Source organism: Gopherus evgoodei, chromosome 7 (genome assembly GCF_007399415.2).
Source record: "Gopherus evgoodei ecotype Sinaloan lineage chromosome 7, rGopEvg1_v1.p, whole genome shotgun sequence".
In the NCBI taxonomy this organism is placed as follows: domain Eukaryota; kingdom Metazoa; phylum Chordata; order Testudines; family Testudinidae; genus Gopherus; species Gopherus evgoodei.
This window is the reverse complement of record NC_044328.1, coordinates 101,121,357-101,181,119: the sequence shown is the minus strand read 5'-3', so window position 1 is coordinate 101,181,119 and position 59,763 is coordinate 101,121,357. Positions and strand designations below refer to the sequence as shown.

General features: G+C 54.6%; 4 protein-coding genes across 9 annotated transcripts; 2 read left to right on the top strand and 2 right to left on the bottom strand.

Moving 5' to 3' along the window:
* Nucleotides 1-1,410: 1,410 nt before the first annotated feature.
* Nucleotides 1,411-23,131, top strand: DPP3 (dipeptidyl peptidase 3). 3 transcript variants are annotated; one of them, XM_030568630.1, is made up of 18 exons: nt 1,411-1,449; nt 2,167-2,449; nt 2,690-2,779; nt 3,069-3,206; nt 13,009-13,083; nt 13,384-13,477; nt 13,724-13,854; nt 14,222-14,352; nt 14,611-14,669; nt 15,109-15,303; nt 19,482-19,594; nt 20,035-20,127; nt 20,343-20,405; nt 20,719-20,843; nt 21,400-21,520; nt 21,742-21,921; nt 22,193-22,355; nt 22,916-23,131. In XM_030568630.1, the coding sequence occupies exons 2-18, from the start codon at nt 2,180-2,182 to the stop codon at nt 23,065-23,067; spliced, it is 2,193 nt and encodes a 730-aa protein (XP_030424490.1). In that variant the 5' UTR covers nt 1,411-1,449; nt 2,167-2,179; the 3' UTR covers nt 23,068-23,131. The 3 variants fall into 3 exon arrangements, with proteins under 3 accessions (XP_030424490.1, XP_030424488.1, XP_030424487.1); XM_030568628.1 differs by having other exon boundaries at nt 1,423-1,476; XM_030568627.1 differs by lacking the exon at nt 1,411-1,449 and adding an exon at nt 1,535-1,637.
* A 1,200-nt stretch (nt 23,132-24,331) lies between these two features.
* On the top strand, nt 24,332-36,565 carry BBS1 (Bardet-Biedl syndrome 1). Of its 3 annotated transcripts, none has more exons than XM_030568637.1 (17): nt 24,337-24,738; nt 25,202-25,278; nt 27,218-27,252; nt 27,575-27,847; nt 28,075-28,121; nt 28,499-28,537; nt 29,671-29,743; nt 30,010-30,141; nt 30,299-30,405; nt 30,912-31,032; nt 31,346-31,504; nt 31,781-31,850; nt 32,222-32,380; nt 34,020-34,153; nt 35,574-35,654; nt 35,788-35,874; nt 36,084-36,565. In XM_030568637.1, the coding sequence occupies exons 1-17, from the start codon at nt 24,707-24,709 to the stop codon at nt 36,168-36,170; spliced, it is 1,713 nt and encodes a 570-aa protein (XP_030424497.1). In that variant the 5' UTR covers nt 24,337-24,706; the 3' UTR covers nt 36,171-36,565. The 3 variants fall into 3 exon arrangements, with proteins under 3 accessions (XP_030424498.1, XP_030424497.1, XP_030424496.1); XM_030568636.1 differs by having other exon boundaries at nt 24,343-24,738; nt 35,574-35,708; XM_030568638.1 differs by lacking the exon at nt 35,574-35,654 and having other exon boundaries at nt 24,332-24,738.
* Nucleotides 36,566-36,654: 89 nt separating this feature from the next.
* On the bottom strand, nt 36,655-47,641 carry CTSW (cathepsin W). 2 transcript variants are annotated; one of them, XM_030568657.1, is made up of 11 exons: nt 47,493-47,638; nt 46,728-46,794; nt 46,146-46,259; nt 41,049-41,182; nt 40,698-40,797; nt 39,607-39,687; nt 38,968-39,084; nt 38,441-38,505; nt 38,230-38,320; nt 38,038-38,096; nt 36,655-37,035 (listed from the first exon to the last, which is right to left on the bottom strand). In XM_030568657.1, the coding sequence occupies exons 1-11, from the start codon at nt 47,586-47,588 to the stop codon at nt 36,922-36,924; spliced, it is 1,038 nt and encodes a 345-aa protein (XP_030424517.1). In that variant the 5' UTR covers nt 47,589-47,638; the 3' UTR covers nt 36,655-36,921. The 2 variants fall into 2 exon arrangements, with proteins under 2 accessions (XP_030424517.1, XP_030424515.1); XM_030568655.1 differs by lacking the exon at nt 36,655-37,035 and having other exon boundaries at nt 37,752-38,096; nt 47,493-47,641.
* Nucleotides 47,642-54,269: 6,628 nt separating this feature from the next.
* On the bottom strand, nt 54,270-56,444 carry LOC115654419 (transmembrane emp24 domain-containing protein 10-like). The gene is made up of 5 exons (XM_030568668.1): nt 56,241-56,444; nt 55,818-55,938; nt 55,394-55,467; nt 54,869-54,995; nt 54,270-54,689 (listed from the first exon to the last, which is right to left on the bottom strand). The coding sequence occupies exons 1-5, from the start codon at nt 56,442-56,444 to the stop codon at nt 54,568-54,570; spliced, it is 648 nt and encodes a 215-aa protein (XP_030424528.1). The 3' UTR covers nt 54,270-54,567.
* Between the last annotated feature and the right edge of the window lie 3,319 nt (nt 56,445-59,763).

Below are 59,763 nucleotides of genomic sequence, written 5' to 3'. Positions count from 1 at the left end.
TGCTGAAAATGAATTTTTGGAGAGGAAAAGGCCTGGTTGATATTGCTCTTGGTACAGGCACTGATGGAGCAGGTGAACAGAACAGTGGCAGACATGCCTGCAGGAATTTGTGTTGTGTTTTGATGAGTACACTGGACCAGCTTCACATAAGTCCCCAGAGCACCAAGTCCTGAGAGCTCCATCACTAGGGCTGGATGACCAGAAACGGAGCTAAGAGCCACTTTCCTTTGCTTTGGGCTTGGGCTGGGACAGTTCAGGAGTCGCAGCGGCAGCAGCTCCTGTTATCCAAAGTTGTTGCTGACATTGCCAACGTGAACCTGCAGCCAGATGCACATGCCATATAGAGCCCTTTCTGGGACCAAAGATGTGATGGGATTACACTGGACCTTGGATTCAGTTATCAAGCAATATAAACTAGAAAGAAGAGGAAACTAATGAACCAGCGAAGACAAGAAGAGGAGTGGCTTGGATGACTCCCCAACCAGAGGTAGCTGCACTGGCGGTGACACCTAGAAACAACTTGACAGGGGTGAGGCTGCTGGTGTGCTGAGACCAGACAGCCTCTCATGCTGACCACTACTGTCTCACTGTTACCTCGTGCTCCCCCATCTCTGTCTCTCTATCCCTCTGTTGTCTCCTTGCTTGTACTTAAGATTGTAGGGCCACTCGCCGGAGCCAGGTCTGTGTGTTCTGCATTTGTACAATGCCTAGCACAATGGGGTCTTGTCTGAGAACTGGGCTCCTAGGCATTGTGGTTGCGGTAACACTCATAATAAATAATCATAATCCTGTAAAATTGCCAGCAGACACAGGCCGTCCATAGACTCTCGCTGCATGGTTTGGTTGCTAGCTTTCTGGAAAATTGGAAAAGTCACTTGCACTTAAACATCGGGCTGACCCCCTTCTGATCTTCTGCAGGGCTGCCCAGAGGATTCAGGGAGCCTGAGGCAAAGCAATTTCGGGGGCCACTTCCATTAAAAAAAAAAAGTTGCAATACTATATTCTCGTGGGGGTCCCAAATTGCCCCACTTGCCCCCCCCCCCCCTGGGAGGCAGCCCTGACCTTCTGGGAAAATAAAGCAGGGTCCAATCCGGTTTGTCAGGGAATGGGAGCCGAGGCCTTTCCCCTCTCAGGGCACCAACCCCGATCCAGCCCTAGGGCAGGTGGACTGGCAGGCTCGGGGGTGGGCAATGGGATTTGAGACCTTTCCCCTCTCGTTAGTTACATGACAACAGCACCTGAGGCGGCAGAGCACCGACCAGCGCTTTACCGTAACGCGTGTGGCAGCGGAGGAGCTCGGAAAGCGAAGTCCTCCCCCATCCCGAAGCTCGATTGGCTGGAAAGAGTGTCCGTCTCCCCGCAGAGCGCACGGATTGGTGGGTGGGCGAGGGCCGAGGTTATGAATGGAAAGCCGCTGGGGGTGGGTCTGCAAGCCGGAAGTGGCGGCAGGTGGGGGCTCTGGGCGCGTGCCGTAGCGTGAGTTGGGTGCAGGGCGGATCTCGCGCACCCTGCCGGGGGGAGGGGCGTGCATGGGAGTCTCGGGGGGAATCCTCAGAGCAGTGGGAGTTCTGGGGGGTGGTGAAGGCCCCCTCGCGGTGCAGGGGCCATAGGCCTTGCCCAGACTGCGGAGGCACCAGGTGTGAGCTGGGGGCTGGGCACAGGGGGAGTGGGAGGGGGTGCACTAGGGTGTGCAGGCACTTGTGGGTGCAGATGTTGCTGCAGTATAAGGGTGCACTGTGCAATGACGGCATTGTCATCGGGTGGCGGAGTGATGCTTAGATGCAGCTGCCTCTAGGGTGAGGCATGGGGGCAGTTTATACAGGATCCCTTACCTAGCCTCCTCGGGTGCTGCATATTGGGGTGGATGTGTCACTGTACAGTTGTGCTTGGGAGGGCAATTGTGTGGTTGCGTCGGTCAGTCAGATAGGCCACTGCATGAGTGTGTGGTTGTACATGTGGCTGTGTCCCTGGTTGTTCACATGCCACTTTGGCTCAGCTGTGGGGCAATAGCCTTGTCTGCCCTTGCTGACCTTCTGCTGTAGCTATTATGGGGTGGGGGGAATAATCAGCCTAGGGATGAATATGGAAGTGGGAGGGGAGTGAGGTCTTGTGGTTAGAACACGGGCTGTGGGTTGGGACTGAGGGGCACCCATGCTCTCCCCACAGGCTGGCCAGCAAGATGGTGGACTCGCAGTACGTGCTGCCCAATGATGTGGGGCTGGTGCTCCTGGACTGCAGCGAGGCCTTCCGGCTGCTGCTGCGGAGCGAGCGGCTCTACGCCCACTACCTGTCACGTGCTTGTTGGTATGGGGGGCTGATTGTGCTGCTCCAGACTTCACCTGAGTCACCAGCCATCTATGTGCTGCTCTCCCGCCTCTTCCGTGCCCAGGACCCTGACCAGCTGGGGGAATTGGCACGCTCCACTGGCCTCACTGACCAGGAGTACCAGGTACCACCATACTCAGATAGCTGGGTTCTGTCTCCAGCTCTAGAAGAGGAGTGGGGTCTAGTGGGTTAGAGCAGTGGGGAGGGGCTGGGAGGTTGGTCTCCTGGGTTTCTTTGGCTCTGGGAAGGGATTGTGTATTAGTAGGTTAGAGTGCGTCGAAGGGAGGGTGGGAGCCAGAACTCCTGGGTTCTCCCTGGCACTGGAGTGCCTGGCTGGACCCTGATCATTCCTCTCCCCACCTAGGCGGTCCTCGTTTATGCTGCTGGCATCTTCTCCAACATGGGGAACTACAAATCTTTTGGGGACACCAAGTTTGTGCCCAACTTGCCCAAGGTGAGTCTGTGGACGCAAGGGGTGGAGGGAGGGACCACATGCCAGAGTCATGGGGATGGAACATGTTTTGGAGTTTCCATGGGGAGACACTGCTCCCTAGTCACAGCATCATCCTCTTGCCAAGAGCTCTGTGCCAGATGCCTTCCCTCTCATTGGCTATAGGGCAGGTCCCTGATTGAGTTGAATGTTCCATGGAGGGAGGCTGTTTGGCCCTCCCTCACCCCATGGCTCCAGCCCTCTTATTCCCCCCTCCATCACAGCTCAGTCCATGTACCCACTTCCCCCCTAGGACAAGCTCCAGCAGCTGATCTGGCAGAGCCAGGCATTCCAAGAGCAGCCGGAGGAGATGAAGTCACTGTGGGATAGGTGTGGGGAGCTGATGTTCTCGCTGGACCCACAGCAGAGACAGTTGGGGCTTAGAGAGAAGGTAATGCTCCATACATACACACACACACATGATTATTCTGGTCTGGAGGAGGGGTGGGGGTTGGGAGCAACCAGGATAGATTGATTTAAATCAGTGATTAAACCACTGATTTGAATCATGATTTAAATCAGCCAGTAGGAAACCTTGATTTAAATAATCTATTGCCATCTTGTTTTGCCTTTGTACTTTTTAGTTGTTTTCCTAAAGAGAGGTTTATTCTCATTCGTTATTATAAATCATTCATAGACTTTAAGGTCAGAAGGGACCATTATGATCATCTAGTCTGACCTCTTGCACAATGCAGGCCACAGAATCTCACCCACCCACTCTTGTAACAACCACCTAATCTATGTCTGAGTTATTGAAGTCCTCAAATTGTGGTTTGAAGACCTCAAGCTGCAGAGAATCCTCCAGCAAGTGACCCATGCCCCATGCTGTAGAGAAAGGCGAAAAACCTCCAGGGCCTCTGCCAATCTGCCCTGGAGGAAAATTCCTTCTCGACCCCAACTATGGTGATCAATTAAACCCTGAGCATGTGGGCAAGACTCACAGCCAGCACCCAGGAAAGAATTATCTATAGTAACTCAGATCCCACCCCATCTAACATCCCATCACAGACCACTTGGCATTCTTACCTGCTGATAATCAAAGATCAGTTGCCAAATTAATTGCCAAAATTAGGCTATCCCATCATACCATCTCCTCCATAAACTTATCAAGCTTAGTCTTGAAACCAGATATGTCTTTTGCCCCTACTACTCCCCTTGGAAGGCTGTTCCAGAACTTCACTCCTCTAATGGTTAGAAACCTTCGTCTAATTTCAAGTCTAAACTTCCTAGTGTCCAGTTTATATCCATTTGTTCTTGTGTCCACATTGGTACTAAGCTTAAATAATTCCTCTCCCTCCCTAATATTTATCCCTCTGATATATTTATAAAGAGCAATCATATCCTCCCTCAACCTTCTTTTGGTTAGGCTAAACAAGCCAAGCTCTTTGTCTCCTTTCATAAGGCAGGATTTCCATTCCTCGGATCATCCTAATAGCCCTTCTCTGTGCCTGTTCCAGTTTGAATTCATCCTTCTTAAACATGGGAGACCAGACTGCACACAGTATTCCAGATGAGGTCTCACCAGTGCCTTGTATAACGGTACTAACACCTCCTTATCTTTGCTGGAAATACCTCACCTGATGCATCCTAAAACCGCATTAACTTTTTTAATGGCCATATCACATTGGCAGCTCATAGTCATCCTGTGATCAACCAATACTCCGAGGTCGTCGTCCTCTTCTGTTACTTCCAACTGATGTGTCCCCAATTTATAACTAAAATTCTTATTAATCCCTAAATGCACGACCTTGCACTTTTCACAATTAAATTTCATCCTATTACTATTACTTCAGTTTACAAGGTCCTCCAGATCTTCCTGTATGATATTCCGGTCCTTCTCTGTGTTAGCAATACCTCCCAGCTTTGTGTCATCCGCAAACTTTATTAGGACATTCCCGCTTTTTGTGCCAAAGCCAGTAATAAAAAGGTTAAATAAGATTGATCCCAAAACTGATCCCTGAGGAACTCCACTAGTAACCTCCTTCCAGCCTGACAGTTCACCTTTTAGTACGACCCGTTGTAGTATCCCCTTTAACCAGTTCCTTATCCACATTTCAATATTCTTATTGATCCCCATCTTTTCCAATGTAACTAATAATTCCCCATGTGGAATCATGTCAAATGCCTTACTGAAATCGAGGTAAATTAGATCCACTGCGTTTCCTTTGTCTAAAAAATCTGTTACCTGCTCAAAGAAGGAGATCAGGTTGGTTTGGCACGATCTACCTTTTGTAAAACCATGTTGTATTTTGTCCCAATTACCATTGACCTCAATGTCTTTAACTACTTCCTCCTTGAAATTTTTTTCCAAGACCTTACATACTACATATGTCAAACTAACAGGCCTATAGTTACTCGGATCACCTTTTTTCCCTTTCTTAAAAATAGGAACTATGTTAGCAATTCTCCAGTTATACGGTACAACCCCTGAGTTTACTGATTCATTAAAAATTCTTGCTAATAGGCTTGCAATTTCATGTGCCAGTTCCTTTAATATTCTTGGATGAAGATTATCTGGGCCCTCCGATTTTGTCCCATTAAGCTGTTCGAGTTTGCCTTCTACCTCAGATGTGGTAATATCTACCTCCATAGCCTCATTCCCATTAGTCATCCTGCCATCATCCTTCAGCTCCTCATTAGCCTCATTAAAGACTGAGGCAAAGTATTTTAGATATTGGGCCATGCCTAGATTATCCTTAACCTCCACTCCATCCTCAGTGTTTAGCGGTTCCACTTCTTCTTTCTTTGTTTTCTTCTTATTTATATGGCTATAGAACCTTTTGCTATTGGTTTTAATTCCCTTTGCAAGGTCCAACTCTACATGGCTTTTGGCCTTTCTCACTTTATCCCCACATGTTCTGACCTCAATAAGGTAGCTTTCCTTGCTGATCACTCCCATCTTCCACTCCTTGTAGGCTTTCTGCTTTTTCTTAATCACCTCTCTGAGATGCTTGGTCTGCAACTCCTGCCTATGATTTTCCCCCCCTTTCTTGGGATGCAGGCTTCTGATAGTTTCTGCAACTTTGACTTGAAGTAATTCCAGGCCTCCTCCGCCTTTAGATCCACAAGTTCTTCAGTCCAATCCGCTTCCCTAACTAATTTCCTTAATTCTTTAAAGTTAGCCCTTTTGAAATCAAAACCCTGGTCCCTGTTCTGTTTTTGTTTATCCTTCGATCTAGTTTGAACTGAATTAGCTCACGATCACTCGAACCAAGATTGTCTCCTACAACCATTTCTTCTATGAGGTCCCCACTACTCACCAAAACCAAATCTAAAATGGCATCCCCTCTTGTTGGTTCTTCAATTACTTGGAGAAGAAATCCATCAGCTATTGCATCCAGAAAAATCTGAGCCCTATTGTTATTACTAGCACTTGTCCTCCAGTCTCTATCTGGGAAGTTAGTCTCCCATGATCACACAATTCCCGTTAGTGTTTACTTCATTAAAAACATTGAAGAGGTCTCTATCCATATCCAAATCAGATCCCGTCGGTCTGTAGCACACCCCAAGCACTATCTCAGGGGAGGCTGTAGTAGCTTTCTTTCCCAATGTGATTTTTACCCAGACAGACTCTGTCTCTGTCTCTCTGACTCTTCCATCACTTATTTCTTTACAGTTAACGTCATCATTGATACACAGTGCTACTCCACCATCTTTGCCTTTATTTCTGTCTTTCCTAAACAGCATGTAGCCTTCAATACCTGTACTTCTGTCATGACTACTATTCCACCATGTTTCTGTTATCCTTATAAAATCCGGTTTCACTTCCTGCACCAGTAGCTCTAGTTCCTCCATTTTGTTCCATAGGCTCCTCACATTAGTGTACAAACATCTTAATTTTTGCCGTTTGGATTCACTGACATTCTTTACCCAATTAGGCACAGACATTCTACCACCAGTATCACCAAACAGGTTGATTTATAGATTCATGACTTCTAAGGCTACAAGGAACCACTGCAGTCATCTAGTCTGATCTCCTGTGTAACACAGGCCACAGGACTGGCCTGAATTAATTCCTGGTTGAACTAGAGCAGTGGTTTTCAACCTTTTTTCTGGGGACCCAATTGAAGAAAATTGTTGATGCCTGTGACCCAATAGAGCTGGGGATGAGGGCTTTGGGGTGTGGGAGGGGTTCAGGGTTGGGGTGTGTAGGTGAGGGCTGTGAGGTGGGGCTGGGAATGAGGGGTTCAGGGTGTGGGAAGGGGCTGTGGGCTGGAGCAGGGGGTTGGGGTGCAGGAGGGAGTTAGGGATCTGGGCTGGGGATGCAGGCTCTGGGCTGGGGCTGTGGATGAGGAGTTTGGGGTGCTGGAAGAGTTCTGGGTTTGGGGGAGCTCAGGGCAGGGGTTGGGATGCGGGAGTGTCACGGATCTGGACTGGGGGTGCAGGCTGTAGGGTGGGGCCAGGGATTAGGGGTTTAGGGTGCAGGAAGGGGTTCCAGGTTGGGTGGGGGGCTCAGGGCTGGGGCAGAGGATTGGGCCACAGATTTACCTCTGGTGGCTCCCGATCAGCAGCGCAGCTGGAGTGGAGAGGCAGGCTTCCCGCCAGTCTTGGCACCGCGGACCATGCTGCACCTGAAGCGGCCAGCAGCAAGTCCAGCTCTTAGGCAGAGGTACGGAAGTGGCTCTGCGCAGCTCTTGCCTACAGGCAACACCCCTCCCCCAGCTCCCATTGGCTGGGAACTGGCCAGTGGAAGTGTGGAGCCGGTGCTCAGGGCAGGGGCAGTGCATGGAGCCCCGGAGCCCCCCTGCCTAGAAGCCGGACCCCCTGCTTGCCACTTCTGGGGCACAGCACAGTGTCAGAACGGGTAAGCACTAGCCCAGTGGGTCTGAAGCTTTTGTACTGGTGACCCCTTTCACATAGCAAGCCTCTGAGTGTGCCCCCCCTTATAAATTAAAAACTTGTTTTAATATATTTAACAGCATTATAAATGCTGGAGGCAAAGTAGGGTTTGGGGTGGAGGTTGACAGCTTGCGACCCCCCATATACTAACCTCTTGACCCCCTGAGGGGTCCTGACCCCCAGTTTGAGAACCCCTACACTAGCCTGTCTTAGCTGGGCAGCACCGCTGGCAGGACTTTTAATGTCCTGGTCGGCAGTGCTGACCAGAACGACCCAGTGCCTTCCATTCTGTGACCCAGCTCGAACTTTGAAAAACGCTGAACTAGAGCACTAAATTAAGGTGGAAGCTTTTGTGCAGAATAGAAACTGAAAGAGCTGTGGTTTGAGGTAATGCAGATAGCAAAGTTTGCTCATTGTCAAACTAATGGTGTGCCCAGGTCTCTCTCTGCTCCAGCCTCAGGACACGCAGGCCGTTGTGACATGTATAAAGCTTGACTCATCCTCAGCCGTTGAAGATGGTTTAGCCCCAATTGCTCATATAATTACACAAGCCGTGCACGTCCCCCCCTTAAAGATCTGAGGAAGGCTCATCCATGCAGCATATCCTATTATTGTGTATTTCTTTCAGTGTTTCTAATGGTTTGCAGTAAGTTTTGGCCTTGCCAGAGCCTGTCAGGAGTTCAAACTGAATTTGAAACACATTGAAGAACAGTTAGCCAAAGAATCAAAAAGTTAATAGCATGGTTTTTTTTAAGTACATCAGAAGCAAAAAGCCTGCTAAACAACCAGTGGGGCCACTGGACAATCGAGCTGCTAAAGGAGCACTCAAGGATAATAAGGTCATTGCAGAGAAACTAAATGAATTCTTTGCATTGGTCTTCACGGCTGAGAATGTGAGGGAAATTCCCGAACCTGAGCCATTCTTTTTAGGTGACAAAGCCGAGGAACTGTCACAGATTGAGGTGTCCTTAGAGGAGGTTTTGGAACAAATTGATAAACTAAACAGTAATAAGTCACCAGGACCAGCTGGTATTCAACCAAGAGTTCTGAAGGAACCCAAATGTGAAATTGCAGAACTATTAACTGTACTTTGTATCATTTAAATCAAATGACTGGGGGATAGCTAATATGATCAGTTAACTTACGCGATTAATTCAAAAAAATTACTCGCCATTACTCGCTCTGTTAAACAGCAGAAATACCAATTGGAATGTATTTAAATATTTTTGGATATTTTTCTACATTTTCAAATATATCAATTTAAATTACAACGCAGAATACAGAGTGTACAGTGCTCACTTTATATTATTTTTTATTACAAATTTTGCACTGTAAAAATGATAAAAGAAATAGTATTTTTTCAATTCATCTCATACAAGTAGTGAGTGCAATCTCTTTATCATGAAAGTGCAACTTACAAATGTAGGGTTTTTTGTGACATAACTCCACTCAAAACCAAAACAATGTTTAAAACTTTAGAACCGGGTGGGCAAACTTTGTGGCACAAGGGCCACATTGGGGAATAGAAGTTGTATGGCGGGCCAGGACTGCTCATAAAATTGGGGGTGCTGGCTCTGGGGTGGGGCTGGATGAGAGGTTTGGGGTGCAGGAGAGTGCTCCGAGCTGGGATCAAGGGGTTTGGAGAGTGGAAAGGGGACCAGGGCTGAGGCAGGGGGTTGGGGCGTGGGGAGATGCTCAGGGAGTGCAGGCTCCAAGTGGTGCTTACCACAAGCGGCTCCCAGAAGTAGTGGCAAGTCCCTTCTCCAGCTCCTGTGCGGAGCTGGAGCAAGGCCATGCTGCAGCTTCTGGGAGCAGCGTGGTGTGGCCCCGACCGGAGCAAAACCAAGCCGCATGGTGAGGCCATGACCGAGCACCCCAGCTGGAACGGGGCCGAGCCACTGATGCAGCTCATGGGCCGCCTTAAAATGGCTCCGGCCCGCAGTCTGTAGTTTGCTTATCCCTGCTTTAGAGCCTACAAGTCCACTCAGTCCTACTTCTTGTTCAGCCAGTCGGTAAGAGAAACAAGTGTGTTTACATTTATGGGAGATAATGCTGCCCACTTCTTAAGTACAATGTCACCTGAAAGTGAGAACAGGGGTTCACAGGGCACTGTTGTAGCTGGTGTCACAAAATACTTGCTTGCCAGGTGCGCTAAAGATTCATATACCTCTTCATGCTTCAGCCATTGTTCCAGAGGACATGCTTCCATGCTGATGACGCTTATTAAAAAATAATGCGTTAATTAAATTTGTGACTGAACTCCTTGGGGGAGAATTGTATGTCCCCTGCTCTGTTTGAACCGCATTCTGCCATATATTTCATGTTATAGCAGTCTTGGATGATGACCCAGCACATGTTGTTTGTTTTAAGAACACTTTGACAAAATGGAAAAAGATACCAATGTGAAATTTCTAAAGATAGCTACAGCACTTGACCCAAGATTTAAGAAACTAAAGTGCCTTCCAAAATCTGAGAGGGACAGGGTGTGGAGCATGCTTTCAGAAGTCTTAAAAGAGCAACACTGATGTGGAAACTATAGATCCCGAACCACCAAAAAAGAAAATCAACCTTCTGCTGGTGACATCTGCTGGTGACCAACCTTCTGCTGGTGAAAATGAACTTGCATCAATCCGTATTGCTTTGGATTATTATCGAGCAGAACTCATCATCAGCATGGAATGATGGTTGAAGCATCAAGGGACATATGAATCTTTAGTGCATCTGGCATGTAAATATCTTGCAATGCCGGCTACAACAGTGTCATGCAAACACTTGTTCTCACTTTCAGGTGACATTGTAAACAGGAAGCTGGTAGCATTATCTTCTGCAAATGTAAACAATTTTTTTCAAATGATTGAACGAGAAGTAGGACTGATTGAACTTGTAGGCTTGAAAGTTTTCCATTTGTTTTATTTTTGAATGCAGGTTTTTTTGTACATAACTCTACATTTGTCAGTTCAACTTTCATGATAAAGAGATTACACTACACTACAGTTCTTGTATTAAGTGCATTGAAAAATACTATTTCTTTTGTGTTTTTACAGTGCAAATATTTGTAATAAAAAATTAAGTGGGCACTGTAAACTTTGTATTTTGTGTTGTAATTGAAATCAATATATTTTAAAATGTAGAAAAGTCCAAAAATATTTACATTAATGGTATTCTATTATTGTTTAACAGCACGATTAATTGCAGTTAATTTTTTAATCGCTTGACAGCCCTAGTTGAAACTATAGTGAGGAACAAAATTGTCAGACACATAGATGAGCATAATTTGTTGGGGAGGAGTCAGCATGGTTTTTGTAAAAGGAAATCGTGCCTCACCAATCTAATAGAATTATTTGAGGGGGTCAATGAGCACGTGGACAAGGGGGATCCAATGGATACAGTGTACTTAGATTTTCAAAAAGTCTTTGACGAAGTTCCTTACCAAAGGCTCTTAAGCAAAGTAAGTTGTCATGGGATAAGAGGGAAGGTCCTCTCATGGATTGGTAACTGGTTAAAAGATAGGAAACAAAGGGTAGGAATAAATGATCAGTTTTCAGACTGGGGAGAGGTAAATAGTGGTGTCCCCTGGGGGCTGTATTGGGACCAGTACTATTCAACATATTCATAAATGATCTGGAAAAAGGATTAAATAGTGAGGTAGCAAAATTTGCAGATGATACAAAACTACTCAAGATAGTTAAGTCTCAAGCAGACGGTGAAGAGCTACAAAAGGATCTCACAAAACTGGGTGACTGGGCAACAAAATGGCAGATGCAATTCGATGTTGATAAATGCAAAGTAATGCACATTGGAAAACATTATCCCAATTATATAAAATGATGGAGTATAAATTAGCTGTTACCACTCAAGAAAGAGGTCTTGGAGTCATTGTGGATAGTTCTCTGAAAACATCCACTCACTGTGCAGCAGCAATCAAAAAAGCAAACAATGTTGGGAATAATTAAGAAAGGGATAGATAATAAGACAGAAAATATTATATTGCCTCTATATAAATCCATAGTACGCCCACATCTTAAATACTGTGTGCAGATGTAGTTGCCCCATCTCAGAAAAGATATATTGGAATTGGAAACGTTTCAGAAAAGGGCAACAAAAATTATTAGAGGTACGGAACGGCTTCCCTGTGAGGAGAGATTAATAAGCCTGGGACTTTTCAGCTTGGAAAAGAGACGACTAAGGGTGCTATGATAGAGGGCTATAAAATCATGACTGGGAGAAAGGCCTTGGCTACACTGGTGCTTTACAGCACTGCAACTTTCTCGCTCGGGGTGTGGAAAAAAACACCCCCCTGAGCGCTGCAAGATACAGCGCTGTAAAGCGCCAGTGTAAACACTGCCCCAGCGCTGGGAGTGCGGCTCCCAGCGCTGCAAGCTAATCCCCATGGGGAGGTGGAGTACGTGCAGCGCTGGGAGAGCTCTCTCAGCGCTGGCGCTGCGACCACACACACACTTCAAAGCGCTGCCGTGGCAGTGCTTTGGAGTTTCGAGTGTAGCCAAGCCTGAAGTAAGTGTTATTTACTACTTCTCATAACACAAACTAGAGGTCGCTAAATGAAATGAATAGGCAGCAGGTTTAAAACAAACAAAAGGAAGTATTTTTTCACACAATGCACAGTCAACCTATGTAACTCTTTGCAGAGGATGTTGTGAAGGCCAAGACTATAACAGGATTTAAAAAAAGAACTAGATAAGTTCGTGGAGGATAAGATCCATCAATGGCTGTTAGCCAGGATGGGCAGGGATGGTATCCCTAGACTCTGTTTGCCAGAAGCTGGGAATGGGCAACAGGTTATCACTTGATGATAACCTGTTCTGTTCATTCCCTCTGGGGCACCTGGCATTGGCCACTGTCGGCAGACAGGATACTGGGCTAGATGGACCTTTGGTCTGACCCAGGAGGGCTATTGTTATGTTCTTATTTTCTTTGGAAAGAAAAATGGATATCATGATCAAAAATTGGATGTAAATTAAAAAATTATTTAAAAAATGAATTTCTATCTGCCCTGGCTGCCGGGGGAGATAAGGGGTTAAGGGGTGTGGCTGGTGGTAGGGAGACGGGGTCAATGGGCATGACTGGTGGCAGGGGGCTATGTCTCCGTGGGCATGGTTAACAGCAGGGAGACGGGGGGTCTCAGTGGGCATGGCTGATACCAGGGTGATGGAGGGGTCAGTGGGCATGGCTGGTGGCAGGGAGATGGGGGGTGTCTCAGTGGGCGTGGCTGATGGCAGGGAGATGGGGGTCAGTGGGCGTGGCTGGCAGCGGGGAGGGGGTGAGTGAGTGAGTGGTCTCGGTGGCGGGGAGGGGGGATTAGCAGTCTCTCTGTAACACCATGCCCTCCCCCTCAGGGCATCACCACCTATTTCTCTGGGAACTGCTGTTTGGAGGATGCCCAGCTAGCCCAGAAATTTCTCGATTCTCAGGTACTTGCTGGCGCGCTGACATAGGACATCTCACCGGGTCCCCCCGGACAGCCCCGCACAGGGCAGCCCCAAGCCTGACCACCTCCGTGGGGTGTGTCTGCTGCCTCTGCATTGCTACGGCCCTTGTGCCCATAGGGCAGTGCCCAGCATCAGATGACCTGGGGTCTGCGCCCTCCAGGTTTCCCATCCCCCACACTGATTCCAGTGCCTCTACATGGGGTTGTAGGGTGTCACTGAAGTGGGGGGTCAGATGGGGTAAATCTCCTACCCCCTCCAACACCATCTCCGCTTCTCTCTCAGAACATCAGTGCCTACAACACACGGCTCTTCAAGGAGAAGGACAAGGCAGGGCAGACATGCTATGAGGTGCGGCTGGCATCAGTGCTGGGCACTGGTAAGACTCCCCCTTCTCTGCCCCTCACTGCTTGGATCCCCCTGATCTGTGCTCCCCCCAGTGCCCACCTCCCTGAGTTCCTCTGACCTGTGCTCCCCACTCTGCCTGGATCTCTCCCCAATCCCCCAGCCTGTAGTCCCCCCTCACTGCTGCCTGGATCCCACCGCCATGCTTAGCTCCCAGCCTGTGCTCCCCACTCTTTCCCTTCCCCCATTGAATTATCTGTCTCTCTGGGTCTCTCCCCAGATGCACCCGTCGACCATGAACTGGCCCCCAAGCTACGCAGCTTTGAGTTTGAGGGCTGCACGTTCCGTGTGACCCGTGGGGACTACGCACCCCTGCTGGAGAGAGTGGTGGAGAACCTACAGCGCACCAAGGCATGTGTCCCCCTGCCGCCCCCTGTGTGTGCACTGAGCTATGAAGGGCTCTGTTGTGGGGGGGGAAGGAGGTCTCTCCCAATGGCTTATGTTTTAAACCCTAACTCTGCCACCAACCTTAGTTTTATATCCAGAGAGAGAAGATAGTCTTAGGGACAAAGGACTGAGAGCCTGGACTCCTGGGTTCTGTTCCCAGTTCTGGGCGGAGAGTGGGGAGGGGCTGGGAGCCAGGACTCCTGGGTTCTCACTTTCTGAGGTTGAGATGGTGATGGGGGCAGAGGAATTTATTGGGGTGTGGGGAGACGAAGGGCTGAAGCCAGATAAATAGTCGTTGATGATCTAGGTGTCTGCCGCTCTTCTCTCCCAGACTCATGCTGCCAACACCAACCAGGAGCACATGCTGGAGCATTACATCCGTAGCTTCACCCAGGGCTCCATTGCGGCCCACAAGGAAGGTTCCCGCTGCTGGATCCGTGACAAGGGGCCTATTGTTGAAAGGTAGGGGCGGGGAACCAGCTGTCCCCAGCTGTGGCAAGGAAGTGGGGTTTGGTGGGTTAGAGCAGGGAGGGTTGGCAGCCAGGGGTTTTGAGAGAAGTCAGGTGCCAGCCCGGGGGGAGGAGGGCAGGGGCTGGGAGAGAAGGGAGTTTGTTGATAGGGACATTCGCCTCCTGGGATCAGCGAACCAAGAGGCTTGTCTCTTAGAGCCCCCCCAGTCCAGGCAGGCCAGGCTATTTAATGTGCTCTCTCCTTCCCCAGTTACATCGGCTTTATTGAAAGCTACCGAGACCCCTATGGCTCCCGGGGGGAATTTGAAGGTAAAACATGAGGCCCCCACATCCCAGCCTCAAAGGACCCTGGGGGACCAGGTGGGGTTGGAGTAGTGGGAGGGAGGGGATGGGTTGGCTGTGTGTGTGGGTATGTTTTTCTGGGTATGCTTTTGTACTGTAACTGTTAGGGTGTGGCTGACTGCTGGGGGGAGTTGGTTGTGTGGTCGTGTAGTGTCATTCTTTCAGTGGGGGGTGTGGCTGTGTGTTCCTTGCAATTGTATACTTTAGGTGTGTTTTGGAGATGGTGGTCATATATTGTAATTGCTTTGTGGGAGTTGGAGGGGGTGTAGTTCTGTGTGACTGTTGGGGTGTTTTTTGTGGGGTTGCGTTCTGCAGAGGGTTTGAGGGGGGGCAGAGGGTGGCTGGCTGGCAGGGGTGGGGCCGTACTAGCCAGCCCCGTCCACAGCACCTGCTCTCCCCCTCCTAGGATTTGTGGCTGTCGTGAACAAGGCCATGAGCGCCAAGTTTGCGCAGCTGGTGGAGTCGGCTGAGCAGCTGCTGTTGGAGCTGCCCTGGCCCCGTGCCTTCGAGAAGGACACCTTCCTCACGCCGGACTTCACCTCACTGGATGTGCTGACATTCGCAGGCAGTGGGATCCCGGCAGGCATCAACATCCCCAACTGTGAGCACTACCCACAATCCTCTGGGCCTGCAGCCCTGCCCACAGTGCTCTGCACTTCCCCGGGGGCTACCCACAATCCTCCCTTCCTGCATCCCTTCCCAGAATCCCAGGTGCCTCCCAGGAGCTATCCACAATCCTCTTCCACCCTGGCACTATCCACAATCCCGTGCATCTGCGTCCCAGTCACTGGGGTGGGAGACCAGACCACATGTAAGGCCCACTGGTCTGTCCCCTTGACATGCTCTCGCCTCATGGTGAGTGCTGGCCTCAGTGCCCTAGCAAGGTCCTATGGGGCACTGTGCGCAGAGAGGATTCAGTAGGGGGTGTTTTCCCCTTGCAATCAGTTCTGACCCCAATGCAGCACTAGGGGGCACTGTACTGCAGCGAGCAGGGTAGAGGGTACAATAGGTGCTTTTGTTACACTCCAGTCCAGGGACAGCTTTAAAACTGGAGTTTTATTAAAATTTGTATCAAAACCCAGACACAGCCACTCATGTTGCACAAGCCCCATTACTGCTCAGTACTTTCAGAGCACAGATGCTGCTGCTGCTGTAACCAGAGCTTCCTCTTTGGACCCCCTTGGCAGACCTTCAGTCTTTAAAGGGACATGGCACAGGCAACTCTAACCCTGTCATTCCCTTTGGAGTACTGCACTCCCTCCAGTTCATGTAATGTCTTCCCGAGCAAAATAGAACCCAGTCCATCCGTTTGAGTATTAGCAATAGTCCCAGCACATCACTGTCATTGTCATTTGAGCCTCTCGTCAGTCACAAGTTCTGGGATTGACGGTGAGACCTTCTGCAGCTCTCTCCCATTTATTTCACATTCAGCAGAAAGTTTCTGCAGCAATTTTAGTTCCGCTGTCCAAAGGAATAGTCACTTCTGAACACCTTCAATTAGGGTGACCAGATGTCCTGATTGCATAGAGACAGTCCTGGTATTTGGGCTTTGTCTTATATAGGCGCCTATTACTCCCCACTCCCTGTCCCAATTTTTCACACTTGCTGGTCGCCCTTCCTTCAGCCCCCAAAGATGTTCATATCTTATGGAATAACAGTTCCTATGTGATCAGTGGCATCACCGTGTAACTCCAAGTCACTGGGCCTATGGCAAGCTACATAGGGAAACACACTAAATTAACAGAATTACAAACTATCCAGAGCCATAAAACGCTGTAGATCAACATCCACAGTGTGAGTCAATATCCCCTACGTCAGTCTTGGATAGAATGCCGGATAAGGTGCAGGAATAGGTACTGGGTATGGCATGTGACAAACACGAGGACATCGTCCTGGTGCATTCACTGGTCCAATAGTTGGATTTAGACATTGATAAGTAGGTGCCCTAGCTGTTCCTATATCGGCATCTGCGAGGCTCTTTTCCTAGTCAGCTGACCTTGTGTGTCAGCGATCTGTCCTCCGGGGCACTGCTGGTTTCAGGTTCCATGGTCACATTTTGATAATCCCGTTGTTCAGCAGCTGTTGCAAATGTCCCATCATTGTAACTAGCAGTTTCCAAACGTACAGGGTCAACGGGATCCTCATTTCAAAGCTGGGGAAGAAATATTTGTGGATTCAGAGTCTCTGTGCCGTGGGCAGCATCGGATACCATCAGCAATGTAGTTCAACTTCACTCTCACTTTCAGAGTCCCTGGAGTCCGAATTCCTGTCCTCATCTTAATTTCCCTCGGTGTTAGTTTGCCTTGTCCTGTGTGTCTTCTGTAGTGGTGTTACATCCAAGGGGAAGTCACAAGGAAGTAGAAGATAGGGTTCTTCCCTGCCAACACTTCCTTTCCTGTCTTCTGCTTGTGCTTCATAGACTAGACCGGGGTAGTCAACAGGTGGATCACAGGCCCAGTCCAGATCGCCAGATGCTTTTGAATGGACCCCAACATCTTTTTAATTACTTATTATCACTATTATTGTTGTTGGGTTTTATTATTTTCCCTGGAGTCTGGATCTTGACTATACCTTGACCAAGAAATTTGGACCTTGACCAAAATATAACTGATTACCTCTGGACTAGACTGTCCCCTTCCCTGTGAAGTACTACATGATTTTTTATCTTCCCACTACAATCTTAATTTGTCTGGTCCCCTTCTCTTTGGGAGACTCTGGACGAGTACTGGTGTGCCTGGCAAGAGGGCAGCACCGTGCACTTTCTAATCACAGTGATTCTTTTCGTGAGTAGCAGATTTTTGAGAACATGTTGATGCTGGCTTGTAAGCTTCTTTTGTCTGCTGTTTCCATTTCTCAACATAATCTTTACAGTTCCCAGGTGCAGACTGAGAGTTTATTGGTCAACCAAGTGCAATGTCAATGGGCAAATATGCTGAACTTCCCTATAATAAACAGAAGGATGAGAACGGAGTAGCTCATTTCATGTACAGTTATAGGCAAAAATCACTTTATTAAGGGAATCCTACCAATTTGACTTTTGTTCTCCCGGCAAGGTTTTCAACCTACCCAGCCAAGCCTGATTCAGCCTTTCCACATGTCCTTTGCCCCATGGATGCTTTGGAGTTGTGTAAGAAGTTTGTTTTACTGTAGTGCTGTAACCTTTGGAATAAATGACTTTCAAACTTTGCCTCTTGGATCCTTTTGGGAAAACCAAATTTTAAAACGAAGTCACCGAAGATCTAGTCTGCCATGGTGTTTCCTGACTCGGTGGTGGGAGGGTAGGCTTGGACATATCTAGTGAAGTGATCCCTTATGACTAAGATATATTCATATCCTTCTTTGCTTCTGTCTAGATGCAAGAAATCTCTTGATACAAGCCCAGATGGTTCTGTTGTAACTGTGAGTTAATGGTGCTCTGGTAGGCTGGTGAGGGTTCTTTTGCTTGTCGCATGGACAGACTCTAGGGACAATGTCTGTCTGTCTTCATCTGTGGCCAATAAAACCAATTTCTTGCAAGACTGATTACGAGCTCTGCTCCTCCAATGTCCCATCTCTTCATGTGGTTCTTGATCTACCTGCTTTTGGATTTTTCAAGTAATACCAGGTAGCATGGTTTCCAGTAAAGTCATGTCTGTAGCACATCATCATATTTTCAGTGAGAATCAGCTTCTTGCGAGGCAGACAGTATTTTCTGTCTCAGATCAAGGGCTGGGAGTAGCAAATCCTGAGATGTCATCTTGTGCTGCTCTTGAGAGCTGCCGGGGAAGTTCAGCTGCATCTTTTTCCTGGTAATAGGACCTTAATATACCCTCAGTTTTGACAGGCTCTGATTAGTTTTTCCCTCCAAGTAACTCCTAAAGCTTAGTCCTGGGCAAACTGCCTTGATCACAGCTTCCATTGTCTCTTCCTCAGCGTACCCCTTTTGAATTCCACTTTCAGTTTGATAAGCCAGACTGTTTAGGCTTAGCCTGTCCTCTTGGTTGGCATTCCCAGTCTGCCCTGTTTTTTTAAAATCTTTCCTTAGACTTGGTTCTATTTTCTGGGCTGGGGCTGGCAGATTTTCCACAGGGGTTTGGCTTGTTAATTTCATTCATGCTTTCCTAAGACTGTATTTCAAGCCATTTAAATATTTCAGCACTCTGTGCCTGAATTGTCTCCTCTTCAGTTGTTTCTGTTTGCTCCCCGTTTGCTGCAGCGATTATCTTATCTTGTAATGCCAGCAACGTAGACAGTCCCTGATCCTCCAACTCTTCCTGCAATGTTTTACAAATTTGATTAAAGCAAGTCGACATTTTGCTGCAGTTTCACTGCGACTTGTCCCAGAAATGCCCAGAGAGTTGCAGACCATCCTTTGGCTGGTATAAAAGTCCTCCTTCCTCCATGTGACAGTCCTCTAATGCTCTCCAAGCCAAAGTGTTTGTAAATAATGACATCTTCCCTGGCAGCTTTCCCTGGAACAATCTACAGCAGCTTCTAGGGAGGTTCATCTCCTGGAGAGGTCAGATCACTGCAGTTCATCCTCTCCTGGCTGGGAGTGTAACTCTCCCCTCTCCTAGTGCATCCGACGAAGTGGATATTCACCCACGAAAGCTCATGCTCCAAAACGTCTGTTAGTCTATAAGGTGCCACTGGACTCTTTGCTGCTTCTCCCCTCTCCTAGTCGCTGCTGACCCTAATGCAGTGCTAAGGGGCGCTGTGCTGCAGGGAGAAGGTTTGGAGCCACAGTGTGGGGTAGATGGGGGGGGCTGAGCCGAGTGTCTGCTTCCCCCACCTCTCCAGATGACGACATCCGCCAGACGGAAGGTTTCAAGAACGTGTCCCTGGGCAACATGCTGTCAGTGGGCTATGCCACCCAGAAGGACAAACTGACCTTCCTCGCTGAGGAGGACAAGGTGTGCGGGAGCCTGGAGCTGTGGGTCAGGGTTGAGGGGCATTGGTGGAGCTGTGGGGGTCAGAGGAACCCAGGGCTGGGATAGCAGCGGTTCTGGGTTGGGACTGAGGGGCACTGGGAGAGCTGGTCAGGAGCCTGTAGCTGGGATAGCAGGGGGGCAGTGGGTCAGGATTGAGGGGCACTGGCAGAGCTGTGGGGGTCAGGGGAACCCAGGGCTGGGATAGCAGGGGGCAGTGGGTCAGGATTGAGGGGCACTGGCAGGGCTGTGGGGGTCAGGGGAACTCAGGGCTGGGATAGCAGGGGGGCAGTGGGTCAGGATTGAGGGGCACTGGCAGAGCTGGGGGGGTTTGGGAGAAGGCCAGGCTGAGGTAGCATGGGTTGTGGGTTGGGAGGAAGGGGCACCGCACACCATAGCTGGCTGAGGCTGTGGGTCTCTTGCAGGACCTGTACATTAAGTGGAAAGGGCCATCATTTGAGGTGCAGGTCGGGCTTCACGAGCTGCTGGGGCACGGCAGTGGGAAGCTCTTTGTGCAGGTAAGCACCCCCTTGGCAGGGGATGGGGGGAGGGGGAAAGGATCCCTGTATAAACAGCCCCTGTGGTCCATCCCTGAGGAGGCTGCATCTCCGCTGCAGGCAGGGAGCCCTGTACACAGTGTTTGGGATGATGCTTCTTCCCATGGACTAGCTCGGCTGCTGCGGCGCGGCAGTGCTGGCTGAGGGTGGATGCTGACGTCTCCCCTGTTCCACAGGAGGAGAAGGGCACCTGCAACTTTGACAGAGAGGCTGTGATCAACCCGGAGACGGGGGAACTGGTAAGGGGGCTGGGAGGGGAAATGGTGGTAATGGAGGAGGGTGGGGAGAGCAATGATCTTAATGGGGGAAGGGAAGTGGCAAAGCCAGCTTACACTGAATATCTGTGATCACCTTGGGGTGCCCCCCACCTGCCAGCCCTGCTCCCCAACCCCTATAATGTCCCCATGCGTGTCTTCCCCAGACCCTTCCTCCCCACATGACCTATAGGGTCCCATTGGATATCAGTCCCAGCCCCCCAGCCCTGCCCCCCACATTGCCTATGGGGTTCCCTCAGGTGCCAGCTCTGCCCCCTAACTTTTTCCCCTCCCACAGATCCAGAGCTGGTACCAGGGTGGCGAGACGTGGGACAGCAAGTTCTCCACCATCGCATCGAGCTACGAGGAGTGTCGGGCCGAGTGTGTGGGGCTCTACCTCTGCTTCAACAAGGACGTGCTCCGGTGAGGGGCCTGGGTGAGGGGGACAAGGCCTGTCGCCAGGGCTGGGGATAGCAGGCGGATGGGGAGGGTCACCTGGGTGGTGGGGGTGGCTATTGTGGGAAGGGTCATATTACCTGGGTATGGTGGTGGGTGGGGGCTGTCACTGGGGACTGAGAGACAGTGGGGGGAGGCTGGAGGATGGCCGGGTATGGGGCTCAGGATAATGCTGTTCTCCTGCAGATACCTCGGGGGGGGTGTCCTTGCACTTGTTGCTGCCCCCCACTGTCAGCAAGTGTCGTCCCCCTGGCCTTTGTATCCAGGCCCCCCACATCCAGACACATCACCTGTTCCCAGGTCTACGGTGTGAGATCTGGTATATTTTCAGGGGGCTCATTGGGGGTGGATCACAGATGGAACCTTGCGGAGTTTTGAGGGGTCATGGCTGGGGGGAAGGAGGGGGTACCCTGCAGAGTTTGGGACAGTTGGTCCAGGAATTCAGCAACAATCCCCCCAGTGGGGGAATGGGAGGTTGGGGGTTCCCCAGTGGGCCTCCCTCACTCCCTCCTGCCCCCCACAGGATTTTTGAGCTGGAAGGCGAGGATGCGGAAGACGTGATCTACATCAACTGGCTGAACATGGTGCGGGCCGGGCTGCTAGGGCTGGAGTTCTACACCCCTGAGACCGGCACCTGGCACCAGGTAAGTTGGGGGAGAGGAGGACAGGGCACTGGCCCTTTGAAAGAAGGCAGGGCAGCCTTTAACTTCTCTGAGGGAGTGGGGGCGGCAGGGCTGTAGTGTGTAGGGGGAGCCAGGGTTCTATCCCAGCCCTGGGAGGGGAATGGGATCTAGTGGATTAGAGGGAGGGAGGCTGGGAGCCAGGACTCCTGGGTTCATCACTGCACCTTGCTGCTCTCCCCCAGGCTCACATGCAGGCACGCTTCGTGATCCTGCGGGTGCTGCTGGAGGCGGGCGAGGGGCTGGTGTCGCTGCAGCACACCACAGGCGCTGATGGCAAACCCGATGCACTCATCACTCTTGACCGCAGCAAGATCCTGCCTGTGGGGAAGCCAGCCATTGAGCGGTTCCTGCGCAGGCTGCAGGTGAGGCGGGGCAGGGCTGCAGCGAGCGGGTGAGGCGGGGCAGGGCTGCAGCGAGCAAGCTGGGGGCTCAGTAGCGGGCGCTCTCCTCTCACAGTCAGTGCTGGCCCCAATGGGGGTGCTGTGCTACTCAACAATGAGGCTCCGTGAGGCAGTGCTTGTTTTTGTGAGGGGGACCATAGTGGGGGTGGTGGGGCCATGGCTGTGTTGTGGGGGCATGGGGCGGTTCTGCCAGGGGGGGCTTGGCTGGGTCTCAGCCCCCTTTGTGCTGCAGGTGCTGAAGTCAACAGCGGATGTGGCAGGGGGCCGAGCGCTCTACGGGGGTTTCTCAGCCGTGACAGATGAGGGGCCTGAGCATTTCCTGAGCCTGCGTGACACCGTGCTGCTACGCAAGGAGGCACGCAAGATGTTTGTGCAGGCCAACACCCGCCTGGAAGGTATGGAATCCCCTGGCACTGCCCAGCCTTCTATCTACCTCACTACGGGGTAACACTGCCTGGAGTGTATGGGGTCCCCCCAATTCCCTCATGCACTCTGCTCTGGGGTGACACTCGCGTGGCAGGTACAGTTCTGCCCCACAACTCCGAACCCAGCTGCCCCCCTAGGGTAACTGAGCTCTGGTTTACCCCAGTCCTAAGCCAGCTGGGAGTTCAGACCTGTGGGGCCTTGGTGCCAGGTGTGGGGTGGAGAGGGTGCCGAGAAAGTGTGGTGGGCTAAGATTGGAGCCCATGAGGAGTGATTGACGTGGGGAACAAGGTGGAAGGGCAGGTGGAAGGGTACAGGAGCAAGGGGTGGGTGCAATATAGAGGGCTGTGATGGAGCAGGGTGTAGTGACAACACGGTGACCCCGTCTCATCCCCTCTCCCTCTGCAGGCAAGGACATGAGACATGACCTGTGTGTGTGTGTGAGAGAGAGAGAGAAAGGAGGGGGATGGCGGTGAGGTGGGGGGCTGTGATGAGGGCAATGCCATGACCCTGTCTCCCCCCTCCTCCGCAGGCGAGGATGTGACACTGGTGCAGTACGAGGGTACTGCAGCTGGACTGATCCGCTCCTTCTCCGAGCGATTCCGTGAGGATGCTGAGCTCTTGGAGCGCCATCTGCTGGAGCTGTCGGATGCCGATGCCCACTTCTGGGCAAGCCAGGGCTGAGAACAGGGAGACCCAACCCCCCCCACTGCACAGGGGACTCAATACACTCAGCTTTTGTACCTGCTTCTCGTCTCTTTCTGCTGCGTCCGATGTGTCAAACAAGGGTGGGGGAGCTCGTCCCACATGAACATTATGGGGCTCACCACAGCCTCAGCAAAATGGCAGCAGGTTTAATGGACCTTAGTGTCTGACACCCCTCACCCCCAACTTCTACCAGGAGTCCTGGCTCCCATTCTCTTCCACCAGCACAAGGCACCAAAACAACTTCCTTGCCAGAGTTGGGCATAGAACCTATGAGTCCTGGCTCCCAGTTCCCCCTGCTTTAACCACTAGACCCCACTGCATTCCCAGAGAACCCTGAGAAATTTCAGCAAATTCAAGGTAATATGTCTGGGAGCCAACAGTGCAGGTTCAGGCAGTGACTCAGAAAAGGATGTAGCTGGCATAAAAAATAATTGCCTCAATATGAGCTCTCAGTGCAGCCCTGTGGCCAAAAGGGCTAACGTGACCCTTGGGTGTATGAGTCGGGATAGCGGGTAGCAGGGAATGGGCTTGCTTGTGCCCCCAGTGTGACTGCTGCTCGAGTGCTGCGTCCGGTTCGGGCGTACACACTTCCAGCATGGTGTGGAACGTTCAAAGGAGGGCCACAAAAATGAGCCAGGGTTGCATGCTGGGTTCAGTCTATTCAGCTGATCAAAGCGAAGGGTGAGAGCTGACTTGATCGCTGGGTGCAGGTACTTGCACTTGGAAAAGAGAGCAGGTAGTGGAGACATTTCACCACAGCTGCAAAGACGTAGCAAGACCCAACGGCTGGAAGTTGAATTTAGACCAATTTAACCTTGACCTCATATGCAATTTCCACAGCCATTCGAAGGGCTTCCCCGAGGAGGGATTCACCATCGCTTGGAGCCTTTAATGAGCCATCTTACTTGAATCCAGCAACTGGGAGAAATGATACAGCCAGTGTGTGCTGGAGGGGTTGGGCTGAATGGGTGAGGTCATCTGTTTTGGCCATGGAATCTCTGAATCCCCCTGTTCATTCCCTTTCCTATCATGTCACAGGGGGTGATCTTCCTGCAGAACCATATGAAGCATCTGGGCCGGGGACTCAGCTCAGCCTGGATCTCCAGGACCCAAACCAGTGCATTTCAGTCTCTCATTTTCAAAGGAGAGTGGCCCAGCTGGCTTAGAGGGCAGGGGAAGGTGCTGCTGGCTCTGATGTGGGCCCAGAGCTTGGGTGGGACTGGCTGGTGCAGGGGTATGGGATACAGGGTCTTTCCCCTCCTGTGGACACTGGTACTGGTGCCTGTACTGGGGGTCCCAGCAGGGCTCCTAGGGGAACCATCTCCCTTGGAGGCTGGATCCAGGAGGAAGTCAGGTTCTTGGAGTGACTTCTCCCTTGCAGGAGCTGCTTTGCTTCCATCCCCTGGCGCCGCGCGCCCCAGATTCAGTGGGGGTGGGAGGCGGAGTGGAGACAGTCCTCACCCATCCGGAACCCTGAGTTGCTAGGCTTAGTCTCCCCCGGAAGGACCCTTTTGAGCGCGACACCGTATCTGGCTAGGGGACTGTTTTCTCGTTTCTCCCGTCCACAGCCATTGGGTTGCCGTAGCAACGGATCCTGCCAGTCCTGTAGAAAGACATGGCGGCCGCCTCCTCCTGCGGCAGCGAGAGGTGTGTGGGTGGAGGGGCGGTGTTAGTGATTCCTAAACCCCTCTTTCCTGGGACTGGTTAACTGGGGGTGGCAATGACTGGGATCCTCTTCCCAGCGGGGGGAGGGGCTGGGAGCCAGGAGCCAGGACTCCTGGGTTCTATCCCAGCTCTAGGAGGGGAGTGGGGTCCAGTGGTTAGAGTAGGGGAAGGGCTGGGAGCCAGGACTCCTGGGTTCTATCCCAGCTCTAGGAGGGGAGTGGGGTCCAGTGGTTAGAGTAGGGGAAGGGCTGGGAGCCAGGACTCCTGGGTTCTATCCCAGCTCTAGAAGGGGAGTGGGGTCTAGTGGTTAGAGCAGATGGGGCAGGTCTGGGACAGCTGGAATTTCTGTTCCATGTGTTGATTGATTGAAATATATCCCAGTTTCTCACTGTTGCTCTGTCTACCTGTCTCTTTGTGTCCCCACCCTGTCCATGTCCCTCTCCAGTAATGAAGCCAACTCCAAATGGCTGGATGCCCATTACGACCCCATGGCCAATCTCTACACCTTCTCCTCATGCATCGGTAAGTCCAGGATCCTCCCAAAAAGTGCCCTGAGCTGAGAGAGCTGGGGAATGGTCTAGTGGGATTCTCCTGGGTGAGGCCCATTGAGTGGTTAGAGGCGAGGAGGGAGGGGGGGAAAGGGCCAGGAGTTCTGGCTCTGCGAAGTGAGTGAGGGCTAGTGGTTAGATTGAAGGGGGGCTGGTAATCAGGACTTTTTGTTTCTATTCCAGTGGTTATGATGTGTGGGCAGTGGGGTGCTGAGAATCCAGTTCTGTTCCTGCCCTTGCTGTGTTGTCTCTGTAGGTGCTTAGATAAGTTCCTTCCCTTATCTGCCCCCCACATTCTCCATCAATAACTTAGTGAGGTACCTCGCAAAGGAAGCTCTTCTCAAGACCACTTAAGCACATGTGGTGCTGGCGTATGGCAAAGCATAGTTGTGTACAGAGCCATGGCATCCCAACCCTGGGAATACGAAATTAACCCTCCCACCCACCCACTTTTGTTAACAGTCACGGGGATGGGAGCTCTTGTTCTCTCCATAGTCTCCTGTCTCTCAAGGTGAGTGTGTGAGATGCACAGCCACAGCAAACAGGACGTGGAACTTAAAAACGCAGGGAAAGGCAATGAAGGGGACAGTCTGACTCTTATTTAACTATGAGGCCTGATGCCTGGTTGGCAGGAAGGTGTTCTCCCTCCCGCCCTTCAGTGACAGAACCCTAGCTCCACATCTCTAGGTCCTCCAAGGAGAACCCACTAGAAAGCAGCTATTGCATTCCTGATAGTGCTGGGAAGAAAACTTTATAACTGTGTTCATTATCTCCTCCTAGAACTGGGGATAAACCCAGGAGTCCTAGGCCCCAGCTCTAACCTCCTGGACCCCCCTCCCCTCCCAAAGCTGAGGTTAGAAGCTTAGTTCCCAGCCTGCCTCGGATCACCATTAAATAACTAACTGCAGTGCGTAGCAAGCAGCCCCAGATTCCAGGGCCCTCTGTAATCCCTTCTAATTGTCGTCTGCAGTGTAGTTGTAGCTGTGTCAGTCCTGGGATATTAGCGAGACAAGGTGGGGGAGGGAATATTTTTTATTGGACCAACTTCTGCCAGTGAGAGAGAGAGAGAGTCTTTCAGAGTACTTTCTCCACACCTGAGGAAAAGCTCTGTGTAGCTTGAAAACTTGTCTCTCTCACTAACAGAAGTTGGTCCAATTCCTTGTCTCTCTAATCCCTTCTATGGCACCTTGCCTTCATCATGTGCACCACTAACGTCCCTGGGAGGGGGAGCTAGATGGGAGCTGTGCTGCTAGGGATAATGACTAATACTGCTGGGCTCATGCTAGCTAGGACCTGTGGGGGACCACCCATTACAGGGGTTTCCCCTAGGGCATCTCCCCCAACCTTTCATGCCACTATGGACTTTTATGAGACCCTGCTGAGAGCATCTCAGAGGGGAACTGGACGCACAGCAGTGATAGACACAGCCCTGTGGTTACTGAGCATAGTGATTAGTTAGTCTGCCTTACAGAGCTGGGGATAGAACCCAGGAGTCCTGGCTCCCAGCCCCTCTGCTCTAACCACTAGTCCCCACTCCACTCCCAGAGTTGGGGATAGAACCCACGAGTGGTGACTCCCAGTCACACTCTTACACTCCATGTTTCCAGAGCTGCTTTCATCTCAAAGTCCTTCAAATTATTACATGGCTCTGGAGCACAAGCCTCCTCAGATGGTATGGAATGAGCCAGCGCATCTGCGAGGAGAGAATGCCTCCTACTAATCCCCCCCACACACACACACACGTACTGCAGTACAGTGACCCCTGACACCATGCTGGAGCCCTGTCGTCAGCATTTACTGGGAGGGGAGAGCGTCCTTCTGGTCTCTCATACAAATACCGGGCATGGCTGGACCTGCTTAGTGTGGGGGGAGTTTGTCAGGGATGCTCACTCCACATCTCTCTTGTATTCCAGCCCTGGCTGACCTGCATGGTGATGGAGAGTACAAGGTGAGGAAGGCTGGCCTGGTCCCATCCCGCCCCCAGATCAGCCCCTTGGGCCTGATATCCCCTACATTCCACCCTGGCTTTGGCTAATCCGCCAGAGGCAAACAGCATCTGGATGTGGTGTGTGTATCTTGGGGTGGGGTGAGGGCAGGGGGTTGTTCAGGGTAGGGGTTGTCTCAGGGTGGGAGTGAGCATTCTGGGCCGGTTGTACCTCTGGGCAGAAGGGAGTGAGGGTGCCTGTGCCCAGCCCAGCAGGTGGAAGCTGCCTTGGGGTGGGAGGTGAGGACCCCCCAGCACTGCCCTTCTGTCTCTGTCTACCCCCCAGCTGGTGGTGGGTGACCTGGGCATGGCTGGGCACACCATGAAGCTGAAGGTGTACCGGGGCACGGGGCTGGCCAGTGAGAGCACCTTGTTGGACCTGCCATCTGCCGTCTCCACCTTCCTGATGGACCAGAATGAGCCACGCACGCCTGCCGTGGCTGTGGCCTCCGGCCCATTCGTCTATGTCTACAAGAACCTGCGGCCCTACTTCAAATTCACCCTGCCCCCTCTGGATGCCAACCCCCTGGAGCAGGATGTCTGGGAGCAGGCCAAAGAGGTGAGCAGGTGTGGAGTGGCATGGCCAGCCCAGGGTACCTGTCCACACCCCTGCCTCCTATCTCAAACCAATGGGCCCACCCCTCCCTGGCACTCCACATCAGACCCACCTCTAGGAGTGGGGTCTAGTGATTAAAATGGAGGGGCTTGGAGCCAGGACTCCTGGCTTCTATTCCCAGCTTATAGTCATGTGCCTTCCCATCTCTCTCCATCTGCATCTCGTTCCAGGACATGATCGACCCCCTGACTCTGAAGGAAATGCTGGAGGGGATCCGGTGAGTGGCTCTTCCCTCCCTCCATGGACTGTCACATCACCACACACATCCCTGAAACTCTATCCTGGTCCTTGGCTTAGCAAGGGCTGGGAGCTAATGCCAGAGGCATTTAACATTCGATCCCTGGGTGTGGACTCTGGGGGAGATCCTTGAGGGTAGAGCTGGACATGCTGAGAGCCAGGACTCTCGGGTTCTATCCCCAGCTCTGGGAGGGGAGTGGGATCTAGTAGTTACAGTAGAGGGGGAGGGAAATCAGGGCTCCTGGGTTCTGTTCTGGGTTGTGGATGGCAGGGTCTATGAAGGTGACTGTATTGTACTGAGTTTCTGTCCAATGTCTTCCTCTTTGTTCAACATCTTCCTCTCCTGGTGTGTGTCAGGGAGAAGGCGGAGATCCCCCTGTCAGTACGATCAGTGAGGTAAGGCCATATGGTACCACTCAGGGCAAGGAGTGGCATGAGCACCTCGCTCTCCAGCGATTTCCTGGATAGCACCAAAAGTGTGGGCTGGGAGCTCTAGGAACTTGGCTTTTTTAGGGGATTGGAGCAGGGAGATTGAGGCTGGTGGCCAAGGGAGTGTGTGTGAAGGGGATGGATCCTGGCAGTGGGGAAGGCAGATGGTGTAGGGAGCACAGGCTGGGGGTTGGGGATCAGGGAGGGATGTTGGCAGCGGGGGGACAGAAGGTGTGAGGAGCACAAGCCAAGGGGTGGGGATCAGGGAGGGATCTCAGCAGTGGAGGAGGCGGGCAGTGTGGGAAGCACAAGCTTGTGGGGGTGGGGGTTGGGGAGGGATCTCAGCAGTGGGGGAGGTGGGTGGTGTGGGGAGCACAGTCGGGGAGGTGAGGGTCGGGGAGGGATCTCGGCAGTAGGGGAGGCAGGTGGTGTGAAGAGCACAAGCCGGGGGGTGGGGATCAGGGAGAGATCTTAGCAGCGGAGGAGGCAGGTAGTGTGGGGAGCACAAGACTGCGGGCTGGGTATCAGGGAGGGATGTTGGCAGTTGGGGAGGCGGGTGGTGTGGGGAGCACAAGCTGGGGGGGATCAGGAAGGGATCTTAGCAGTGGGGGAGGCGGGTGGTGTGGAGAGCACAAGCTCGTGGGGTGGGGATCAGGGAGAGATCTCAGCAGCGGAGGAGGCAGGTCGTGCGGGGAGCACAAGACTAGGGGCTGGGTATCGGGGAGGGATGTTGGCAGTGGGGGAGGCGGGTGGTGTGGGGAGCACAAGCTGGGGGAGGATTGGGGAGGGATCTCAGCAGTGGGGGAGGCAGGTGGTGTGGGAACACAAGCCGGGGAGGTGGGGGTCAGGAAGGGATCTTGGCAGTGGGGGAGGCAGGTCGTGTGGGGAGCACAAGCTCGGGGGTGAGGATCGGGGAGGGATCTCGGTAGTCGGAGAGGCAGGTGGTGTGGGGAGCATAGCCTGGGAGCGAGGACATTTTTCCAAAGCTTGAAAGGCTCTCAGCAGCAGAGCTCCTGTTCTAAGGGGTAGGGGGACACTGTGGGCCAGAGTAGGCTGTGTCACTATCCCACAGTCCCCTTCTCTGTCTTCCCTACCCCCAGGTTCCTGGCCCAAGATGTACCAGAAATGGAGAATTTTGTGAACCTACATAAGGGGCAACCGATCAAGCGCCAGGTGGGTCCCTGCCCTGCCCTGGGTCTGGGGGAAACTCCCCTGTGGACTCTCCCAGAGTAGGGGATTTGGTGTGATGGGGGTTAGAAAAAGGGGGTATTCTAGCATTGCCAGTTCCTCACCGATGTCTAGTGGGTCCCAGCAGGGCCATGCAGGTACCCTTACTTCCCAGCATGCCCTGGGGAGACTGGCACTGCCCTCCCTGGATAGAGAGGGGGACTGGGGAAGGGGGAGGTCCATGCTCCTCTTGTGCCCATCTCCCTGTCCAGACTGTCATCACCTGCATGAGCACGCTGAAGAAGAACATGGCGGATGAAGATGCAGTAAGCTGCCTGGTGATCGGGACGGAGAGCGCTGATGTCCTCATCCTGGACCCTGAGGCCTTCACTATCCTGGCCAAGGTGAGTGGGGTGCTGGGTGAGGGGGTCGCTGTATATACAGTCCCTGCATCTCACTCCAGAGGTGGCTGCATCTCAGCACCAGGCGAGGGACCCCTGCTCATATATAGCTTGTTCCCATGGGCGTGGGGCTGCCCCAGCTCTCCATTTGCTGTTGCAGATGACGTTGCCGAGCGTACCAGCCTTCCTGGACGTGATGGGGCAGTTTGATGTGGAGTACCGGGTCACGGTGGCCTGCCGGGACGGGAGCATCTACATCCTGCGCAGGTGACAGCCAGCCGTGAGGGATGCCTGGGGCTGGAATGGGGCAAAGGGGAAGGCAGGGGAGTGCTGAGGAATATAAGATAAGGAACCGGGTATGTCTCCCCCTCCCGCCCTTGATCAGACCTATGGTCCTTTCCAGCTTGGTATTCCCTTGCCTCTCCGATCAGACCTATGGGCCCATTCCAATACTCTGCCTCTCTGCTGCCCCACTGCCCAGCAGATACCCATATGTGGCCCAACATGTGCCAGTTGCCCATAATGCACCTCTTTGTAGCACTCTCCCATAGGGGTGATTCCCTCCATGCAAGGGCTCAGCCCAGGCCCCAGTGCCTGAAGGTTTGTTCTTGCTGTAACATTCCTACAGGTGAGGCCTGTCTGTGTCCATTCCCTGGGCACAGGGGGTGGGGGAGGGTGATGGGAGCCCACAAGGCAGGGTGCGAGGAGGGAGCTGGGCAGCAAGCACTATAGGGGGCTGGCACTGACCTGTCTGCCCTCCCTTCCCACTCCAGGGAGTCCAAGCGGCCCAAGTACTGCATCAAGCTGAGTGCCCAGCCCGTGGGGCTGGTGCGCGTACACAAGAATATCGTGGCCGGCTGCTCTGATGAAACCCTGCAAGGCTATACACAGAAGGTGGGAGTGGGTGAGGGCACACGCTACGGGGCACTGGGGCTGGGGCAGCAGGGCAGGTCTTGGAACCTATGTGCCCCCAGATCTGCTCCCTACACCACCTGTTACCAAAGCGCCTCTCCCTGGGGGGACCAGCAAGAGTTCTCCATGGCTCCATTCTAGGTCTGGTCTGCTAAGGGGGCCAGTGTCACAGGGATGCCACACAACAGATCCTTGTATAAATAGTCCCCCTGCCCCACCTCAAAGGCAGATAAACAGCCTTGCACCTCACCCCAGAGATGGCTACATCTGAGTGCCAGATCTCTTTCTCTTACAGGGGAAGAAGCTGTGGACAGTCTATCTGCCAGCCCCACTGATGACCATGAGCCTCCTAGACCAGAAATCACGCGGCTTCCAGGCCGTGATGGTAGGTCTGGCCAACCAGGTGGTGCACATGTACCGGGACAAAAACCTTGTGGACGTCATCCGCACCCAGGTAACTCCCCACCAAGCAAACCAGTGCCAGGGTTAATGCAGGATTCCTGGGTTCTATCCCAGCTCTGGGAGGAGAGTAGGGTCTCATGGGTTAGAGCAGGGGGCTGAGAGCCAGGCCTCTTGAGTTCTTTCCCTGGTTCTGAGAAGGGAGTGGGGTCTAGCGGGTTAGAGTGAGGAGGCTAGGAGTCGGGATTGTGGGTCTGGTGGTTATGGGGGAGCCAGGGCACTGGCTGAGCTGCCTGATGCCCCATTACTCCCCCCCCTCATTCTGCCACAGGACGTGGTCACCAGCATTTGCTTTGGCCGTTATGGGCGTGAGGACAACACCCTGATTATGACGACTAAAGGTAGGCAAGGGGCATGCCGGGTGGGTACCCTTTAGTTCCATGCAATTGCTTCTGTGCAATGCTGAATGCACCCTGAAGCGGATGCTGCCGGCTGTGTGCTCTCCCTGCCCAGCCCCATCTGTAAGGACACCCTGACCCTAGGTTAGAAATTCTACCCTCAGACATCTAGGCATCAGCTGGACTTCAGCTGGTGGGTCAAGAAGGAATTCATCTCCTGTGGGACAGTGCAGTGCAGCAAGGGGCATTAAGGAGACCAGCCACTATTGGAGACAGTACACTGTGGGAGATGGGCCCACAGGTCTGATCCAGGGAGAAGGGATTCAGGACCTTTGTGCCCATTTGTACTCTCTCCTGGTGGTCCCATCCCCCAGGTGGGGGGCTGATCATCAAGATCCTGAAGCGCACAGCCGTGTTTGAGGAGAAGGATACGTCGCTGGGCCCTCCCGTGGCCCAGAGTATCCGACTCAGCGTGCCCAAGAAGACCAGGCTGTACGTGGACCAGACGCTGCGGGAGCGTGAGAATGCCGTGGGTGAGTAGGGCAGGAATGGTGGGTTGAGGAGGAGGACTGCTTGGGGCAGATTGAGGATGGAGCAACTGGAGGTGTAGGGGAATGAGGAGTGGGAGTAGAGATTGGGGCTGAGAGGTGAGATGGGGCATCTCCCACCATTTCCCATGCCCCCCCCCCCCCCCAGCCATGGGTCTCTGCCCATACACCCAGCCATTGAGCCACCAGTCCCACTCTAAGCATCAACCATGGGAAAGAGAGAAGCCACTGGACTGGGATTTACTTACCAACTCAGCATGTCAGTGCAAATGCACTGGCCAGCCACTGGGGGTGCTGTGCTCTAGGGAGCAGGATGAGGACTCAGTGGGGGAAACTCTCTTCTCACAGTCAGTACTGTCTCATTGCCCGAGGGGGCGCTGTGCTGCAGGGAGCAGGGTGGCAGCTGAATGGGGGGCACTCTCGTCTTGCAGTCAATGTTGGCCTAACGCCCCAGGGGGTGCTGTGCTGCAGGGAACAGGGTGAGGGCTTAGTGAGGGGCATTCAGTTCTCACAGTCAGTGCTGCCCCAATGCCCCAGGGGGCGCCGTGCTGCAGGGAACAGGGTGAGGGCTCAGTGAGGGGCATTCAGTTCTCACAGTCAGTGCTGCCCCAATGCCCCAGGGGGCGCCGTGCTGCAGGGAGCAGGGTGAGGGCTCAGTGAGGGGCATTCAGTTCTCACAGTCAGTGCTGCCCCAATGCCCCAGGGGGCGCCGTGCTGCAGGGAGCAGGGTGGGGATTCAGTGGGGGGCATTCAGTTCTCACAGTCAGTGCTCCCCCAATGCCCCAGGGCGCGCCGTGCTGCAGGGAGCAGGGTGGGGATTCAGTGGGGGGCATTCAGTTCTCACAGTCAGTGCTCCCCCAATGCCCCAGGGGGCGCTGTGCTGCAGGGAGCAGGGTGGGGATTCAGTGGGGGGCATTCAGTTCTCACAGTCAGTGCTGCCCCAATGCCCCAGGGGGCGCTGTGCTGCAGGGAACAGGGTGAGGGCTCAGTGAGGGGCATTCAGTTCTCACAGTCAGTGCTGCCCCAATGCCCCAGGGGGCGCCGTGCTGCAGGGAGCAGGGTGGGGATTCAGTGAGGGGCATTCAGTTCTCACAGTCAGTGCTGCCCCAATGCCCCAGGGGGCACTGTGCTGCAGGGAGCAGGGTGGGGATTCAGTGGGGGGCATTCAGTTCTCACAGTCAGTGCTGCCCCAATGCCCCAGGGGGCGCTGTGCTGCAGGGAACAGGGTGAGGGCTCAGTGAGGGGCATTCAGTTCTCACAGTCAGTGCTGCCCCAATGCCCCAGGGGGCGCCGTGCTGCAGGGAGCAGGGTGGGGATTCAGTGGGGGGCATTCAGTTCTCACAGTCAGTGCTGCCCCAATGCCCCAGGGGGCGCCGTGCTGCAGGGAGCAGGGTGGGGATTCAGTGGGGAACACTCTCTTCTCACAATCAGTGTGCCCCAGTGCTCCAGGGAGCAGTGCAGGGCTTCAGTGCTGATCCTGGTGCTGCGATGCCACACTAAAGGGCCCTGTGCTGCAGATGAGGCATAAAGCCAAAATCCGTTGTGATTGGTAGAGATCCCCCGTGTTGTCTGGCTGCTGGCCCCAGGCTGACTCTGTCCTCGCTGTCCCTTCACCCCTCGCCAGCCATGCACCGTGTGTTCCAGATGGACCTGTACCGGCTGCGGCTCATGGCAGCCCGGGCCTATGTCAAGGCGCTGGAGTCCAGCCTGGCGCCCGTCACATCCACACTGCAGGAGCCCCTTAAGATGAATGCAGTGGTGAGTGGCTCATGGGGACATCAGACCCTTGGAATGAGAAGAGTATGGGGCATTTGGAGGGAGGTAGGAGACGGGGTGAGAAAATTCAAGATTGCGCAGGCAGAGGCAGGGAGCCAGGACTCTTGGGTTCTCCACAGCTCTAGGAGGGGAATGGGTCTAGTGGGTGTAGGGCTGGGCAGATTTTTGTATCCTGCTCCTGCTGTTATGGCAGCAGGACCCATGGGATCCCAGTCCCACTGCAGGGCTCTGAAATTACCCCAGCAATGTCTGAATGTGCTGCTTTCAGCAAATGTCTCCCCACCAGCACCCATCCACTCCATGTACCCCCGTGCAATGGGATGGGAACCCCCTGACCCTCTCAGCTGCATCTTCCCTTTCCCACACACAGGAATTAGAAACCTCTAACCCTCCCTGCAAATGGCTGGAAAGCCCCTGCATCATCATGCAAAGGGGACAGGAAGCCATCCCCAGGCACAGGCAGGGAGATTTCCCATTGTCACCCATAGTTCTGCGCTTCTGCTGCCTTCAGAGCTGGAGTGCTGGACGGCCAGAGAGTGGTACCTGCTGGCCGGGGCATTCTTGTGGTTTGCAATGTGGAAAGACTATTTTTTAAATTCTACTCCTGCATTGTTTCTTGAATTTTTCTGCCGCTCCTGCTGTTATGTCAGGGGGACCCTCTGGGATCCCACTCCCGCCGCAGGGCTCTAGGCTTGAAGCACGTGGTCTAACCACTAGACTAAGCTGCCTGCTTTGGCAGGGTCACTGGTGGGAGAGAAGCATCTGATTTCTCTGCTGCACAGGGCTGAGGTGCTGGGAGCAGAGCAGGCAGCGCCTGTGAGGCCATTATAGGATGTTGCATGCACCTGGGGGGCTGCTCTTCCACAAGGATACTGACCCACTGGGGAGGGGTCAGCGAGGAGCCCCATGAACAATGGAAACCCTGGGCCTCAGGGAGCCCTAGTGGAAGAGTTCCTCTGAGAGGTCCTGAGGGGGCTTGTCCCAGTCTCTCTGCATGGTGAGGGGATTTGTGGGAGCAGGGGGTTCACGAAGGTCGAAGACAAAGTCTGAACAAGAGCCAGGAGCCACTGTCAGCCACTGCCAGCGTTTAACAGGGAGAGGGATTTGCCCTTTGAACAACAGGGGGCAGGGAACTCTCCATTGCTTGGAGGCTTCCAAGCCAGAGAGGATGTGTCTAGTTCAGTGAGCAGATCTGGGCTGAACTCAGGAACGGAGGGGGAGATATTTGGGATTCAATCATCTCTTCAGATTTCCAGGGGTCCCTTCTTGTGGCTCCTGTGATGGAGAAACTCCCCCCCCCCCCTCAAACCCCAGGCTGGCTAGATTGGCTGTGAGATTAAGGACTCCTCTCCCCTTTGCACTGAACCTGTGCTCAGGATCTACCCTGCACCCCCTTCCCCAGGTCCAGGGCATCGGCCCCACCTTCAAATTGACCCTCCACATTCAGAACACATCAGCTGGGCGCCCCTCCATCAACCTGCTGGTGAGCTTCCTCTATGACCAGAGCCTCTATGCCATGAAGAGAGCCTTCTTCAAGGTACCCCCACACCCCAAACACCTCTGACCACCCCTACAGACCCTTGCACTCTCACTGACTCAGCTTTCTCTCCCTGCAGGCCCCCATGCTGATCCCGGGACTGAACTATCCCATTGAAACCTTTGTGGAGTGTCTGAGCGACAAGGGGATCTCGGATGTCATCAAGGTTTGTACAGGGACATTGCACCCCAGAGAGAAGCCTGATCCTTTAAAATGTTCCCACCTCCCTCCTGGTGTGGGTGAGTGGGTAGAGGTAGGACCCAGAGGTGGCTGCATATCAGTGCCAAGGGAGGTATCCATGTATAAAGAGTCCCTGCGCCCCACCCCAGAGGTGGCTGCATCTCAGCGCTGGGCTCTCTGTCTTCCCTCTTACAGGTGTTTGTACTGCGGGAAGGCCAGAGCATTCCCTTGCTGACTGCCCATATCAACATGCCAGTGAGTGAGGGCCTGGCTGCTGCCTGAACCGCCTCTGGGGGGCGATAGAGACCAGAGCTGCAGTAGATCCCATAGGAGCCCTCACTGGATCAGAGTCAGGACTGGGAGCTGAGGCCCCCTGCTGTGCAGTGAACCACCAGCTGCCCCCAGGGTGCACACTGCTGACTTGGGACCATGTACAGGGGGGTGTCAAGGCTGCTGTCCCCACCCTCATCCTTGGGTGCAGACTCAGCGGCATTGTCTGGGATCAGGCCAGCTCCTTCCATCAGAGGGGGTGCGGGGAGGACTTATGCCCGGTTTGGTATCAAGAGCTGCTGGGGGAAGAGGTGTTTCTCCCCCCCATCCATGGCCCTGGGGACAGCAGCTGGAAACCCCCTGAGCTGTGATTATAGCATCCCAATAAAGCCAGCACCGTTACTGTACTGAGCGTGCTGGTGTGTGGAGTGCGTAGCGCGGGGGAGGTACACTCAGGTTAACAATTAAACAACCTCCCCCAATCAAAGGGGCCACACACAGCACATAAAAGCAGTTTAATGGCAGTTTCACGGCCCCGTTTCGCTGCTGCAGCAAAGGGAAGGAGCATTCACATGGAGGCAGTGTTGCTGGAAGGGGCGAGCCCAGCTCTGGGTACCTCTGGGGCTGGCGCTATTGCAGTCTGAGTATCAAATTCATTGCCCCATCACACAACGAAGGCCCGGGGCCCCAGTTATTTCTGTCTTGGTGGTGGCAGGGCTCTTGGCGGGGAGTCTGCAGGCTCTCTGCAGCAGCGACACCCCCTTCAGGTAGGGCAGTGGACTTCATGGCCCGGGGCCCCAACACGGGTGACAGTGGCTGTTATAGGGAACATGGTGATGCCACAGGCGTTCCTACCACGATAGAGACGGTAATAGCCCTGCCGAGGGGACACGGTGTTAGGGACAGATGGTACTGGCCAGCCTTTCCTCATCCAGGGCTGCTCTATACTGGGAACTGACATTGCCATAGCTCTATCCCTCGGGGGTGTAAAAGTCCACACACCCTGGGAGACGTAGCAGTGCTGACCTGGCCCCACAGTAGCCTGCGCTAGATGGATGGAAGAATTCTTCCGTCAGCCCAGATCCTGCCTCTCAGGGAGGTGGATGAACTTCAGAGACAGGAGAACCCCTGCCATTGGTGGAGGTGGCGGTGCAGCTGCTTCATGGTAGCAGTTTAAGTGTAGACGTACCCTCACTCCGCCTTTGTGTCAAACTGGAATGGGGTCTGAACCTGGCCAGGGAATGTATAATACAGGGGTGGCCAACCTGGGGCTCCGGAGCCACATGCAGCTCTGCAGAAGTTAATATGCGGCTCCTTGTATAGGCACCGACTCCGGGGCTGGAGCTACAGGCCCCAACTTTCCAATGTGCTGGAGGGGGGGGGTGCTCACTGCTCAACCCCTGGCTCTGCCATAGGCCCTGCCCCTACTCCACCCCTTTCCACTCCTGCCCTCAACCTGCAGTGCCCTCACTCCTCCCCTCATCCCCAGAGCCTCCTGCGTGCCACAAAACAGCTAATCAGGAGGTGCGGGGAGGCGCTGAGCGTTGGGGCTGCCAGTGGGTGGGAGGCACTGGGAATGGGGTGGAGGGGAAGCTGACTGGGGGCTGCTGATATTACTGTCACTCTTTGGCAATGTACACTGATAAATTCTGGCTCCTGCTCAGACTCAGGTTGGCCACCCCTAGTATAATAAAAGCCCACACCTCACCCCAGCAGTGGTGTGCCTTAGCATTAGGCAGGGGGAATCCCTGTATAAACAGTCCCTGCACCCCACCCAGAGGTTGTCTCTAGGATCCCAGGCTGCCTCCTTCAGACAAAACAAGCCCACACCCACACAGCCAGCACTGCCATGGGGCAGCCCCATACACTCCCCACTCACCTTCTCTCCCCAGCCTTCCCCCCAGGAGTTCTTGATGATCCAGTACCGCCTTTTCTCTGCTGTAATGAGTTGGTGAAGAGAAAGGCACAGTCCTCTTAGTGCTTCTGGCAGCTGAGCCCCCTACCAAACCCCCAGCTCATTTAACCCCATCTCACCCAAATCCAAGCCCTAGCACCGCTCATCCCCACTCACCGTGCCCATAACCAACCAGCAGGACAACATGATCCACATGGTCTGGACTGCAGCTCTTCACCAAGGGCTGGGAGATGCCCTTTTTATAATGCTGCAGAGGCACAAAATAGAGCAGAAAGTGAGTGGGGGGGGGGCTTAGTGGGTGGGTCATCATGGGATGGGCTGAGTAGCCAGAGGGCTCCTCCCGCATTGCTAATTGGGAGGCACGTACCTTCATGGCAGCTGAGTTCAGGGTAACTGTGATTGGGCCCTTGGTTGCGATGTGTGCAGCTATTTCTACAAGAGGAAACCCAAATGTGCTGGGTGAGGAGGAGGACCGAGGAACAAACACCCCTGACCCAGGACTGGCCCTACCAGCCTGCTGCTGTCCCCACACACTGGCTACGTTGGCCCTTGCCGCTCCCTGTGTCCTCTGGGCCCCCTGCACCCCTCACATTCCCCTTCTGCTGCTCAGAGCTCTCCCAGGGGGAAGCATGAAAGTAACCAGCCCCTTGGTGGTTTTACACATCACTCCTTGCACCCTCCTGCCCATGCACAGCTGCATGGAAACTGACCAGATCTTGATCCCAGCTCTGCCCCCACCCTGGCCCTGCTTCCCCCCTCTCTCCCCCAGCCCTCTTTGTCACCCCCTAATTCTGTTCTACTGGCTCTCACTTGCTCCCTTTGCCCCCACCACTCCCCCCTGGATGGCCCACTCCCCACTGGCCCCACCCCATCCCCTCTGCCCCCAGGGCTCACCCTCCTCATCTCCAGGTAGTGTCTGGAAGCCCTGGATATAGGCTGCCGGCTCATTGAGGTTGCGGCATGTTTCCTGTCTCCCTGTGTAGGGGTAGGCATCCTCGCTGGTCAGACCACCTGGGAGTGAGTGTATGTGAAAGTCTGGGATGGGCCCAGAGCACCTCAGTCCGTGCTCCATCCTTCCCCCATTCTGGACTCAAGGGTCAGAGTAAACCCTCTCCCCACAAATTCAACCTGTCACAGAGTGTGCCCAGAGCAGGGTCTAGGAGTGAAGAGGGGTCTCCTTTTTGTATACAGTATTGAGAAGATTGCTCCCTGTCTGGGTCAGGGTCCATGCAGCACTTGGTGTGATGGGGACCCCAATCTCAGGGACTGCGCAGAATCCGGTGATGGGAGCTGCAGACTGGGCTGGGGGCCCAAATCTCAGTCAAGGGGTCTGTGCAGCACCTGTGGTGACGGGCCCCAATCTGGGTCGGGATCTGTGCAGTGCCTGGCACGATGTGGGGGGCAGTATGAGTCAGAGTGAGTCTTCATGCACTAAAGTATTCTCACAGTAAACAGTTGTGAGGGGTGAATAGGGGACAGTCCTAGGGGCTGAGGGGGCTTTGTTTTCCCCACGTCCCTCCAGTGCCTACATACGCCTTTGTAGCATCGTAGTGAAAGCATCCCACACGTAGCCCCCTTTGCACCCCGCTCCGCACCAGCTGCAGTCCAACACCTCTGCAAGGGAAGAAGTGAGTGAGCACCAAGCCAGCTCCCTCTCTCCCCAGTCACACCCTGGGATCCTGCTCCTGCTGGGTGGCACACACTGACCAGGAAAGACACCAGTGGGCACTGGCTCATCCAACAGACGAGATGTCCCACAGTGGCTCCCACCGCGGGGTGATCAACCCACTCCTGGATGAAGAGACTCAGCACCTGCCACCCCCTCCTTTAACATCTGGTGGGGGAGAGTTCCACAGGCAGGGCTCAGCTGATAGTAGACTGGTGGTGGGAGAGGTTGGTGATAGGATCCTAGCCTACCAGGAGGCAAGTCGGTGGTGGAACTGTCCCCCCACCTCAGTGAGTGCTAATGGGGTGCAAATATGTGAACCCCCATGCACGGAAACAGGGTCCCGTATGCCCCACACACCCAGCCTGCTCCCAGGCCGGTCAAGGGTTACAAACTCCCAGTTTGGGACAAAAAGAACAGGAGTATTTGTGGTACCTTAGAGACTAACAAATTTATCTGAGCATAAGCTTTTGTGGGCTACAGCCCACTTCATCGGATGCATTCAGTGGAAAATACCGTAGGAAGATCTATATATACACAGAGGACATGAAACAATGGGTGTTACCATACACACTGTAAGGGGAGTGATCAGTTAAGGTGAGCTATTATCAGCAGGAGAGAAAAAGAACTGTTTGTAGTGGTAATGAAAATGGCCTATTTCCAGCAATTGACAAGATGATGTTAGGAACTGGGGGGTGGGGAGGGGAATAAGCAGGGGGAAATAGTTTTACTTTGTGTAATGTCTTGTTTGGGACCGGAAGTGAAGGGGATACTTTACTCTCTCCCTCTCCCCCCCGCCCCCTTAGCTGGGAAGGGGACAGAGCTTAGAAAAGCCCCAGGCACCCCCTCATCTGTGCCTCATTCACCCCAGCCTGTGGGGCTGCTGCACACAGCAGGGCAGCGCTGGGGTGCCCCACCCTGTTCCAGTCCAGGGGGCAGGGCTCCCCCCAGCCCCTACCTTGCACCGAGAGGTTCCGGGGCTGGTGGAAGTGGATGTTCCAGAGGGACTCGATGTTGGCGATGGCAGCGAAGGCCCAGCAGGAGTTGCACTTTTTGCCCTGTGGAGACAGGAGTGAGGCCCAGCGTGGTGCTAGGGGGCACTGTGCTGCAGGGCAGGAGGGGGCGCTCTCCCCAGCCTCAGCGCTGACCCCAATGCCCCACTGAGGGAGGGGGCACTGGCTGGGATTAGCAGTGGGGAGGGGGGATTGGAAAGATTTTGTAGTTACTGAGCTGCCCCATGCCTCCCCCTGTCCCACCCCAACTAACTGCCCATCTGGGGGGGTTCCCAACCCATCGCTCCCACAACTACCTGGTCCTTCACAGCGGTCACGGCTCCCGCCTTTCTCCAGTCACAGGACGGGGGTAGCTTCTTCCTTGGGAGCCGGGGGGCCTGGTGCATGGTGGGGGGTGGGGAGCTCCGGACCATCCCCTGGAACTCCTCATCTGGGGAACCAGAGGGAGATGGCACTGAGGGAGTACTGGAGGGGTGAGTGAGGGGTGCAGAGTAGTGGGGGCAGGGAAGGGAGGGAGTGCAGAGCAGTGGGGGTGGGGAAAGAAGGGGGCGAAGTGGTTGGTGTGACGAAGTGGGACTGGTTTTAATGGTCCCTCTGAATACTGTGGGGGGGCCTCAGCTCTGGCCGACCCTCTGTCGCCCAGCAACTAATGGCCAGGTCCTTCCCCCCTGCAAGGGGATGCTAAAGGTGTTGGAGACGGAGATCAGGTGACCTTCTGGCCTGGGAAAGAGACACAGCCCAGAGAGGAGGGGCAGGAGGGGGGTTTTGGTAGTTTTTGGAACCTGGCTGGAAAATGGAGGGGAGCAGCGGGGCTGTGGCCTCCCTGGGGCCCCAGATGGAGCTAACTAATGGGGGGTCTTGTTGTCTGTACTGGCAAGACCTGTTGTGGACTGTGTTCCTGTCATCTAAATAAACCTCTGTTTTACTGGCTGGCTGAGAGTCACATCTGACTGCAAGGTGGGGGTGCAGGACCCTTTGGCTTCCCCAGCACCCCGACTCGGTGGACTCACTGTGGGAAGCACACAGAGGGGCACATGCTGAATGCTACGTGTGAGCTTCCTGCCCTAAAGATAGTCTGCTCCAAGGGAGAGGAGGCTCCCCAAAGTCCTGACTGGCTTTGTGGGGAGCAGTTCCAGAGCATCGCCCAGGGACTCCGTGACAACTGGTAGCAGTGGTGGGATCTACTGCACTCTGTGGACGGAGCTTCCTGCAGTAAGTGACTGGGGAACAGTAAAACGAAGGGACGATTTTAGGGGTGATTAACCCCTGGGAGTGTGTGATTAGTGAGAAGGACTTTGCAGTAACAGGGTCTCCTGGGGGATTACAGCGAGCGGTCCCAGGGGTGGAGGAGTCTGCAGCTCGACCCTGGCAGAGAGGTGGTGACCTCAAGAAGGACTGGCACACTCGGGGTCTCCCTGGAAACCGTGGGGAGCAGTGAGCACCCAGGCCTGTGAGTGGTCAGCAGGAAGATGTATGCCAAGCAGCTTAAGTGCGACCTGGTGGAGCTGTGCAAGCAGAGGGGGCTGCGCAGAGGGAGGATCACCAAAGACCAGCTGATTGCCCAGCTGGAGGAGGGAGACTGCTTGAATGAACTGATCCCTGTCTCTGAGGGAAGCAGCCTGGCAGATGCAGCACAGGCACCAGTGTCTGTCCCAGCTGGGAGTGGTCAGCCGGGCGGCTGAGGGCTTTCCTATGCCTAGGGGAAGGGCGGGGAGGAGCCCAGTGAATACCGAGGGCACAGTGACACCCCTGGCCAGCAGAGGCGAAGCTCGCCAGCCAGCAGGGGATCGTCCCAGCAATGCTGGGCATCTGTGGAGTGGAAGCGGCTGGAATGGGAGAAAGAGCTAAAACTCAGAGAGCTGGAGGATCGTGAGAGACAGAGGGAACATGACTGGGAGGAGAAAGAGAGACTGCGTCATCATGAGCTGGAACTGGCGAGGCTGAGGGGCAGCGGGCACTCGGCTGCAGTGAGTATGGGGGGGACCAGGTCTGCGCCGAGCTTTGATAAGTGCATCCTGGCCCAGCGTAAGGAGGGGAAGGACATGGATGACATCCTGGATGCCTTTGAGACGGTCTGCGAGCTGCACCAGGTAGATCCTGCGGACAGGCTCCGGGATCTGACTCCCTTACTGGACCCCAAAGCTGTGGCATTGTACGGCTAACTGGAAGAGGCGGAAAAAGGGGACTACGAACTATTCAAAAAGGCCCTGCTGCGCGAGTTTGGGCTGACTCCTGAGATGTACCGGGAAAGGTTCCGGGGTCAGGATAAAACCCCTGAGGACTCATATCTGCAACTAGCTGGCAAGTGGGCCAATGGGGCCCAGACGAAGGGGGACCTGGTTAAACTGCTGGTACTGGAGCAACTGTATGAGCGGTGCCCATCCGACCTGAGGCTGTGGTTGAGGGACCAAAAGCCAGAGAACCCGCGACATGCAGGGCGGCTGGCCGATGAGTTTGTGAAGAGCCGGTCAGGGGTGGCAGGGAGGAGTCCCAAAGAAACAGGCCCGCCATGATGCAGAAAGAGTGTGATCCTGGGACCTCCCATAAGGAAAACGTGGAGAACCCCCTCCTAAGGGGAATATCTGGCGTCAGGGCCAACCGACCAGTTCGGGGGGATCAATGGGACATGGGCTGCTATCACTGTGGCCAAAGAGGCCACATACAGACCCAGTGCCCCAGGCTCAGGTACAGACCAAGCAAACTGGACCCACAGAGGGTTAACAGGGTAGCAGCCCAACTGGACCAGGAGCAGGCTTCCCAGGAAAGGGGTGCTGGCAGCTTATCAACTGTTCAGGAGGGAGGAGGGCCCCAAGCCACCTCCTCTGCAGAGCTGGATGCTCCGGACATCAGGTTTTCCATTTACAGGGTGGGCGCAGGGCTGTCCCTGCGAAACGAGTGCCTTGGCGGTGGATGGAAGGAAAGTCTATGGATACTGGGACACGGCTGCTGAGGTAACGCCAGCCCGTCCCGAGGTGGTAGCTCCAGATCAGGTGATGCCCAACACCTATCTGACCCTGACAGGGGTGGGTGGAACCCCATGCAAGGTGCCCATGGCAAGAATACACTTGAAATGGTGGGACAAGGAGGGCCCCAAGAAAATGGGGGTGCACCCCCATTTACCCACTGAGGTGTTAATGGGGGGCATGCAGAACTGGCCAAGCAACTTCCAAGGTGCCCTGGTCGTGACCCATAGCCCAAGCCTGCACGGGACACTGCGCCCTGACCTCGAGAAGGGTACCTTGCCCGAGGAGCAGAACCCTGCCCTGGTGGGGAGGGAACGCCCAGAAACACAGCTCAAGGAGACTGCAGCTTCAGACGGTGAGAGAGAGCAGGTGTCCATCGCTGCCCCAGTGCTGAGAGTTTCAGGCCGAGTTGCAGAAAGATCCCTCCTTGTGGAAGATAAGGGACCTGGCTGACCTCAATGTGGTACAGACCATAGGGGGAGGTTGCCAGAAAAGGTTCCTGTGGGAGAAGGGGTTCCTGTACTGAGAATGGGCTCCCCTGGGGCAAATGGAGTTGGGGGGGATCAGGAGGCAGCTGGTGGTATCCCGGAAGTATCACCGCCAGCTGCTGTGCTGGGCCCATGACATCCCCCTCTCAGGGCACCAGGGAGCCTGGCGTACCCAGCAGAGGCTGCTACCGAACTTTTACTGGCCTGGAGTCTTTACTAATGTTCGGCAGTACTGCCAATCCTGTGACCCCTGCCACAGGGTGAGGAAGGCCCGGGACAAGGGGAAAATGGCTGTAGAACCCTTGCCCAGCACAGAGGAGCCTTTCCAGAGCGGGGCCAGGGTCAAAAGGGGGTCTCTGAACCAAGAGAGCCCGAATCACAGCCCCCTAGCCTGGAACGCTGGGAGAAGACCCCAGCCCAGCTTGAACCCCAGGGGTATTGGGGTGGGGAAAGGACATGGGCCACATAAGCCTTCCCACCTGCAGACTACGGGTGCCATTGAGCAACCCTGACCTAAAGAGGGGCAGGAAACTGGAAGGGCCTGGTGTAACTCTTCCCCCAGAAGGGGGAGGAGGCTGGGGCATCCCTGGGAACGTGGGTAGATTCAAACTTCCCCAGGTCACTGGCTGAAGTGACCCTGCTCAGTTCGGTCTCGAAGGGGGGAGAGGTGTGACGAAGTGGGACTGGTTTTAATGGTCCCTCTGAATACTGTGGGGGGGCCTCAACTCTGGCTGACCCTCTGTCGCCTAGCAACTAATGGCTAGGCCTTCCCCCCCTGCAAGGGGATGCTAAAGGTGTTGGAGACAGAGAGATCAGGTGACCTCTTGGCCGGGGAAAGAGACAAAGCCCAGAGAGGAGGGGCAGGATGGGGGGGGTTGGTAGTTCTTGGTAGCTGGCTGGAAAATGGAGAGGAGCCCCAAGGAGGCTCGGGCCTCCCAGCAGGGCTGTGGCCTGCCTGGGGCCCTAGATGGACCTAACTAATGGGGGGTCTTGTTGTCTGTACTGGCAAGACCTGTGCTGGACTGTGTTCCTATCATCTAAATAAACCTCTGTTTTACTGGCTGGCTGAGAGTCACATCTGACTGCAAGGTGGGGGTGCAGGACCCTTTGGCTTCCCCAGCACCCCGACTCGGTGGACTCACTGTGGGAAGCACACGGAGGGGCACATGCTGAATGCTATGTGTGAGCTTCCTGCCCTAAAGATAGTCTGCTCCAAGGGAGAGGAGGCTCCCCAAAGTCCCGACTGGCTTTGTGGGGAGCAGTTCCAGAGCATCGCACGGGGACTCCGTGACAGTTGGGGGCAGGGGAAGGAAGTGCATAGTGGTGGGGGTGGGGAAGGGAGAAGGTGCATGGGAGGGGCACAGAGTGGTGGGGGTGGGTGAAGTAGCGTGCAGAGCAGTCGGCAGGGAAAGGGGTGCAGAGCAGTGGGTGGAGAAGAGAGGGGTTCAGAGCTGTGGGGCAGGGAAGGAGGTGGCAGGGGAAGGGAGGGCAGAATGGGGGGGCAGAGAGGGTGCATGGGAGGGATGCAGGGTGGGTAGGGGGTTGAAGAGTGGTGGGGGCTGGGAAGGAGGGGTGCACAGGAGGGAATGCAGAGGAGTGGGTGAAGGGGAAGGGAAGGGTGCAGAGCAGTGGGGGTGGGAAAGGATAGGTGCATTGGAGGGGATGCATGGAAGGGGTGCAGAGTGGTGGGGGCCAGGAAAGGAGGGGTGCACTGGAGGGAGTGCAGAGTGGTGGGGGCAGGAGAAGGGGGTTGCACTGGAGGGGTGCAGGGCAGTGGGGACGGGAAGGGGGTTGCATGGGAGGGGCGCAGGGCAGTGGGGGAAGGGGAAGGAAGGGGTGCACGGGAGGGGGTGCAGAGCGGTAGGGGAAGGGAGGGATGCAGAGTTGCAGGGGAGAGGGATGCGGCGCTCAAAGTTGCTGGGCGTTGGGGGTCACTCCCCACCTGTCCAGTCACTGAAGCGGGTCACCCCATACTGCCCTGTGCCCAGCTCCGTCTCCTGCAGCCACCGCGCCGTGAGCAGGCTCCGCGTGAAGATCCCGAAGCGTCTGCGCTGCTCTGGAGGGAGATGGGGGGATCACGGGCACTGAGGGGGCACGACACCCCCAGCCAGTGGCATCAGACACCCTGCCCACCCCATCCCCCAGCACAAATTGGGGCGGGGATTTTCCACCCTCCCCACGCCTCTTTCCGTTGCCAGCTACAGAGCCGAGCCCTGGGGTCTGGGTGTGAAACCACCAGTGACAGAAAGAGCGAAACAGCAGCGGAGCCCCCCCGCACCTCACCCTGGGACCTAGAGGGAGGGGAGCATGCGGGTCCCAGGGAAGGTGACTCGACCAGCAGCGGGCAGGTCGGGCTCAGAGGTGGCTGGTCACAGAGGCGGGGAGAAGGGGGTCGGTCTGGTCTGTCCACCCCCTCCTCAGCCCCATCCATTCCCTGCCACCCCCACGTTCTCCCCCTGGTAACAGCCCCCAGGGAGAGCTGCCTGCCCTCCACACCAACAGCCCCCTCCCTCCAGTCTGTCACCTGCAGGGCTCCTGTAGGTTCTGTTGAACTGAATCATAAAATCCTTGAACATTCGAGTCATTTCAGCCTGAAATGGACAAGGCAGGATGGTGGGGAGCGAAGGGGCGTCCCAGCAGCCAGTGCCCCTGCCTCAAGCCCCACTCCCAGCCCCCAGCTACCCACAGCCCTGCTAGTGCGCCCCCCCATCCTCACCCACAGCCCCCTGCTACTCCTGCCTAGGGATCCCCCTGCCCACAGCCCTGGTGCCCCCCAATCGGCACCCACAGCCCCCTGCTATCCTACCACTGGACTCCCCCACCCACAGCCCTTCTGGTGCCCCCCAATCCACACTCACAGCCTCGTTAGCCCAACCCTGGGCTCTGCGCCCCCTCACAGCTCTGCTCATGGCCCTCAATCCTCAGCCCTCAGCTATTCCAGCTTTGGGATGTAGGGTGGAGCCTGCTGTCTGGGACTGATGGGGGGGACATGCCCGTCTGGGTGCGTGGGCGGTAGTGTCTGTGCGCAGTTTAAGTGTCAGGGGTGTGGGAGCGTGAGGCACAGGCTGCCCTATGGTGGTGGGGACTGGCTACATGACCTTCCCCTCTCACAGGTGCTGGTTCCAATCCCCGACCCCGGATTCTCCACACATGCACCAAGACACTGGGTCTCAGCACAGTAGCTAGTGGCTCTTGGCAGAGACATTTGGTGTCTTCTCTGTTCTTCTCTGGCATTCAGGCCCTCTCCACCCCAAAACTGCTCCCTCCAGGTGCATCCTCCATCCCTTACCTTGCTGATTTCAGAGGGCAGGACAGAGCCAGCTGGGAGGGCACAGACCCAGATCCACAGCAGCAGGAGGCAGGGACGCAGGACTTCAGGCCCCATGGCAGTAGCTGCTCAGTGCCTGCCCAGGCATCCTGTGGGGGGGGCGTTATATGTGCAGAGGCAGGCAGAAGAGTGACGGAAACCACAGAGCAGAGGAACTGCAGGTGTGAGATCCGGGGATGGGGAGCAGATGTGGGGGGAGGGAGGGAATCCGAGGTGTGGGGTTTGGACTTCAGACATCCAAGCAGCCTCAAACCTGCTCCTGTGCCCTCAGGGTCTGCACCACGGGAGGGGGACAGATTTGGGGCAATGGGGCATTGTTCCATAAATCCCCGTCACTCATCTGCTCTACAACATTTAGCGAGACGCACCAGCCCCTGGTGACCACCCTCTCCCCCTCCCCCCATGGAAAGTAACAGTCCCCCAGACTCCAGGGACCTCAGGAGCAAAGACGCTTCTGGAAGCCACAGCACAGTGAACCTCCGTCCGGGTCTGGCCTGGCCATGCTGGAATCTGGCCTGGATGCCTGGGTCTGCACCGAGTCCAGGGGAAAGGAACAGTCATGACCTCCAGGTAACGCTGCACTGGAGAGGTGAGGCAGCTCAGCACCCCTTGGGGCTGCAGTAGGGCTAGGGCCAGCACTGACTGTGAGGGGAAAGTGCCCCTCTTGGCCACTGGCGGCAGACAGGATACTGGGCTGGATGGACCTTTGGTATGACACAGTACAGCCATTTTTGTGTTACGTTCTCATGCTCCCTACTGAACCCTGACCCTGTGGCCTGTCTAGCTAGCGAGGCAAGCCCTGATCAGAGCCATCGAGTCCACCCCACCCAGTCCCCTGTCCTCCACGGCCTTGAACAGGTGCAGGCGCTGAGCTTGCAAACAGCAAATCACCTGACAGATTTCAGCCCTGCATGGCCCCACCCCCAGCTCATTGTACCCAGCACCAGAGGGCTCTGTGCTACATCATGATACAAGCAGCCCCCTGCTAGCCCAGCCCTGGGCTCCCTCTGACTCTGCCCCTCCATCCCACCACACAGCCCTGCCCTCCATCCATGACAACGCCTCAGCTTTAGACCCGATTTATCCTCAGGACCCCAATCCCTCCTCCTGCCCCCCTACATGGGCTCATTTAGTTGAGCAGTTGCTGTGTTTTAAGGGTCCCAGACCCAGGGCCTGTGTGGGAAGGCAGAGGGATCATTAGTGAGAAAGGTTTGAAATCTCAGTCACTTCAGAAAACATGGTGCCTGAGTCTCCAGTGAGTGGGGAGCCTGGGGCTGTGAGTCGGGCCCCGGGTGGCAGGCCTAAGTGTGTGTGTGTGTGTGTTAGGGGAGGGCAGGGATGTTGTGTTGTGTAGGAAGTTCTGGTGTGTTTGTGTTGTTGCAGTGTTTTCTCTCTCCAGCTGGTGGAGGTATTGTGGTGTTGTGTAGCAGAGATGCGCTGATTGGGTGTGGGTGGGTGCTGAGTAGTTGTATGTTTATGTAGCTGTGCTGTATTGTGTTATGTAGGAGCTTTGTGGTGCGTTGTTGTGTAGCAGTGTTACATTGTCATTCTGCAGCTGCAGGGAGCAGGCCCTCAACCCATGAGGAGGAGGATGTATAGCAGTACTGTGGTGTTGTGTGGGGGTTATGGTGCAGCACTGTTGTGTTGTGTATTGTATCATTTGGTATAATAGTGTTGTGTAGTCATGTAGCAGAGCTGTGTGGTGGTTGTGGTGTGTAGTTATGTTGCACTGTGTGGTGCGTTGCATAGGATTGTTTATGTTGTGTAGGAGTACTGTAGTAGGTTCTGGTGTTGTCGTATGCAGAGTTGTGTAGTAGTGCTTTGTTGTTTAGGGGTTGTATAGCTGTGGCATGTTGTGTAGCAGTGTGGTAGTGCAGGAGATCGTTATGTTGCTGTGTAGTACTGTTGTGTTGTCTCCCTCCAGCTGCAGGGAGCAAGCCCTTGCCCAGGCGGGGGTCACACTGCTCTGGCTGCTGTGACTGGACTGAGACCCTGAGATCCCAGGGCCTGAGGGGGGGCAGCTGCAAGTGGCCTGGGCTGAGGCCAGCACAGGCTCCCAGCATCCCCTGTGGGTGACACCCACGGCTCCCCTCTCACCTGGAACACACCCTACAGTGCCACCCTCTAGTCCCTTCCCCCTGGGGGCAGCACCAGAATGATACCCTCCCCCCCTTGCACCCCACAGAGCCCCCCAACCACCTACCCTTACATTGATTCCCCCCTCCCCGTACCCTCCCAGTGACCCACCGCTTCCCCCTTTGTACCCCCGTCCTTCTCTTGCCCTCCTTCTGCCCCGCCCCCTTCTGGTAGGGGAGGGAGCACTGGAATGAGTGACACTCCCCTCTCATTGGCTGCCGCTCGCCCACCCCATGGTAACCAATCAGGTGATCGCGTTTGTGTGTATGCAGATATATCTTCCACTCAGATGCTGCCGATCCACCAGCAGGGCTGCTACCTGGTAAATCCACTGGATCCTTCCCGACTGCCAATGATGGTCCAGGACTCCTGGGTGCTATCTTGGCTCTGGGAGGGGAGTGGGGTGGAGTGGTTAGAGCAGGGGGCTGCAGGTCAGAACTCCTGGGTTTGATTCCCAGGAGTGGTATCAAGTGGTTCGGGGCGGGGCGACACACACCAGAATTCCTAGATTTGTTCCTAGCTTTGCCCCTTGCCTCCCTGAATGTCTTGAGGATGCACTTGTCTATAACCTCCCCTTACGTTCCCTCTGCAGACCTCAGACATCTGGTCCCCCCCATTCCTATCACCCCCTGAGTTCCAAAGCTCCCCCCATGTGGACACCATCCCTCCAGTCCCTACTCTTCTCCCTCCTAGTCCTTCTGACCCCCCTAGGCCTCCAGCTTCCTGAAGATCCCTCTGCAGAGACCAAAAGCCCCAGTTAATTCCTCTGTGTTTGAGAACCCCTCTCCCAGCCTCCCCTCTGTGCCCCCAGATCTCATGTGGCAGAACTGGGTGCTGCACCCTAAGTCCTTCGCCCTCACTGAGTTCCTGGGCCCCTCCAACCTGCCACACAGATAGTCACAGAGCAGGTGGGGAAGCACCACCCTTTCTGATGCTTCCCAGCTGCCACTCTGTCACATGGGAAGTGGGGAGAACTGCCTTGATTGCTACAGGGTGTGGGGCAGTACTGTCTGATCCCTGGAGGGCAAGACCTGGTACCAGCCCGATTGCAGCCAGAGGTGAGTGTCCAATCGTAACCTGATCCCTCAGGCAAGTGGGAGGGTGACCAGTATTGAGCCGATTCCTGTGCAGGGTGCCCTGGCTCCAGCCCATTCACTGCACGTCACAGTGGCAAATTAGTTGGGGAGAACCCCCCATGCTGCTAGCCCTCAGTTCTCCACCCTGCAGGGCCCTGGCTGCCGGGTGCGTGAGATTCCACTGCTTTTTGCCTTCCTGCACAGCACAGGGCTGGAACTGTGTCCAGTCCAGCCAGATGGCACCTGCTCCTACACCACCCTCTACAGCCTCAGCTTGGACATCACCATCATTGCTGTGGGGATCCTCCCGGGGGACAGCTGCTGCACTGACTTAAATCACTCTCTCCCCTTTACCAGCAGGGTGCACCCCCACAATGCTCCTCCCACCTGGCCTCCAAGCTGTGGCAGGCAGCACCATCCCTTGGGGGTGCAGTGGAGCAAGATGACTCTCTGGAACCTCGGGTGTCCATCCCCTCCATGCACCACAGAGCCCAATAATCCAGCAGGTGCCCCCAAATCCTCCTTACTGCAAGAGGCACAATCTCGGCTCTTACCAGCCCTGGGGGCTGCAATACAGAGCTCCCTGCATGGCTTTGGGAGGAGTTACATTTGAACAGTATCAGGGGAAGAAAAATCATGGAACTCTGATCAAATTACCCGTTTGAGGACAAGTCAGTGTTGTGGCTCTGTGGCAGGTGAGGACACACACAGCTTAGCTACCATCAAAGCCCCCACTATTCTTCCCTGCTGCCAGTCACTGCTCATAACTCCAAGACCCTGATCCTGCCCGTGGGGGATCTCCCTGAGCTGATGGCTGGAATTACACCTGCTGTTCTGCTTTGAGCAAGAGACCAGCTCAGGGTCAATTTCACAGCTGGGTCTATTTCTGAAGAGTTCAGAAGGGTCTATTAGATCATCTAGGCAGCTCTGGTTTGAGAAAGAGGAGGAAGTAACCAGGACAGCCATTGTAGACTCGAGTCACACCAACAGGCAGGAAGTGGTAGCAAACCTAGAAGTAGAAGGCAGTTTGGGTTAAAGTGATCAGGAAATGAGTTCAAACCTCTAAGGAAAGGAAGAGGTGAGAGCACCAAAATAAGGAACATGGACTTCACAAAACTCCAAGGACTGGTAGATAAAGTCCTGTGGGAAGAAAATCTATGGGATAAGAGTTCAGGAGATCTGGCAGTTTCTCAAGGACGCAATATTAAAGGCACAACAGCAAACTACCCAGTGCAAAGGAAAGATGAGAACAATAGTCAAAGGCCACGATGGCTCCTTCAGGAGTTCTTTACATCACCTGAAAAAGCAAAAAGGAATTCTACGAAAAGTAGAAACGGACAAATGGCTACGGTGGAGTACAACATACAGCACAAACGTGTAAAGACAAATTCAGAAAGTCAAAGGCACAAAATGAGTTACAGCTGGAAAGGGACATAAAGGCAATAAGAAGAGGTTCCTTAAATAAATTAGGAGCATGAGAAAGATGAAGGAACGTGTAGGCCGTCTGCTTAGCAGGTAAGGAGAGCCAGTAACTCACCCTATCAGGAAGGCTGAGGTGTTTAATGCCTATTTTGCTTTAGTCTTCACGAAAAAAGCTTAAAACGGTGACCAAACACTCAACACAAGTAACATTAACCAAAAGCAAGGCCGGAGCAACCCATTAGGCGACCGCTAGTATTTGGGGGGCAACGTTTCAGGTCCTTCAGCGGCAACCGGATCTTCGGCTGCCCCGGTCATCGTTGGCATTTAGGCGGAGGGACCTGAGGCTAAATTTAGGCAGAGGGACCTGAGGAAGGGGGGTGCGGAGAGGGCTGCCTGCAGCAAGTAAGAGGGGGCGCAGCAGGGGAACCGCTCCCTGCCCCACAGCTCACTTCTGCTCTGCTCTTCCCCTGAGCACCCCGCCCCGCTCTGCTTCTCTCCCTCCCAGGCTTGCGGCACCAAACGGCTGATTAGTGCCGTAAGCCTGGGAGGCAGGAGAAGTGGAGCGGACAAGGTGTGCTCGGGAAGGAGGCGGAGCAGAGGTAAGCTGGGGTGGGGAGCTGCCGCACAGCTCCAAGGGCCAGGGAGAGCTGCCGCGGGGGGCCTCAGGTTGGAGGGGGGTGGGGAGCTGCCACAGGGCTCGGGGGGGGGAGCGCAAGGTGGAAGTTTCGTGATCCCCAGCCAGGTAGCTAGAGAGGAATCACTGAACCACCTCAGAGGCCAACCCAACCCATCTGGTGTCCTATCTCCAGCTATGGCCAACCCGCTGCTTTAGAGGAAGGTGGGAAAAAAAGCCCACCGATGCCTAGAAGGTTCCCCAACATTGTGGAGCTGCCTGGCCACAGCATTCAGAGTGAGAAATGCTGTCCTGTAGAGAGCAAGGACCTTGCACACTCGGCCAGCTACAACGGTCATGGGAGCCATATATGAACCTGAGGTAAGGAGGTCCGTTCCCCGAGAGCAGCATTCAAACCTGCAGCGCACACACTGGCCAGAGGCGCTGGAGTTTGGGGAGGGAGGGTTTTAAAAAAGGACACAGACAGCAAGAAGAGTTCCAGGCAGTTTACCCCCAACAATGGGTGATTTGGAGCCAGCCAGGATCGGGGGAGGGAGAATAAGGAACACTTCACATCATCGCTGTTAGGATGGAGACTTTAGGTGCATGCAGAAGGGGGTGTTAAAAGGAACCTTGGAGTCCAGATCCATGGCAGAGCCAGGAGTAGAACCAGCATTCCCTCCCCCACCCAGGGGCAACAGGTTTGTATAATTTTTGGTGGCACCCAGGGCGGCTCCAAGTCCTGCAGGCCACCCCCCGTCCCCCCACTGCCTAAGCTCTGGGAGGGAGTTTGGGTGCAGCAGGGGGGAAGGGTCAGGCTCTGGGAGGGAGTTCAGGTGCATGCTCTGGGCTGGGGAAGGCGGTTGGGGTGCGGTGCTTACCTCAAGCAGCTCCCAAAAGCAACCCACGCTCCCCTCTGGCAACAGCTCCTAGGTGGGGGGCCAGAGGGGTCTCCACATGCTGCCGCTCCCAGGCACCGGCCCTGCAGCTCCCATTGGCCACAGCTCAGGGCAGGGGCAGCGTGCAGAGACATGCCCGCAGGAGCCGCAGGGATGTGCTGTCCGCTTCCAGAAGCAGAGTGGGTGGGCAGGAAGCCGCCTTAGCCCTGTTGTGCTGCTAGTGGGGGCCTTGGGCCCTTTTAAATTCCCTGGGGGCAGCAGGCAGGGCTAGGGAGATGCTCCAGGGGAGGCAGCAGGCAGGGCCAGTGGAGAGACCCGGCCCTGAACTTTAGTGGAGCATGGGCACCACAGGCCCATACAACTTGCTACCCCTGCCCCCTCTCCCCCACCATGTTCTAATCCGGTAGCAGCACCCCTCTGACCCAGAGACAGGACGCATCTGTCATGCCACATCCTAGCAGGCAGTGCATGGAGAAGATAGTTTTCTCCAGAGCAATCCCAGGGACATGACAGGATGGGGCTCCCAATGGAATCAGGGGTGAGGTGGAAGATTTCCCCCCTCTCCCCCACAAAATGCCATCACAAGCCAGCATCCCAATTAACTATTTATTTTAAAATAATTACAACCCAATCCCTCCCGATCAAGGTGCTGTCACTACTGGATCCTCTGTTAAATACAGGATCCTTAAACGTGGGGATAGTTGGATCCCTATTGGGGGGCCAGAACCCCCTCTTCCCACCAGAATCCATTCCTGATGAGCAGAGATGTCCAGTGCAGGCATCGCTTCCCACGAGAGCTGAGAGAGGCTGGATGTGGATTCTAGGGCCATCAGGAAGGGAGCCCGGCGCAGGGGGGCCTGTGAGAGAGGCAGACACACCCAAGGGGCTGCTCACTCGATGAGCTTCTTGGCCTTGAAGAAGCGGCGCAGGTAACAGACTTGCCAGGTGGCCAGGCCCACCAGACACAGCATGGAGAAGATGCTGAAGTAGAGCACGCGGGTGCTGGTGGACTCTGCGGAGAGAGAGAGACATCGGGTGAACAGGGGACCCCAACGCATCAACACAAGTGGCTTCCAGCCACTTCACAGGCAAGAACCCAGGCGTCTTGGCTCCCAGTCCCCTCCTCCTGTGTTCTGTCCCCAGCCCTCGGAGGAGAGTGGCGTCTAGTGGATACATGGGGTACCTCCTCACCATTTGTGTCCCTCATTTCCTCCTCCCGCTGCTTCATGTAGGCAAAGTCCTTGACGATGGATTCAGAAAGGTCCTCGAGACGTCGCAGATCCACCTCCAGAGGCTTCAGCTTCTCTGCCTTGGCAATCTGGCGGTGGGGACAGTGGGAATGAGATGCAGAATTCCACCCCACATTGAGACACAGCCACCTCTGGGGTAAGGCATAAGGGCTGTCTATACAGGGATCTCTTGCCCAGTGCTAAGACACAGCCTTCCTGGACTGGGCACAGGGGCTTTTTTTACAGGAATCCCTCGCACCATGCTGAGATGCGGATGCCTCTGGGCTGGGGCACAGGGGGCTGTTTATAAAGGGAACCCTCAGAATTCTGGCCCTCAGGCTTTAGCAGAGCTGGGGATACATGCCCAACTGGGTGGATGTTGTCAAGTCTGCTTGGGCTGAAATTGCTGGGACTCCACCTTCCCCATCAGGCACAGGACAGAGGGGCAGCAGCAGGCAGTGGGGGACTCAAAGGGGGTGTTACTCACATCTTCATAGTTCCGGGCCTCCACCCCATGTTTCACATTGAGGATGATCAGCTGGTCAGGAACTCGGAAACCCACTGGGGAGGGAGGGATGAAAGAAAGAAGTTATAACTGTCACAGGGGAGGGAAGAGCTGGTGCATGATCCCATTTCCCTTCCAGTCAGGGACAGAACCCTAGAATCCTGGTTCTCAGCCTGCCCTGCTGTAGCCACTAGATACCACTTCCCTCCTACAGCCAGGAACAGACCCCAGGAATCCTGGCCCCTAGCACCCTCCTCAATGCTAACCACTAGACCTCCTTCATGATCACATGTTTCCTTGCCACGCTGAGTGCAGGAGACCCCAAATGAGGATGGCAGGGAGCTGAGGGGTGGGAGGAATGCCCCCCAGGACGCAGAATCCCTGCACCAGGAGTGAGACCTCATACCCGACTGGGCGTGGCTCTCGAAGCAGATCTCGTAGATCTCATAGTCGTCTGTGGTGAAAGCGAATTTGCCCTTCTTGGCATCCTCCTTGGAGTAGAGCAGGTGGCCGGAGGAGTCTGTGACCTGGGGTGGGAACAGACTGTGACCCCACAGTACTACCCATCTCCCCGGACCAGGCTCCCAATGCCCACGATGATCCTGTTCCCCAGGATAGAGGTGCAGTGTGTCCCCTCCACCCAGGAGTATGGGGTGTTCAGTGGGGAGACGGGGGTCCCTGATCTCCTTCTTGGGGGAGGGCATCACATAACTCCGGGGTAAGCTTGGAGAACAAAGGGGCGGTGCATAGCTTATGGCGAGCGTAGGGGGCAGGGGTCCCTGCTAACCACGGGGGGAGGGGGTGTGCAGGGATCCCCAGGGGCTCTCACCCGGAGATCGGTCCTGGCCCCCGGCGCCCCGGCCTCTGACACCTCGTATTCCCCGGTCACCATGACGTCGCGGTGCATCTCCTCTTTCAGGCACTTGCGGGTCTGCGCCGGCAGCTGGAACGAGAGCGCCCCGCACCCGCCGGCCAGCAGCAGCGGCAGCAGCAGGGGACCCAGGAGTCCGGGCCCCGGCCGGGGCACCCGCATGGCCTCGAGACGCCGCCTCCGGCTCCCCCGGGCAGGCTGAGTCGGTTGCGTCCGGCTCCTCTGTCACACTGTCCCTGAGTTGATTCGGTGGCGTCGGACCTGGCGCTCCCCGACGTGGCGCTCTCTCTATGGTCCGGCCCCCACCCCACAGCGGGGCCAGGCCCTAGCCGTGCTTCCGCTTCCGGCTCCACCCTACTGCATCTCCGGCAGCGCGAAATAGAGTCCGGGCAGCGCGAAGTTCGGACCGTGGGGGGAGGAGCTCGGCTGGGGAAGATAGTGGGCGGGGACTCAGCTTGTGTCCTGCAGGCAGCCGTCTACCCAGGGCCGTCCTTAGGCATAGGCAACATATAGGCAGCTGCGTAGGGCTGCTGAAAATTTGGGGCACCACTGGGTCTTAGTGTCCACGCTCTTGTTTTCCTATCCCTGTTCTGACCCTTCCTGCAGGCTCCCACAGATGGCTGCTCTAGCCTGGTGAGTCTTCCCTGGGAGGGAATCTAGTAGTTAAAAGTGAAAAAACCTCCAGCCTGCCAGACCTATTAGCACAACATTGAAACTGTTAAAGAGACATTCAAGGGGTAATAAAGCCATTTAACAAGCATTTGCCAACCCCAAGGTATATACTGACAGGTTTCAGAGTGGTAATCCTGTTAGTCTGTATCAGCAAAATCAAGGACGAGTCCTTGTGTCACCTCAAAGACTAACAAATTATTTGGGCATAAGCTTTTGTGGACTAGAACCCATTTCATCAGATGTCCACGAAAGCTTATGCCCAAATAAATTTTTATACTGTCAGGGTATGGCTACATTTGGAATTTCAAAGCGCTGCCCCGGCAGCGCTGCGAAGTGTGAGTGTAGTCAGAGCGGCAGCGCTGGGAGAGAGCTCTCCCAGCGCTGCATGTAAACCACATCCCTTACGGGTGTAGCGTGCAGCGCTGGGAGCCGCGCTCCCAGCGCTGCTGCCCTGATTACACTAACGCTTTACAGCGCTGCATCTTGCAGCGCTCAGGGGGGTGTTTTTTCACACCCCAGTTGCAGCGCTGTAAAGTGTGAGTGTAGCCAAGGCCTCAGTTTCTGACTTTACTGACAAAAACAGTTGTGCATTAATGTAATATTTACACAGAACATGTCAGTCTACAGGACCTTAGTTTAAAATTTGCTTTAAAAATATTTCATTAGTGAGCCGGTGAAGATTATAAAATCACATTTCTAAAAAATGCTTGCATAGAGTTTTAGATGCACAATCATCTTTAGCCTTAAATGTGTGGATCTTCACACATAGTTTTTTAAATAAAACCTTCAAAAGACCTCCCTTATCTAAAATACACATTTTAATTACTATAGTTAAAAAAAAAGTGCTTCCAAGTCCTCCTGTCCTTTCTGTCCATCCCTTTACCACCTCTCCCCCCACTCCCCACTGAAGAGAGCCCTTAAAGGGACAACAGTCCTTCCCTTCCAGATAGCTGGACAAAGAGTTCCCTTTCTTTACTTCTGACTATTCGACAAACTAGTTTTAAAAGAACCCTCCAGCAAAATCAGTACCTTAGTAAGACAAAATCCTTGTTATACCTAAAATCTTTGGAAACATATTTTTTTAAAGTTGGTGAAATTTCATAACCATGTCTCTTGTTATGGAGATCACACAAAGTAAATTACTGTTCCCTTTTTCTAAAAGCAATGAACATTGTTATGAACACAGTAAATCTCTCTGATTAATTTAAAAGAATGTCTTTGTTTCAGTGAGTTAAATATGTAGTAATCTGGAATGCTGGCTTAAGATTTGAGTACATTTAAAATATAAATTCAACTTAGAAATACTGATGAAGAAAATGTAAAACAGAGAGGAGCTGCATCATGTATTCCATTATATGTAATGTTGTATTCAGCAGGACAGCTGACTCACCCTTACTATGAAGTTTTTGCAAATAAATCTCTGACAAACTTCAGGGCCTATCAAAAAACCTGTGATTGACATTTTTTATTCCCAAATTTTAGTGCTTTTAATTAGGTACTTTCTTCATGTCCATTCTGCATGAGGGAGAGTGCATGGAAGTCTCTGCGGGGAACTGTGACTCTCCGCCACCATGAGGCAGGCTGGGCATCTCATTATCCTTTGCTGTCAAGTCCCTCCTCCCCCTCCCCCACCAGGCTGTGAGCTTGGGCTGCCATCCGGCATAGGGGCACCAGTTTAATAATACTGCCTAGGGCCCCATAAATCCTAAGGACGGCCCTGCCTGTATCCTTGCAACTGGGTAGAGTGCAGGGGGCAGTCCGGAGATTTCGTGGGGCTTCTCTCCTCCCCTTCCTCGGGCTGTGGGGTGGGGGTGGGGGGTCTAATGGATAGAAGCTGGAGGCCGGGACTCCTGGGTCCTCTCCCCAGCTGCAGGGGCCGGGGTCTGTATCCACCAATGGGCAAGAAATGTAAAAATTAAGTGAATCCGCTTTACTGGGGGGCACCAGAGAGCGGGGGCCTGGCGGGGGCCGTACGTGCAAGGAGACAGGGAGAGCAGCCCGGCCCCCTCCCTGGGCCAGCAGCCAGGAAGAGAGGCCAAAGTCTCGCTGTACAAGGCAGGGAAACCCCTTATCCCTCCCAGTATCCTTTAGCATCCCACCCCCTTTTCTCACCCCCCTACACCCCTTCCACTCCTGAGCCTGCTCCACAGCTTGTCCTCCCCAACTCTGCACACCTCTCTCCTGCTTCCCCCATCACCTCTCTACTCTCCCTCATTCCCCCTGAATGTCCCTCCTTCTCCTCATTCCAACCTGCCCCCTTCCTTTCCTCCCCCAGTCTTGGTCTGTCCAGGGGTTGGCCTGGCAGGGAGCCCCAGGACTGCCCCCGGGAGCAGGGCAGGGATCAGCCCCCAAGTGCTGACCCTGGTTAAAAGGCTGTGATGGGGTAAGGCTGAGAAGGCACTGGGTGCAAGGATGCCTGGAGTGTGTGTCAAGCCCTGGCACCACTCCCTGCCTGCAGTGGGGCTGGCACTGCTTAAAGGAGAGAACCTGGCAGCCACAAGGAAATTAATGTGCCAGGATGGGGTGGGGGCAGACTGATCCCCTACTCCCTCAACAGGGCCCCAAGAGGTTAATAGGAGTGTGAGTGGGGGAGAGGGGATAGCTAGGGACTTCCCCCCCATGCAGTGTTATAGCCCCCCTTATTATCAGAGCAACCTATGAATTCAAAGGGGACTGGACTGATAAATGGGATGGGGGGGATATGGGGAGTGAGGCAGGAAGAGAGGTCTGGGGCAGTGAGGGGATATGGGATCCCTAGAGCAACCACAGGTATTGGAGGAGGAATAACAAACATAGTGGGGAGAGAGGC

Coding starts and splice junctions, on each gene's coding strand:
- DPP3 (XM_030568630.1), top strand. CDS start 2,180: ATGGTGGACTCGCAGTACGTGCTGCCCAATGATGTGGGGCTGGTGCTC. Junction 2,450..2,689: donor TCACTGACCAGGAGTACCAG/GTACCACCATAC, acceptor CTCCCCACCTAG/GCGGTCCTCGTTTATGCTGC. Junction 14,670..15,108: donor CTCCCGGGGGGAATTTGAAG/GTAAAACATGAG, acceptor TCCCCCTCCTAG/GATTTGTGGCTGTCGTGAAC.
- BBS1 (XM_030568636.1), top strand. CDS start 24,707: ATGGCGGCCGCCTCCTCCTGCGGCAGCGAGAG. Junction 31,033..31,345: donor TGCAAGGCTATACACAGAAG/GTGGGAGTGGGT, acceptor TTTCTCTTACAG/GGGAAGAAGCTGTGGACAGT. Junction 31,851..32,221: donor CCTGATTATGACGACTAAAG/GTAGGCAAGGGG, acceptor CCCATCCCCCAG/GTGGGGGGCTGATCATCAAG.
- CTSW (XM_030568655.1), bottom strand. CDS start 47,588: ATGGGGCCTGAAGTCCTGCGTCCCTGCCTCCTGCTGCTGTGGATCTGG. Junction 40,798..41,048: donor TGACCGCTGTGAAGGACCAG/GTAGTTGTGGGA, acceptor CTGTCTCCACAG/GGCAAAAAGTGCAACTCCTG. Junction 39,688..40,697: donor CCGGAACCTCTCGGTGCAAG/GTAGGGGCTGGG, acceptor CTTCCCTTGCAG/AGGTGTTGGACTGCAGCTGG.
- LOC115654419 (XM_030568668.1), bottom strand. CDS start 56,444: ATGCGGGTGCCCCGGCCGGGGCCCGGACTCCTGGGTCCCCTGCTGCTG. Junction 55,939..56,240: donor GGGCCAGGACCGATCTCCGG/GTGAGAGCCCCT, acceptor TTCCCACCCCAG/GTCACAGACTCCTCCGGCCA. Junction 54,690..54,868: donor GGAAATGAGGGACACAAATG/GTGAGGAGGTAC, acceptor CTCTCTCCGCAG/AGTCCACCAGCACCCGCGTG.